This window comes from Amblyomma maculatum, chromosome 6, assembly GCF_055883805.1.
Source record: "Amblyomma maculatum isolate TAMU_Amacu chromosome 6, ASM5588380v1, whole genome shotgun sequence".
Lineage (NCBI taxonomy): Eukaryota > Metazoa > Arthropoda > Arachnida > Ixodida > Ixodidae > Amblyomma > Amblyomma maculatum.
In genome coordinates this window covers 148062275-148134363 of record NC_139349.1, presented here as the reverse complement: position 1 = coordinate 148134363, position 72089 = coordinate 148062275, and the positions used below count along the sequence as shown (strand labels likewise).

Below are 72089 nucleotides of genomic sequence, written 5' to 3'. Positions count from 1 at the left end.
GTAAATATGCTGGGAGACTTCTTTCTTGTGACGCGTAGAGGAGCAGTCTTTTCCGTATTGAGTTCCGTACTCCACTTTGCACACCAGCCATCAATTGCCTCAAGAGGCGCCAGCAGAGAAGCATGTGCTTCCGCGCACGTGATCTTTTCAAAAACAAATCAGTCGTCTGCGAACAACCTGGCAGAAACATCGTCTGACAATGCTTCTATGAAATCATTTATATAAAATAAAAGTCAACAGTTGTCCCCAGACGCTTCCTTGAGGAACTACTGGGATGATAAAAATGCATGCTGCCTGAACAATTGTGGACTGTATTAACAAATTTCTGTCTGTCTTTGAGAAACGCAGAAATCCAACAAACCGTGTCCGACGGTATAGACCTATAAACGCTGCAGCTTTTGATGGGGCACTTTGTCAAATGCCTTACAAAAGTCTAATAAGAAAGCATCACACTCGCCAGACATGTAGAGAATGCACAAAAGATTATGAATTTTGTGGCCAACTGTGGAACTGTAGAGAGACCTTATCTAAAACCATGCTGGTAAACGAAGAGCACGTCACGTTCAGCGACATATTTGTACAAGTAACATACAATAACCTGCTACCAAAGCTTAGAGCACTACCTGGTGTTGGAAATCGGGCTATAATTAGTAACTAGCAGGCGACTTCTCTTTTTATGTATGGATATAACACAGGCTTTTCGCCAGTCATGTGGAATATCGCGTGACCCAAGTGACAAGTTGAAAAGTTCTATGAGGAATCGAGACATATGAGGAATGTCATCCGATCCACTGGATTTCTTTGCAGTGATATTCCGAATCATCGCCTGAACACCCTGGCGGGTGATGATAATATCATGTCAATAACCCAATTTGAGGATGTTGCCAATTACCGATACTGTCCGGAAACCTATTGTGGAGGCCAGTGCACTAAAGTGAGGGGTAAGCTTCCTCTCTCTGCTGGCTTAATAGAACTAAAACAAAAGCCTCCATTCCATAGGTGTGCATCCTGCTATAGACAATAGTACACTTGCAATATTTGTCCACTTGCGATATTTTTCCACATGCTGTCCCGGGATATAAAGCATATAAAAAGAAAACGTCGTCCAGTGGCATTATGTCTGTTTCTTTTTTTATTTTAATGCCCCATAAAACTTAATGACCTGGCTTTCAAAGCTGCGAAACGTTTGAGGAAGTTTTAATTGGTTCGGCAAGTTCAACGTTTGTCGTGTGTTGTCCTTCCTGTCTCACCACGTGCCGTTGTCGTTGGCTATTAAGCTAGCGTGCCCGCCCGCAGCAGTTCTCTGAGCGTGAAGCTATCCCAGGCACTTCAGCAAGTCTGTCTTGCTGCCGCAACAGACTCCAACTCGGCTCAGGTTGCAATTATTGCTGACGAATTATGTACGGAACGGCGAAGAATGATGGGTATGAATTCTGGAGCACCGAGTGGAAGGAAGGGCGTGCAATTTGGCAGCTCCCCGGAGTAATGAAGTGAGTGCATCGCTAAAACGTCATTGTGAAAACTACATTTTTATTCCCACGTTAGGGAAGGAAGATCGCCGAATGATGCTAGTGCGTGTAGCATCGCACACAAAAGCGCGGGCATAGCACTGAAAATCTGTCTCGGTAGTGTTTCTTGCTGTATTCCGACTTCCCAGGTTCTTTGGTGTTTTGCATGCATTGTCCACGGAAGCTGCATACGGTTCAAGACAGAACGTTGCCATACCGGTGCATAAATAATAGCTTATTATTTCTTATTTAACTAAAACATTGCATCATTCGGCCTCTAGGCTACACATCGACAATAGCAGGCTCAGCAACACACTGAAATGAATTTTGCACTATCACTTATTGGCAGCCTTATGCATAAAGGAAAACGCCTCTTTTTCATAACATAACGGCCATAACCTGACGCGGTGTACCTACGAAAGCAAGCAAGTTAACACAGAAGGCGCCTTAAAGTTTGAAAAAAAAAAATGCGAAATAAGAAAATTAGAATGAGAAATATATATTGAAGGAAATAGTATCAAAAAATGCAAGGAAGTAAAACGTCTGTTACAAATCAACTTTGATTATGACGATGTGCAACTACAGTAAAAAAGTAGGAAAGCATGCGAAGGAGTAATGTGGCAAACTAGAACTTCTACTGCCATTGGTGTGGCTGATTTCAGTTTTGTAAGCACCTTGCTTTCGAGGAATAACCGACTACTTGCGGACAAATTTCTTTCGCATCAATCACTATGATGCCTCATAAAGTCTGTCGTCTGTTCTGCTCGCCGATTGAGCTAACACATTCCTATAATTGCCATATGTAGAACTCGAGTCGATGTACAACTCCCTGAGCGCTTGTCAGTAATTTTGTAGTGAACTGACAGGGCGCTTCGTATGTTTTCTCCTCTTGTATTCTTGCTTCCAGTGCGTCTCCTAAAACCTTCTTTTCTTCTCGAGGTCCTCTTCTGCCAGTGGCTCTTGTATCAACGCCCTTCCTGCAAAGGGCGACTAATATAGGCCTATTTCACGGAAAATAGGAGCTCTTAACAGATTTTTTTTAGTTCGCAAAGAGGTGGGATCGGTGAGGATGAATGTGGGAAAACACGCGTCGTCATCGGGTATGGCTACTTTAAGCATCCGTGTGCGTAGCCTCTCAATTGTCATGTCGTGCGCATAGAAAATTTCCAAGCAAGTGTTTTCTTCCAAGATGGGGCGCAATGCCGATACCAGCGCATATCCTCTGCTGCTAACTGTCCTTCCACATAACCTTGAGTTCATGGCCAGCTGGAACACTGCGGCATCATACAACAGCACCACACATGTTCGTTACGCGCGAAAATGGGCACAACAGTTTCTCCCGCCTTGAGGCGACGAAGATCCCCCCCCCCCCCCCCCGTAATGAAGATGTACTCTTATGACTAAGTACAATGCCTACTGACTAGCTACAAAGCACTGATCCTTGTACTTTGAATACTGCGCTCCTCCGGCTTGATAGTCCAACTCGTAGCTGCACCATGTACATTAACTAAGAACTACTTGCTTTTGAAAGAATGTCAGACAAGCATTACAAAGATTTCTAAAATCAGGAAAGAGCAAGTGAGCTAAATAGGGACTGACTAACTGGCTTTTCCTATATCAAGCTGTGCCATGCATTGTTTTTTCCTATACAAAGCAGCTCACTAAATGCGTGCCACACATTTCTCAAGCTAACATAACCAGCCTAGAGCAAGCTCTTGCAGGCCAATGATTGCATCCGAAATATTTTACTTATCAAAATGTAGTTTGCTCCGAGTGGAAAAATACTATATTATTTTCCTCAAAACAAAGTATTTGGCTTCAAAACTGGTAGTGCCACAATGGTAGAAGCGGATATTAAGCTTTAGACGTTCAACAGTGCTTTCCAGAATAAATATAAACCTACAATTTGGAACAATTCACGTGCACGACTTCATGGCTTGCATAAATCGACAGCGAAGCTCGGTTAACTTTTCTTCGGAAGATTTTACTAGAGCGCATTGAGCGTCTCCTTCGAACACGCCTCGCTGTTAATTCCGGATAACGGACAACATTCAGCTGCCGTCCTGTTCATATTGTTACGGACGACATCAAGGAAGAAAAAGCGGGCAGTGGCGCGGACAGGAGCGCTCGCGCTAGGCCCGGCAACATTTTCATTAAATGTCATCTCACTGTCATCGACCATCTCTCTGTCCTCTATTCTCCTGTTTTCATCGGCTTGCCGCATCGTAACAATATTGTTGCGGACGACAAGGAAGAAGAAGCGGGCAGTGGCGCGGGCAGGATCGCTCGCGCTAGGCCCGCGAACATTCATTAAACGTCATCTACCATCGTCATCGGTCATGTTCTGTCTCCTGTCTTCATCGGCTTGCCGCTTCGTAACAATAGGATAGAAAGGCTTCCCAATTTGAAATGTGTTTCGAGACAGATGACAAATAAAATGCGTAACACCACAGCTACTCGTTCTCTGCGATATTATGGATCGCCATTGACGCCCACCAGGCTACAAGCACATGGCGATAAAATTGGAATAATGATGTTCATGAAGCTATAAATAAAAACTTGTAGCCGCAGTTCATTGCCGTGATAACCCCATCGTCAGTGGTATAACTTGATGAAAGTGAACATTAAGCGATTTTGTATTAGAAATTACGGTAATCGGATAAAACTCAAAAGTTGCGAGGCCAATTCCTCTCAAAGCAGACACCTGAGGCAAATGCGTCATTTAGTTAACAATATATCAAAGGGTAATTCTTTAGCGTGAAATCACTAGGTGTTGCCAAGAGCACTCGCGAATCGGGACTGAATTCTCCGTCATGACAACCGATGGAAGTGAATGGCTGGAAAGTCTCCTTTGAGGAGTTTTTGGCGTAGCGCTCTTTCGCTTTATCCGTTTACAGGTAGCATCGACTTTCCGCCTATTGAATATGACATGCTCATGACTAATTTGTCGTTATGCCTTCGTGTGTCTCAGGTAACTCTGTCATAACAAATTGAAAAAAGGCAAGAGGAATGTATCAGTCAATCGTCAATACTGATAGTACACACAAAAATCGCATTTTTTCATAATATTTCATGTGCTCGTAAAAGCTTCTTTAGGGTTTTTATGCTTTCAGAGCTCTCCTGCTATCGGCTGTGAGGGATTTTTAGCCTTTGACGTATGATTTGGCTTTCGTGTTTGATATTCTGCGTATGTGCGTGGAAGCTGTGTGTCAAGTAAATTGCTTTAAACGTGTTTTGGTTTCCGAAATAAAAAAATAGTTGCGAGTCAGCGCTTCTTTGTGTGCATCATGATCCTCTGTCCGTCGTCCAATTTCCCTGTCTTCTTCCAAATAGGCATTCAAAAGTTTTCTTGACCATGCTAGAAATCCCTGAGATCTTGTAGGCGCATATTTAAGAGCCATCAGCGTGTCAGAAGCATTACGGGAACCACAGTGCTGTCAAGGTTTATACTAATAATCAGTCTTGGAAGACGTCGCAGAAGACGGGGACTAAGACTAACGTAATCCAGATTCCTTTATTTCGTGACAATACGGCTCCGTTGAGCTCAACACACACTGACGCGGGGTAATTTTGGACAAAGCGATGAAATTCAAGATTAGGCCAGTCTCGTTCTTAAAATGGTGCCGGCAGATTCTGTAATGCACTTTTCAAAACGCTCTTGCGCCCTATCCCAGGTAACAATTTCAATATATTATATAATATTGTCAAAGAAGGCCAGGTCCAGACGGCAAGGTCGTGAAGGCAAGGCAAGGTATGCCGTGTCAGCGTTTAATCTGATGGAGAAAACTCAAGCGCGCGCCGGAGCCGGCGCCGCGGGACGATGATGATGGTATGTACAAGAGGAAGAAGAAGATCATGGTATGTACAAATGAAAGCAGATCCATGGAGGGCTCACAATATTGATACAAATTATAGTCGACGACAAAGCGGAGACAGTCAGTGGCTAGTTGGCGCAGATGACGAAGTTGGTTGGCTGCAATCCTGCTCGGACCACTCTCGGACTTCAGCAGATTTCTAGGCTCAGGGTGGGCTTCTAAGCCCTGGACTTTTGGCGAAATACTTACAGTCTGGTGGAGTACGCTGGGTACGCTTTCCCACGTTTACACGCTTCACGACGGATCTGACTCAGGTCCACCGGCTACTCAGTCACCGCCTCCATGGACAGGCACCTGAGTTTAAGCCCCTTTTCACCCCCACAAGGATGACGCAGCCGCCCCTATTGAGCCACTCCGACATGGCCACTGATCCCAGGCTCTCGGCTCCGATCCTCTGCCAGCCGCCGAGAACAGCACCAACATTTCACGGCGACGTCTTCGAAGACGCTGTGGATTGGCTGGCGACCTTCGAGCGAGTGGCTCGTTACAACGGCAGGAGTGACAAATATAAGCTCAATAATGTTAACTTTTCTCTTGAAACGTCTGCCCGTACATGGTTCGAAAACCACGAGGGCGCCCTTACCACCTGGCAAGCGTTTTGCCGTGAACTTCTGACCACCTTCCCCTACACAGATCGCTGCGAGAAAGCTGAAGGTGCACTTCAGTCCATAAACCAGCGGCCAAATGAAAGTGTGCGCATGTACTGCGAAGACATGGCCTGTCTTTTCCAGCGCGCAGACCCCAATATGACAAAGGAGAAGAAGCTTCGCCACCTCATGCGTAGAGTTGAGCAGGGGCTGTTTTCAGGCCTTGTTCGCAGCCAACCGCGTATTTTTGCTGAATTCCTCGCGGAGGCAACGACAGTGGAAACGACGCTCCAAAAACGGGCCCGGCAGTACAACGGAGATGTCAGCAGCCTGGCCCCAGATGGTCTTTCGTTGTGCCATAGATTCAGTGCGGACGCTTTAGGTGACCTCATTCGGTCGGTTGGTCGTGAGAAACTCCCACGTTTCCGCCTGTCTCAGATTGTGCCACGACATCACTGACATAAATCGTCAGAGATGAAGTACGCCAGACTACGCATGAATTCCCGGTCACCAACGTACTGCAGCGCTTCTATAAGATGACCACGCAGACGTCCGTTGTTCGTCAAACAGCTGCCTACAGTCCTGTAGCCACGATGCCTCCACTGGTCGGCGACAAACCAACGTACGCATCCATTGCCGGTCAAGCAGCTGCCTGTGGTCCTATTGACCCGACACCTGTGGTTAGCCACGTCAGTCCGCATAACGCATCGGCTCAAGCTGTGGCGCCTGTTCCACGCTCTCGGAAGTCGGATGTGTGGCGTACGGGGAAGCGCAGGCCAATCTGCTACCACGGCGGTGAGGCCGTCACCTTTACCGTGCATGCCCGTATCGCCGAGTGGGACTTCGCGGCTTCGGACCCAATGCGCCCTGTCCACGGAACTGCGAACGGCCATTCAAAATTGAAGCTCATCTGTCGGCCCGTCAAAGGCGTGGGAGATACGGCCGCTATGAGTCTAGATTGTCATCTCCGCTGCGGTACCGTTCCCCAAGCCCTCGTCGAGATGCGAGCTATACTGAGCGCCGTTCTCCCAGTCCACGCCGGGAAATCTAATTCCAGCTTTCTCCGGAGGCAAGGCCGCTGCTGTCGGGAAAACTGAAGATCCTCCACCGCCGATACATTGAAACGCTGATTTCTCACAGTAGCAGGGTAGCGACAGCATCCGACGTGCTACTTCTGATTGGTGTGTGTGTCAATGGACGGAACTGACACGATCGCTTTACTTGATATTGGTGCAGACTATTCAGTGATGAGCCACGCCCTCGCCCAAGAATTGAGCAAAGTTTTGATGTCATGGTAGTACCCTAGCATTCGCACGGCTGGAGATCACCTCATTAGCCCGGCTGGAAGGTGTACAGTCCGAATTGACATCCGCGGTTTCGTCTACGTCGGTGAATTCGTTGTCTACGCCAACCAGGAACCAACTTCGTCATCTACGCCAACTAGCCACTGACTGCTTCCGCTTCGTCGTGGACTATAGTTTGTATCAATATCAATAAAAAAGTACATTAGTTTGGTCTCTTCGATGCTCAACATTAATCCCGGGACACCACACGACGCAATCTGACATAACTGCCGCCCATCAGAGCGCAGCATGTGTTCCTTCCTGCTCAAGGATGGCCACTCGTGATTCATGAAGACACTATAGTTATTCGCTGTTAAGTATTCGTATAGTGCATTCCGGTCAGCCGTATTCTCTGTTTTTGGCAGTTTACGTCAATCCCTTTACTTTTGCTGTTACACATTTCCACGCAATTAAGTTCAGCTTACTGTGAAAATCAAATTGACGTCGTATATAATATTTGAGCAAAAAGAGCCTACGTTTTAGAAAAAGTTCGCTATTCCTTTTTATATTTCTTTATTCCCCTGTTCGAAGTACAAGCTTTCCTAGTTCGTTGTATCTCTGTTTTACAACCCTTCATCTAAAGGTCGGCAGCGGAAATGGAAAGACTGTTTTACACAGAATCAGTTAGGAAGTACGAATGATTGTTTTTTTTTTTTCGCTTTGAACGGCGTTTTTGAAAGGTTTCTCAGAATTGCATTTTATATAGGACTATCGACCTGCTGTGCACGAAGAAGGCTTCTGATAAGTATCCGTAATGAACTAATTCATTGTCCTGCACACGAGTACAGCGTAGCTAGGTTTTCCTTTCAGTTCAATTCGGGCGATAATATTGTTAATAGCTGGCTGTAATAAATTGCTGTTATAAATGTAATGCGGCTGTAACAACAACTGTACAGCAATTCAGTGCTGTACAGCAGTCGCCTTTTCTTCTAGTGACTTACTTCATGCAGACATGCAGCATGGAAATCATGGTTGTGGCTTTTAACCCCTGAGATTGTTTTCCAAATCACTACATTGCGAAAAATTGAAGCCACTAGCGTTAATTTCTCTCTGTTCTGCATATTAAAGAAAAAGCTCGGGGTCAGCACGGACAGAGGAATCCCCGCTGGCTGGATCAGCATAGTCTGCCGTAAATGGTTGTTGGACTTAGATACCTGACATAAAAATTGCCGAAACAAGTTGCTCAACGTGTTTTTGTTACATTCAGCTTTTGATGAAACGCATGTGCAAAAAAGATTTATCGAGCGTGGCTCAACAACGGAAATTTCGAACGCAAAACTCAACTTGTGCTCTACTTCGACACTTGCAAACCTTTCACAGCTGCCATTAGCGACCCTCACAGTGGGGAACATTGGCACCCTCCAAACAAATAACTACTACATGCTCCAACCGGAAATACAAACATCAAGATCATCCAACTGCATTGTGCAAAAGCGCAGGGCCTGCCCTGCGTGCGGCTAGGACTGTGAAATTGTTGCACCTGTGACCGTGTGCAGCAGTTATCCGTAGAATCCGCAATAAAGAACTATCTAAATATGAGACAACTTGGAATATCTGAGAATGTTACGTTTATCATCAGTTTTTATAAAATTTTTGTCCCGGAGAAAAAACTACTGCGGAAGATTTTTCATCCGAAATAATTTGGAAGCAAGTTTTAAAAAGCCATTCACGAAGAGAGAAAAGGAAAAATCGAGAAAGGAAAGATCGAGAGACAGCCGCCGCTGTAGCTGACGAGAAAGTGCATCGCACGCGGTATGAGCAAATCAGACATTCGAAACCAACTGGCGTATTTTGATTTTATTTTTACTTCTGCCTCAGAATTAGCTGCAATATAAAGTAACTCCACCGGTAATAGTTTTGCATCAGCGTATCCTGTGATATATATATATTGTTACGGTGCGCATTATCTAGATGACGACGACGCACTGGTGTGGTGTTGTGAAGAAGACGACGCTCAGGCTAAGCTCGGTTCGTGCTGGTGGTGTGTGCTTCTGAGAGTTATCTGGCGTTTACCGCTGTGTAAGTTTCCCTTAACATTTGGTGGAGGTGCTGGGTTCATCGACATGCGTTCAGGCTACTGGCAAATTGCTGTCGACGAACGGGATCGCGAGAAAACCGCATTTGTCACCCCCGACGGACTCTATCAATTTAAGGTGAAGCCATTTGGACTCTGTAACGCTCCTGCGACATTCGAGCGCATGATGGACTCGCGCCTCCGAGGCTTCAAGTGGACAACATGTTCAAGTGGACAACTTAGATGACGTCGTAGTTTTCTCTTCCACTTTCGCAACCAACCTTGATCGACTTTCTACAGTCCTGGCCGTTTTTCCCCGCGCCGGTCTTCAACTGAATGCAAAAAAAATGCAGCTTCGGTAGGCGCCAAATCAAAGTCCTGGGTCATTTGGTTGATGCAAATGGTGTGCAGTCCGACCCTGACAAGGTTCGAGCCGTGCGCGAGTTCTCTACTCCGCGTAGCTCAAGTGACGTGCGAAGCTTCCTTTGCCTTTGCTCCTACTTCCGCCGCTTCATTCGGAACTTCGCAGACATCGCTCGCCCACTTACCTCTCTTCTGAAGAAAAACGTACCTTTCACATGGGGTTGTGACCAAGCCTATGCCTTCACGACGCTTATTTCCGCCCTCACTACACCACCTGTTTTGGCGCACTTCGATCCTTCTGCACCTACTGAACTGCGCACCGACGCTTGCGGCCATGATATTGGTGCTATCCTTGCTCAATCCCAGCATGGGTCCTCCCGCGTCATTGCTTATGCCAGCCGCCTGCTTTCGTCCTCTGAGCGCAATTATTCAATTACAGAGCGGGAATGCCTTGCACTTGTTTGGGCGTTGACCAAATTTCGCCCTTATTTGTTTGGGCGGTCCTTCTGTGTAGTGACAGACCACCATGCTTTGTGTTGGCTGTCCTCACTGAAGGACCCCACTGGCCGTTTAGGTCGCTGGGCCTTGCGAATACAGGAGTACGAATTTACTGTGTTATACCAGTCCGGCCACTTACACCAATGTTCTGACTGCTTGTCCCGTCATCCCGTAGATCCTCCCGATTTGTCCGACCATACTGCTGACGACTACATTTTGTCAATCTCGGACTTTATAAATATCGCCTCCGAACAGCGTCGGGATCCTGCCCTGCAACCAATTATAGACCAGCTGCGCAACAACCCCGATTCTTCCGCCAGCATGTTTGGGCTCCATTACGAGACATTATACAGACGCAATATGCGTCCAGATGGCGCGGCCCTTTTACTGGTTGTTCTGGCTCATCTGCGCTCTACTGTCCTCGTCCAACTTCACGACGCCCCTACAGCAGGACATTTGGGAGTATCACGCACGTACGACCGTGTGCGACGACGATTTTTCTGGCCTGGTCTCTACCGCTCTTTCCGTCGCTACGTCGCCGCTTGTGAGCTATGTCAGCGCCGTAAGACACCATCGCTTCAACCTAGTGGGCCCCTGCAACCAATCTCAGTGCCGACTGAACCGTTTTCTCGTGTGGGCCTCGATCTTCTTGGGCCTTTTCCGACGTCGACGTCTGGAAACAAACGGAGTGCTGTGGCGACTGATTATACTACCCGATATGCTTTAACCAGGGCCATCCCCACCAGCTGCGCCTCCGACGTTGCTGACTTTCTTTTGCATGACGTAATCTTGATTAATGGCGCTCCGCGTCAACTGCTCACAAATCGTGGCCGCTGTTTTCTTTCTAAAGTGGTTCCTGACCTTCTCCGCTCATGCACTACTCGTCACCAATTCGCCACCGCCTACCATCCGCAAACAAACGGCCTTACTAAGCGCCTTAATCGCACACTGACCGACATGCTATCTATGTATGTGTCCGATCACCATCGTGACTGGGACATCTCCTTACCTTTCGTCACGTTCGCCTATAACTCCTCACGCCATGATACCGCCGGATGCTCTCCCTCCTTTTATCTACTTTTCGGCCGCAACCCTTTACTCCCCTTCGACACCTTGCTGCCTATTGACAACTCTTCCTGTAGTTACGCTTCGGACGCCATCGCCCGCGCTGATTCCACCCGCCACATTGCTCGAGACCGGCTTGGCGCGTCTCAGTGCTCACAAAAGCGTCGTTATGACCTACATCACCGAGACGTCCACTACCCTCCTGGCTCCCTCGTCCTTCTTTGGCTTCCGGCCCATCGTGTGGGGATGTGCGAGAAACTTCTGCCTCGTTACGTGGGTCTTTACTGCGTCCTGCGACAAGTCACCGATGTGACCTATGAGATCGCCCCTTTACAGCCCAAGTATCCTTCCACAACCCCTCATCCAGAAAATGTTCACGTCGCCCGTCTGAAACTATACCATTCAAGTTCTCCTGCGTAGGCAGCACCGGGACGGTGCTTCTCCCGCGCGGGGAATACTGTTACGGTGCGCAATATCTAGATGACGACGACGCACTGATGTGCTGTTGTGAAGAAGACGACGCTCAGGCTAAGCTGGGTTCGTGCTGGTGGTGTGTGCTTCTGAGGGTTATCTGGCGTTTACCGCTGTGTAAGTTTACCTTAACATATTATTGAAGGAAGATACATTTCCCTTCGACGTGCAGCGGTCAGAGCGACGGTGTGCTACATACTGAAAGAAAAAAGCGTGTGCTGCACATAGTGTTATATAATTTCATTTTGTTGCCTTCTGTACCTGGTTTGACGTACTACATCATGATTCGGGCGAAGTACGATGACGCGTAAGTGTTAGCAGAACAAATTGGCGATTTATTACATTTTTGGCGAAGGCAGATCAGAACGTGACGGGAGCGATGCATTTGGACAGGTCGATCTAAATTGGAGCACAAAGGGCCAAAAATGAAGAGTCAATGGTAAGAGTGCGGGCGCGTTGTAGGGCAACTTGAAATGAGTTACGCTGGCTGTGAAATATGCGTTCTTTAGCTGAACCAAGGAGAAGCATATAAAATCAGCAAAGACTGGCATTATTGCGACGAAATGTGAGATGGAATAATGCAGCATTGTTTCAGCACAGGAAGAATAAAACATGTGAGGAAATATTGGTTATTTATTGTGATGTGATAGCGTCTTCAAGGCCGCTATGCGTCATTAAAATAAAAAAGTGTTTGTGCAATCGTTACGCTCACCAGCTTGAGATAACCTGTGAAACTCAGTTTAAAATTTTGAATGCACTTCAATTCTTATATAAACTGGGCTGAAATGCTGTATATGCATTTCTTAAAATATTGTAAGGAGTGGAAGGTATTGATTTATTTCTGGGGTTTAACGTCCCAATGCAACGCAGGCTATGAGAGACGCCGTAGTGGAGGACTCCAGAAATTTCGACCACCTGGGGTTCTTTAACGTGCACTGACGTCGCACAGCACACGGGTGCCTTGCTTTTCGCCTCCATCGAAAAGCGGCCACCGAGGCCGGGATTCGATCCCGCGTCTTTGGGAACAGTAGTTGAGCGCCGTAACCACTGCGCCACCCTGGCGGGTGAGTTGAAGGTATTACCGGTGCCTTTGGTAGGACGGATACGTAGACTGCCAGGAAACCGCTCACGGTTTTACTCTTACAACGCACAGCTAATCTGATATGAAACAACAGAAAGTGTGGAAGCTTGTTTTTTTTTTTCCTGTGAAAATACTGAAATACAAGCACGTTATATAGAAACACAGCGAATGCGACAGACAACGTAGAGTGTGTGCTTCTGGTGGAGGGGGGGGGGGGGGGGTAGAGATGGTGTGAACAACTCGTTGTAAATGAATCTATTCCAAACGCTTGAAATGTTAGCGAGAACGAGTTTTTTTTTTTTTTTTACACCACGAAATCGTCTTCTAGGTATGCCCCAAATTCCACAGGATATAGTTAGGTCAGGGAATATGAAGTTCATGAAATTGCCATAAAATAAAAACCAGAAGAAATGGGCGCTTTCTGAAGTGAAATAAAAATGCGTATTTGTGAATTTCGACTGAAAGAAAAATAAATTGAAATGAATTGCTCAGCACTTCGAAATATGGGAACCAAATATCCAGTGAGCCTACCGCTTACAGTCTATTCGCATCTTGGTTTCATGTAGCGCAAACAATTCATTTACGCAATTTATCGTCTTAGTTGTTATTTGTTTGCAGCCTTGAAGGTGCGAATGAAGAGTACAGCAGATCAGTCCGCCTTTTCTACAATGAACTGCTTAGGAAACATGATCGATTCGCTCAGGCAAACTGCCTTTTGACCCATGACTAGTTTATCATGATTTCCGTTTCTGCTGAATGACCACCTTCCTCAACTCCTCCTTCGTGCCCTATATAATAAGAAAATCAGAAACTGTAATGGAAGAGATAAAAAAAAAAAGAATCGCGTAGCCAGCGACACTGAACAGTTTGACGCAAGTGTCTTTTTAGACAAATTGGTAAGACAGAAGACTAATTTAACAAAAAGTGGTTGTTTATTTGTTGTTAATGGGGTTTGACGTCCCAAAGCGACTCAGGCTATGTGAGACGCCGTAGCGGATGGCTCTGGAAATTTCGACCGCCTGGGATTGTTCAATATGCACCGATATTGTATAGCACACAGGCGCCTTGCTTTTCTTTTCCATCGAAAAGTGGCCGCCATGATTTGATCCCGCATCTTTAGGCACAGAAGTAGAGCGCCCTAACTACTTCACTACCACGGCGGGGCTTGTTTAATTTAACAAATAGTCCCTGAATATAAAAGACCAACGATAAATCGACTTGTTTGTAGATTACAATGCCGGGAACAGAAAGCTGGTTGACCATCAGTCTGAAGCGCTGCTTCGAAACGAATGAGGCATTGCAGCGTCGGCAGGTTGTGGGTCCTCAACAGTCATTTCCGAAGGCTGAGAATCGCTGCGGAAACGTGGCTATCCAGAAGTGAATTGTTGAGTCCGTTTTTATGATGCACATTTGTGGATAGCGTAATTTGTTAGTTTAGATACTTGTGAAACCACCTAGTGTCTACCCACGTCGCCATTGAACTGGTACGAGAGAAGAAGTACATGGCACGGTTACTACCCCAGTGCATAAGGTGCCGCGCTGAAGAGGGGGCATACGTTATGTTCCTAACTAATATAATGACTATCCCTTCTGTTTGGCACTTCTTTCTCGCATGTTCTTAACACCTTCATGAAAACTGCAAAACATGAGCTTCCAGTCCTTAAGGCTCATTCTGATAACTTCACATAGGCATACTTATGTTGGTACATATGAACTGTTTACAGCTTGGAATTCCGCATGAGATTACAACGAAAAACATGGAAACAAGAAACATGGACGCTCTAAATCATGCAATTGAACATATGATCTAATTGAAGCGCAGTTTAGCGGTTATCCCGGTCTGCTCAGTAATGAAGCATGGAAACCAAGAAATAAACGTGAATAGGGATGTGGTATGCGTACGACTGGTGAAGAAATATAGACAGCTCTAATATTGTGATCCCGTCTGTCGCTTTTAACACAGGGCCCTGAGTGACAACAAAGATGTCATCATGGCTGGAAAACGAGATGCACAGGTGTTCATTCCACTGTGCGGCAAAGCACACGAGCTGAAGTGGTAAGTTCACCGCAACCTCTTCTCCAGTTAGTGAAGAAAAAGACTGTTTGGCACATATGGCCAAACACGTGGCCATTTCGACCAAGCTTACAAACTGGAGTCATTTGTGTATGCATTTTGCAGGACAAATCTAACCTTTGTCTGCGAGGTAAAAGTTTCGTCGGACCGTTTTAGCAATAGGCGGTAGTTGCTCCTAGTCTACGCAAACAATCAATCGATAAGACATCGTTAGTAGGATGGATTTTATGCACCAAAACAATGGTTTTCTTTTTTTTTTTTACTGCAAGAAAACGAGCAAGTGAGGTGGAGGACGTCAACATTTCCTTTCTTGTAATGTTGAAGTGTACAATGGTTACGGGTCTAGAAATATATTTTACTGGGAGAAGTTTACACGCCAACCGACTAAAATATAGTTTCCCAGACCAGCAACCCAAGTTTCTTTTTAACGTTTATGGCTTAAATTCGAGGCTTTTTGGTTGAGCGCAGTGACCGTGCATGCAATTCATTGTAAGTGTAGAATTCACTAAAATGCACCCTTCACTGCTGCCTGCTCACGTTTACCAACACGCAAGACCGGGCAGTAGATATAATAGTCTCAGCGTTCGTGTTCTTTCTATCAGTGAGTACAAGTACAGCCTTCTGCGATATCAATTTTCAGTATGAGTAAGCTGTACAATATATTCTAATGTAATTATTTATTACAATACCTCAGAACAAGTAAGGCATTATATAGAGGCGGGATTTATATTGCAACGATTGTTATGAAAATGCTATGAAATGGGTTTCTTTAAGGTATACTGTGCACACAAAAAACAAGGGCGAGAAAGGTACACACTAACAAGCGCAGACACGTGACTGAAATTCATAAGGAAGGAAACACATATGCCTTCAAGCGTCATATCTAATGCCATGCGCAGTTCAGAAATCTGCCTTCTTTTTCATAAAGGTTGATTGAACGGTCGCTCACACAATCATCCTCACGCTTAATAATGAAAAACGCCTCGGCAAGTTGACGTGCGACCTGGTCTCTGCTTCTCTTTAAAATTCTTGTTTTCTTCAGCAAAGGTAGGCATGGCTTGTCGCGTGCAGCTTCCGGACAAGTGCCCCAGTGCAAGGCTAAATTCGACCCTGTCTTATAGAAAGCTGGTGTTCCCTTAAGCGGTCATTTAAACATCTGCCCGTCTGACCGATGTATGCCCTTCCACAGATTCGGGTACCTCGTAGACAACGCCAGTCCGACAACTAAGATATGGGTTGACATGACGCTTCACGCAGTCTTGCGTACTTATCTCTGCGGACATGATAAGCGGGCATAACGATGCCAATTTGCACGGTGCAGAAAGCACACCGGCACGTCGTAAGCGTCATGCCAACCCATATGTTAGTTGTCGGACGGGCGTTGTTTATGAGGTTCCCCTAACCTGTGGAAGGGCGTACATCAGTCAGACGTGCAGATGTTTAAATGACCGCTCAAGGGAACACCAACTTTCTATAAGACAGGGTCGAATTTAGCCTTGCACTGGGGCACTTGTCCGGAAGCTGCACGCGACAAGCCATGCCTACCTTTGCTGAAGAAAACAAGAATTTTAAAGAGAAGCAGAGACTAGGTCGCACGTCAACTTGCCGAGGCGTTTTTCATTATTAAGCGTGAGGATGATTGTGTAAGTGACCGTTCAATCAACCTTTATAAAAAAGAAGGCAGATTTCTGAACTGCGCAAGGGATTAGATATGACGCTTGAAGGCAAATAAGATGTGTTTCCTTTCATATGAATTTCAGTCGCCAGTCTGCGCTTGTTGTTCGACCTTGTTTTTTGTGTGCACCGTATACCTTGGAAGATATGTCTGACCGACTCGCCCAACAACGCACTTTTTAAAAAAATGGGTTTCAGATTCCAAAGAACAGCAAAATGATAATTTCAAAATTCAATCTTTGCTCGTAACACATAGTTAAGGATCAAGACTGTCCAAATATCAATCGGGAATGTTTTTGTCAATATGAAAAATCTAAGAATTCTTCGAGGGGACATCTGCGGATGTATTGATTATTTTATTCATATTCTAAGACGTGGTGGAGAAATGCGCTCCTTAGCAACACCCTAATAAAAGCGCTAGTTGATATTTATTATGTAGGAGTGAGTTTTAAAGGCTGTGAAAGGAATATTTAACTGCGGCTAACTGAATGAAGCGCCAAAACGTGCTTACTTTCATTGGTGAGCGTTGCGGGGACAAGTTCTTTATGCACAAGGGCGGTCACAATTGCACAACCACCCGACAAGTGAGAATGAGCACTTCTGTATCTATTTCATCACCGCATGTTACATATTTCTGTTTTTAATTATCTTGTTGTTAAATGAGCGCGCATGCCTTTGCTTTTAATTTCCCCCGCGCCCTTTCTTTTGTTGTGACCCCGCAACGTCTTTCAATTGTGGTAACCTTAAGCAAGGAGAATTTCATTATTGCGTTCACTTTTTGTTCTCGTTGATACATGAAACGTCACAAAACCTCTCTCTGACAAATAACAAAACTATTTAAATATATTCCAAATAAAACCCGAGGCAGCAAATAGAAATTGACGAAAAGAGAACACTATGCAAAATTTGAAGACATATAATTGGTTCTTCTTTTACAAAATCAAAGCCATATTATATTCGGTCGTAAGGTTGGTTATCAGTTCCTATATTATAGAAATAATTCTCCTTTTGAAAGTTGCGTCAGCGTCAAATTTTCGAGATCTTCGATTATGAGCTCTGATTAAGGCTATATGTTGCAGCCAGATTTAGAATGGACAGGAGAAGGGTAGTACTAGTATGAGCCTAGACCCTCTGTCGTCAGCGAAACCTACAACTAATAAGCTCAGCTGCCAGCTTGGGTGTCTATAAAGACCGCTATGAGCGCTATCGTAGCTTGTGGCCTAACGGCGCCGTGAGTTAATGGGCAAGGAAATCCTGGATCAATTTGAATTGATGCAAACCACAAGCATTGCATATTGCTTCATAAAGCCTCAGGAAGGCGTTGAACTGCAAAACAATGCTCCCCTTGCTTCTACAACGATAGCACTAATATGACGGCCTTTTGGCACCAACGCGGTTTTAGGTATTTGCAAATACATTTTGGTGATAAGGAAGCAGCGTTCGAAACATTAAGAAGTAAGCGCCGGTTAAGCGTCCGAAAGGTGGTTTCTCCAATTATGTGTACCCTTCGAAAGGGAAAGCGGCTTGTTGCTTCCGTATTTATATTGTGACTACAAGTTCTGGTGCAGAAAGCAGCAGCATGGGGTACCTTCTCTTTTGTGGGCTCTCCATTCGCAGTGTCCGCGTGATGTGCACATGTATCGGGGTCGGTGTAGCTCACAGCGCTTTTGCTCATTGGAAATTCAGGTTCCTGGAGATGGGTCACCGCGTGGTAGGAGTTGAATTTGTGGAGCAATGTGCGCGTGAGTACTTTCTGGAGAACGGTTTCGACATGGAGGAAATCACTTGCCCCGTCACCGGTTGCAAGATTTTTCAGGTGAGACACCCTGAATGTTACTCATGATGCGCAGAAACTTTCTCTTTTTGCGCAACTTACATGTGTTTGACACAGAAGTAGAATCAATATTGAGCAGTTACCTATTCCTATGGCGGTTCGGAAGAAGTTGCTGCTTGTGATAAAGAACGTTTCGTAAACATTTAGATGACAGCCGTTCGAGTAGCGCTGATTATTCTGACCGTCAGGCCAATGCATATAAAGCCCTTATGCCTAAAACGCACGACGTCTATGGGTGATTACTTACTGCATCCACCTGGTCCTTGCACTAAGTTCACTTATTTGTACAGAATTGTTGCATCGCAGAGAACTCTTACGGAAATCCTTTATCCAAGAGCCAGTATGGCAGAGCGCTTGGTGTACCATGCTTAGTGTAATTTCACAGAGAGCAACTGAAGTCGCAGGATCTCGTTTTAAATAAGCAAACCTATACAAGTGCGAACAGAATTACACGTCCTGCTTGACGTAGTTGAAAGCTCGAATAAACAGCAGCGGTGAGGCATTAACTCAAAAACAATTTTACTAAGCTTCTCCTTTTACTCTCAGTAATCTGGAAAAATTTGTTCATGTTAACGTTTTCAAACAATCATTTAAGCGGCGAGAGCCAGCCAATTCATTCCACAAAAGCACAAGTCAAACATATTTCCTCAGAAAACAGGGAATGCCTTATCATTCTTTGATGTCCTTTATTCCGTCATAGACGCCGGACCTGCGCCTACGAATTTTCACGTGCAGTATTTTTGACTTCAAGAGGTAAGACGTTTTATGTTGCATAGGCTCATAAACGTTCAATACGATGCTGCTGGCGTTAGATTACTGGCCTTTTTTTTTGGCCGGGCGTGTGCGAGAAGTAACCCCTCTCGTGATCCTTGTCATAGGTTTTCTTCAGCTCGAGCGGAGTCTTTTTTTTTTTTTTTTTTATTGCTACACTATCGGCACCATGCCAGCTTATATTTTATCTCCGCGTCATTTTTCGAATGGGCCTTAGGGCGTTAACAAGAGTTGGCGCTTCGACTCACGCGATTGAATTAAAAATCAGAGCAAGGCATACGAACACAAAGAAGGTCGCGCTTCAGTTTGGTTGGGGCAGCATAGATCTACAGAGGAAACAAAGTGTCGCACAGGTGTGTAACGAAATAGCGTATTTATTGAAAGGAAGTGTGCTAGGCCTCGAAGCACACCCTGTATGTCCACAGTTTGAAATCTCGTTTTTGCAAAACATAATTTGCCTACGACTTACTGATCCACTCTAATTGATGCAGACTTCGATAACCAGAACTTCTTAAGTTCAAAAATTATATTATGTCACCGTAGAAGAAGAGCTGTAAACTTGTTTCAAGTGAACAAAAAAAAAAAAAATGTCCGAGCTTGGCTGTGAAAGCATACTTTACGAAAAATATTGCCTAGTGATGAAAACCTTTGCACATCGTAATGAAGGTGTTTTCAGATTATTGGCAGAAATTGTGCCAATATAATAAAAAAACTACAAATGCATGGCAGTTTGAAGTTTTTAGGAAGATACCCGTTTTGAAAGTTGTAGACGTTACATAGAAAATTATCCTGAAAAGGCTGTAATTGAAGACTATTTTATTTCCGCGCTCTAATTGAATGGGACTTCAATTGCGCACGCAGTTACATATTTACTTTGGCTCTCTCGACAGAGAATGTGCGGGACCAATGGACATCGTGTTTGACAGATCTGGTTTCACGGCAATCCCAGAACCAGACAGAGCGAAGTGAGTTTCATTGAGTTTTGCAAATGCTCTTCATTAGGTAACATTAGGTCTCATAACGAAGAGTCACTCTTTGTTCAAACAAAGAAATTTTGTTAAAGTCTCGTAACTCCCAAGCATCTTCCTTCTGAACGAAGACCAATTAGGACATGAGATCTCCAACTTAATTAAACAGTTCCCTTGATCTTGTTAGATAAATGACCAATTATGTCATTCTGCACAGTAAACAAACAAGTGAGGGGGGGGGGGATGATAAGGCTACTTTGACCAAGCTCCCGTAAGACAAAGAGTAGTAGAGCAAAAATATCCAAGGTATGAAATACGAGGCCGTTTGTTTTGGCCGTGTTTCGTTATTTGTTTCCAATCACCGCAATTCCACGAGCTTTGCAGTCACGGTACAGCGACCGAAAGCTTCAAGTGGTAGTCTTATGTTCTTTCCAGATACGCCGCTGCGGTGAAGCCCCTCCTTGCACCTGGATTCTCATACGCGATGTGGACGGTAGTCTACGATGCACCTTGGTATAAAAGTGCGTACTGCTTTTGCTTGTGATTTGGTTTACCTCGACATACTGGCCGCACATTACCCGCCTACCGAGAGTTCATGTAGTGCAAGTGAGCACTCATATGGCTCTTAATTTTTTGACTGCTTAGAAAATTTTCTCCGTGATGTGTTTTTTCGCGAACGCTGAAGTAGATACGTTTGCTACCTAGCCGCAAGATCGCAGGACTACCCTTTGGCGGAGATTTTGGCTGCGCAGCTCCTTCTCTACAATGCATGCACTCTCTGTTATGTGAGTGATTGGAAGGCGGCAGTCACTCGACAGGCAGCTCTCCAAAACAACTCCAGCCCAAATTTTAGGAAGATATGCTTTCCTGTTCAATGATCCTGTACTTGAGTAGAAAGATTTACCTAGAGGCCACAAAATTATACCGGTTGTGAACGACAGCTTAGAAGTCGTTTGGCTATACATCTAGCATACATCGCTCGTCTTCACTGTGTGAATGATTTCGTGTTGACTCGCTTTTCACCCCTAGCTGTTTTCTTTCATAAGAATAAAACAACTGATATATATACCCCGCCGGGGTGGCTCAGTGGTTACGGGGCTCGGCTACTATTCCAAAGGACGCGGGATCGAATCCCGGCCTCGGCGGCCGCTTTTCAATGGCGGCGAAAAGCAAGGTGCCCGTGTGCTGTGCGATGTCAGTGCACGTTAAAGACCCCAGGTGGTCGAAATTTCAGGAGTCCTCCACTACGGCGTCTCTCATAGCCTGAGTCGCTTTCCTTTGGGACGTTAAACCCCACACACCAACCATATATATATATATATATATATATATATATATATATATATATATATATATATATATACCGGGTGTCCCAGCTGACTTGAACCAAGGGTTACAAAATAATATATTTGAGGTAGGTCAGTGAAATCAGTTGCATACAACTACCAGCCTGCTTGCGCACTACAGGCAATTTTTTGTTTCGCAATTCCTTAATTGCCTAATTATGTTAATTTTTCTAATTTAGTAAATATCGACTCTAGACCAAACATGTGAATTGCAAACTTGTAGAGCACCTTCAGAAACCCCCATTCCATTAATTGCGATAAAGAAAGTCTCACGTGTATCTTTTTTTCCGGGCTCAAAAGAAAGCCCGCGAAATACAAATAATACCACGTGACTAGCGCATTTGAGCGCCGCAATTGTGGTGCTCTCAGTCGTGGTTTGAGCGAACGAAATCAGCTGCGGCCGTGACCCGATTGTCCCGTAGCAGCGGCAGGCAGAAATGTTGGCGATGGTTGGAGCGAGCTCGAGCTCGCCACGTCGCCACCGCCGTCTTGGCCAGGCCTACGCACCGCAGCAGCCTACATCACGACAAGCGGATGACGATAAATAACCGGCAAATGAAGATGCAGCGCTAATTTAGTCGAGTCACATGATGTCATCTCGCCGCTTTACCCAAGCCTGTACGCGCAGATTCAGTGGCTGATGCCGTATCGCTCATCCGTTTGTCGTGACGTTCGCTGATGGGAAAGAAGCAGGCCTTGTTCGAATCTCTGTGGTGTCGGCTCGCCCCGCTCGTTGCTACTTGCACCGTCACGTGGGCCGGCTGTCTGACGCGGGCGAAGAAACCATTGCAGGCATATCGGCCTGCCGCTTTAACGGGGCCAAGACACGGCCGCCGCTAATTTCGTTCGCTCAAACCACGACTGAGAGCACCACAATCGCGGCGCACAAATGCGCTAGTCACGTGGTATTTTTTATATTTCGCGGGCTTTCTTTTGAGCCCAGAAAAAAAGATACACGTGAGACTTTCTTTATCGCAATTAATCGAATGGGGGTTTCTGAAGGTGCTCTACAAGTTTTCAATTCACATGTTTGGTCTAAAGTCGATATTTACTAAATTAGAAAAATTAACATAACTAGCTAGTTAAGTCATTGCAAAACAAAAAATGCCTGTAGTGCGCAAGGAGGCTGGCAGTTGAATGCAATTGGTTTCACTGACCTGCCTCAAATGTTTAATTTTGTATCCCTTGGTTCAAGTTAGCTGGGGCACCCGGTATATATATATATATATATATATATATATATATATATATATATATATATATATATATGTGTGTGTGTGTGTGTGTGTGTGTGTGTGTGTGTGTGTGTGTGTGTGTGTGTGTGTGTGTGTGTGTGTGTGTGTGTGTGTGTGTGTGTGTGTGTGTGTGTGTGTGTGTGTGTTGGCAGTACGAAGTGGCGAGTCCTAAATGCACGTTATGTTGAGTTTACCAAATCTGTTTATGATTTGGGTGGAAATCCAGACTTATTTTATTTTTCTTTGTTCCAGAACGTACACCACGTTCACATGTTGTAAGTGCGCCAAAATGCGTAGTTGCTAGCAGCTAGCCAAGACATTATTAGGGACATACCATTGGTTACATCTGTTTTAATTCTAAGCACATTAGGTTAGAAAACTCGAACCTATTTGAAGAAATCGAAGTGTGTCACGAGTCATCAGAGGTGTCATGAGATCGTCCGTCGGGATGGTCTTCCGCTGTTGCCCCCTCGAAACGGAACTGTGGCATTAAGGCCAAGTTCATTGGCTTTATTCAGGCTACCTCAGTCACATTCTGATTCTGATCTAGGGAAATGCCAGACTTTCAGTGATTGTCGATTAGGTTTCTTTTTACCGTAGGGTGTCAAATTATATAGCAACTGGTTTGTGCGGTGTCGGCTTCCCGGTGTTACAAGTCAGCATAAGCAAAATGGAAACGTTAAAATGCATAAAGCAGATAATCTTCTCATGATCTAAGGAAATTTAAAATGACCAGAAATTGCAAGTAATTGAAATATGTAATCTTGTTTAACATGCGGAAGCCGACCGGCTAGGACGACTTCTGCGTCTCCGCACCCACTGCCTTAAAAGCAGCATGCCGAAAAGGCCGTGCCATCTGTGCAGCTCGGTTCAGTTGGGCGCAGAATCAGCTAAAGAGAATAAAAAAAAAAAAAAAAAAAACCTGGCTCAAACACAGGTTTTACACGAGCGTGCTGCAGCACAGGAAATATATTGCCTCTCGTTAATGAACCCCATTACGAGGTGGATGGAAGTCCTCCCTGTGCTCAAATGTCGACGAACAGAGTAGGCTTTGGGTATGTTGTGTTTTGCTTTCTTTTTCGCTTATTTTTACCCGGTCGGCAAAAGCAGGCGAGGCGTGTTTATATATATAACTTCAGCATGCCAAAAACAAATTTTATAAGATGTTCGAAGAAATTAGATCTGTGACTTAACATAGATAACACGGCTACTTTCTGTTAGCAGTTGGGGGAAGACCTCAAGAAACTCGCAACATTTGGCGTTCCCAGTGCCACGTACGGTGATAACACGCTTGTCGACTGAAAAGGTGTTTTGTAACGCCGTATTGCCGTTTACTTCTGCAGCCTCTCCACGAAGCACTGACGAAGCTACCCTGCGGGAACATTTCGGTAATTTCATTGTTTTATACTCTCTCACTGATTCGTTTTTTTTTTGTTTTTGTGTTTTGCATTATCATCGTCGCAATCACCAAAGGACATTGTTAGAGGTCTACTCGGCTGTGGCATCTTAATTACCGCTTTTAAACTGCCGTCTGTACGAAAAGAGAAAATCAGTCACCTGTGAATGATGGGGCTAATTCTGTGTTCACTTAAAATTATGCCTTTTTTTTTTACTCTTGTGGTAGCTTCCTTGATTTCACCTCACAAGCACACGTTTTTTATAAAGCGTTGTTGTATTTTCGTTTCTTTGTTTTTTGTAGGTAGAGTGCTCGCTTGAAACACGTGCTACCGTGCGAAGCTTTTCAAAATCGCCATGAATATTTGTTATGATGCTCCAGAATTGCTTTTAAAATGTAGGTCTTTGTCTCATGATCACAGCACGTCCTCTAAGGAACGCACATCTTAGCTGGGTACTTTTGAATCAATTTATTTGACTCTGTCTCAATTGTAGTTTGCGGATAGATGCATGCTGAAGCGAAAGCTTCACTACGCCATGTATAAGTGGACGTCAACCTGGCAAGCCGCGTGACTTTCAACGAGCCAGAGTCAACACTGTAACTGAATAACTTAGCCATGGTACCAACTATCATGTACCGAATCACGTATTCCCTCTAGTGGTTGACGGCGTCCTTGACTCCATAGTCTCGGCAATTTAATCGCTGAAAAACCATGTCTGTCCACTAAACCTTAATCTAACGAGCCTAAAATGTCAGCACCTGGGATTGTAGCGCTTGTCTGTTTGCTCCATTGTACGTGTTTTCTGCACGCTTTGTGTCAAAATTAATTACAGATTAGCCTAGACCCACAGTTTAATCACTTTACGAACGGCATCAACTGTTACGTCCGCATCATTGTTGTCTGAAATGGCGTGCTGCCTAAAAGCTCATGCAAATAAAGACGAATGGAATCATCAAGGCATTGCGTGCATACACCGGAGAGCAACAATAAATTATTTTATTTCTTCCCATCATACCACACTAACTTGCTATATTATTTCTGCACCTCTGCTAGCTTGTAGAAGGGACAATAAGCGTTCTTTCGCAATTCATGGTTGTTTGGTCGCCTAGTGTGGAACGCTTCACTGAATGTTATCTAGGGCCCCAGTATTCTTCCAGCTGTTTTAAAGCATAGTTTAAAAGACGTGTTGCATACGTTCGATTAACGCAAATATCAACTTACTGAGCAAGGGAATGGACGAGAACAGAAATATACACATTAGTGGGCAGGTATAAGCTAAAATTTAAACACGAAGTAGTTAGTGGAGAGTTATTGTCAGAAGCGTCACAGGATGCTGCTGAAGTGGGGCACGCGATAATTAAATACCCAAAAGAGATGGCATAACATATTGTTACGTGGCGGCAAGCGATGAAAACAGTTGAACAAAGGGCAGAGAGAAGATGCTCGATGGTCGTGAGATGACGTTTTATGAATTTGTGTGCGGGCCGAGCGCGCGCGCTTCTCCCACGCCACTGCCCTCTTCCTCCTTCGTCCGTAACATGACCAGGGGCTACCGAGCGATCGTCCCGGTCGTAGACGCGGAAGTTTACCGATGATGATTTCATGGCATGATGAAGGGCGTGTCTAGATGCTTGAAGAAGAGGAAGAAGTAAGAACAGAACGGCTTGCCGGTACGATGTCTGATGCGTGGGTGATCCGCCTCTCCTGGAGCTGTCAACCATCCGTCACCAGAGTCCATGGGACGGATGGCTCAAGGTCACTTCGGGCAGCTTGGGCGGGGGTTGCGTGTTCGTGTCCATCGGTTCTCATCGGGTCATTCGGGTCCTTCGTCTCGGTTCTGACTGGTCGGCCTGTTCTCCTTGTCTTCAGGTCCAGGCTGGGGGCTGGGCGGTGGTAGTTGGTCAGGTTTGGGCTTGAAGGGCTGGGGCGAAACTGCTCGGCGATGTCCCTGGGCCGTCGGTTGATGGTCCCGACTTACAGATGGCGTCTATGCTCCAAGGCGAGGATGGGGATGACGTACGCAGCACCTCCAACCAAATGTTACGTAGCGGCAAGCGATGAAAACAGGAGAACAGAGGACAGAGAGAAGATGCTCGATGGTCGTGAGATGACGTTTTATGAATTTGTGTGCGGCCTAGCGCGCGCGCTCCTGCCCACGCCACTGCCCTCTTTTTCCTTCTTCGTCTGTAACAATATATTGACACATGCCATTCATAGACGACGAAGATTTGAACCGGCGATTCGGAGAAGACGACGAAGCGAAACGGTGCTGCGCTTTTGTGCTGCCTTGACTGGCTGTTGGTGTTCTTCGGTGCCAGAGTGCCAGAGCGCCTTCTCTGTAACGTTACGTTACAAATCTGGTGGAGGAATAGCCAGGTATCGATCCAGTCCTGCATAATCAACCTGTCAATACGGAGCTTACCCCCGTACATCAACGCCTCGGCCGCCGCCTACGTGGAGAGCCCCCTGAATTTGGACCCCTTCCGGCCGCTACCAGTACGACGCACCCTCAGACGGCCATAGAACCTGCTGCAATGACATCTGAGAGCAGGCTTCCCACCCACATTCTGTGTCATCAGCCGCGAACACCCCCCTCTTTTCATGGCGACGTGTTCGAGGACGCCGAGGACTGGCTTGAGAACTACGAGCGAGTTGCTCGTTACAACGGGTGGACTGATGAGCGTAAGCTCCACAACGTGTTCTTCGCTCTTGAAGAGTCTGCACGGACATGGTTTGAAAACCATGAGGCTTCCTTCCCATCCTGGGCAGCCTTCTGTCGTGATTTCAAAGCCACGTTTCCTAGCGCCGACCGCCGGGAGCGAGCGGAAGCTGCGCTACACTCGCGCATTCAGCGCCAGAACGAGAGCGTGCGTATGTTCTTTGAGGACATGACACGCCTTTTCAACCGTGCAGACCCACAAATGTCATAAGATAAGAAGCTGCGTCACCTGATGCGGGGCGTTAAACAAGAACTTTTCGCGGGACTGGTGCGCAGTCCACCACGCACAGTGGCGGAGTTTCTCAGCGAGGCAGCGACCATGGAGACAACGCTGCAACACCGAGCCCGTCAGTACAACCGTGACGTGAACATCATTAGGTCCGACGCACCCCCTGTACATGTCGGCAGTGACATGGACTCACTACGCAATCTCATCCGTTCTGTCGTGCGGGAGGAACTGCAAGCGCTCCGGATGCCTTGCAACACAGCATCTTTTCCTTCATTGGCTGAAGTCGTCCGGGACGAGGTGCGTATGGCAGCTCAGCAAGTTGCTGACGTTGTTCCCCAGCAGCGCGTTCCTCACCAGACGTTTGACGCGAGGCCCACCTACGCGTCCGTCCTGAGTAAGGCTCCCCCGCCAGACCATAGTATCAACGCCGCAGCTCCAGCAATGGAGCCGCAGGGTCCCCGCATGGAGCACCCCGCATGGAGCCGCATGCAGCCTCGCTACTCCCCTCCGGCAATCTACCAGCCACTCCGTAGAAGTCAAGTATGGCAGTCCCGGGATCGTCGGCCCCTGTGCTATCATTGCGGTGAAGCCAGTCACCTATACCGGGCATGCCCGTACCGCCGCGTCAACATGCGGGGTTTCGCCTCGGAGGGCCTCTACCCTCGGAATGCAGAACGGCCTACTGAGATTGCAAGCGACCTTGCAGCGCGACAGTACCCCGTCACATCCGGTTACCATGAGCGTCGGTCTACGTCCCCGACGAGCAACCGTTCCACAAGTCCCCACTCTTCCCGACGCCGCTCTCCCAGCCCTGGCCGGGAAAACTAATACCAGCGGCCTTCGGAGGCAGGGTCGCTGATGTCGGGAAATGTGAAGATCCTCCGTCATCGTCAGGCCGACCCGACGAGATTTCACTTGTGTCAGGTAGCGACAGCATCCGGCATACTACCTCCGATTTGTGTGTAACGATTGATGGAGTGGATATCACCGCGTTACTCGACACTGGTGCCGATTATTCTGTAATGAGCCGTGGTCTCGCCCGAGAATTGAAGAAAGTTTTGACAAACTGGTCCGGCCCGAAAATTCGTACGGCGGGAAGTCACTTGATTGAACCTGCAGGCAAGTGCACAGCGCGGGTCGGCATCCGTGGTTTTGTGTATGTCGGAGAATTTATCGTGCTTCCTGAGTGCTCGAAAGACTTGATCCTTGGTCTAGACTTCCTGCAGACCAACGGCGCTGTCATTGACCTGAAAGAAGCGCGTGTTTCTTTTTCGACGAAACGAGCCGTAGCGCGCATTGAAAACGAAGATCCGGATCTGAACGTTTTGCGTATAGTCGACGATGACGTGAGGGTTCCGGCACGTTCTAGTGTGCTGGTTGTTGTAAAGCATGATTTGTTCCACGATTACGAGGGCATCGCCGATGGGCACCTTCCGCTACTCCTCGAGAAGGAATTAGCCGTTGCTCGAGGACTCGTACAACTCCAGAACAGTTGTGCTACTGTCCTCCTGACAAATTTTGCTAAGGAGACGCGGCATCTCGCCAAGGACACGGCTGTTGCCGTCCTTCACGATGTTACTGCCTTACCTCAATTATGCACCGCCGGAACGAACCCTAAAGAAGAGGCCGCACCTTGTCATGCTCTGCAAACCGTTAAAATTAGCTCCGACTTGAGGCCCGATCAAAGGAATCTTCTCTCGGCTCTTCTGAGCGATTTCGCAGACTGCTTCGCCACAGGCTCGAAGGTCGGTCGTACTCCTGTCGCCAAGCACCGCATCATCACCGATGAGACCACGTTACCGGTATGCCAGCGCCCGTACCGGGTTTCTCCTAAGGAACGTGACGCCATTAAAACGCAAGTGGATGAAATGCTTGCGGACGACGTGATCCAGCCTTCGACGAGCCCATGGGCGTCGCCAGTGGTCCTTGTCAAAAAGAAAGATGGCACCTTGAGATTCTGTGTCGATTACCGAAAGTTAAATAACGTGACCAAAGAGGACGTCTATCCGCTGCCCAGGATTGATGATGCCCTCGACCGACTACGCGATGCCAGGTACTTCTCCTCATTAGACCTCAAAAGCGGATACTGGCAAATCGAAGTGGATCAGAGAGACAGAGAGAAGACTGCATTTGTGACGCCCGACGGCCTATACGAGTTTAAGGTGCTTCCGTTTGGTCTTTGCTCTGCGCCGGCCACGTTCCAACGTATGATGGACACGGTTTTATCAGGTCTCAAGTGGCAGTCGTGCTTGGTGTACTTAGATGATGTTGTTATTTTCTCGCCTACTTTCGAGCAACACTTGGACAGGTTGCGCATCGTGCTTCAAGCACTCAAAGGCGCGCAACTAACGATCAAGCCTGAGAAATGCCACTTTGCTTTCAAAGAACTACGCTTCCTCGGCCATGTTGTCAGTGCACAGGGCGTTCTCCCTGATCCCGAGAAGACTACCGCAGTGTCAAATTTTCCACGTCCCACCGACAAAAAGGCACTTCGACGATTTCTAGGTCTTTGTTCGTACTATCGACGCTTCGTCAAAGATTTTTCTAAGATAGCTGAACCACTGACAGCACTAACCAGAGATGACATACCCTTCCTGTGGGGAGACGATCAAGAGCAAGCCTTCCAGGAGCTTAGAAGCCGGCTACACAAACCCCCAATTCTCGCCCATTTCGATGAAGACGCCGCAACAGACGTACATACTGATGCCAGCAACGTTGGCCTCGGCGCGGTACTCATTCAGTGGCAAGGCGGAATAGAACGGGTTATCGCCTACGCGAGCCGAACACTCTCACGATCAGAGGCGAACTATTCGACAACGGAGAAGGAGTGCCTTGCGGTAATCTGGGCCATCAGCAAGTTTCGACCATATTTGTATGGACGACCCTTCCGTATTGTCAGCGACCATCATTCCTTGTGCTGGCTGGCAAGCCTTAAAGACCCGTCTGGACGCTTAGCTCGTTGGAGCCTCCGTCTTCAAGAGTATGACGTCACTGTTGTGTATAAGTCGGGACATAAACACCAAGATGCTGATTGCTTGTCACGCGCGCCATTGGACTCCACTGCAGTGGAAAACGCCGACGATTTTCCTTTTATTGGGGCCATTACCCAATCCCATATGGCTGACCTTCAACGCAAGGACCCGGAACTGGCGCCGCTCATCGATTATCTGGAAGGACGCGGTGGTAGAGTACCGCTTGTTTTTCGTCGTGGCTTGCAGTCATACGCTTTACGAAGTGGAGTTCTCTACAAGCGCAATTTTGAAAGATCCAAAGAGACATTTCTACTCGTAGTGCCTACGCACCTACGGCCTGACATCTTAAGCGCTTGTCACGACGAACCGTCCTCCGGCCACTTGGGAGTTAGTCGTACGCTTGCAAGAATTCGGGAGAAATACTATTGGCCGAAATTATTACCTTCAGTGCGATCTTACGTAAAAACCTGCCGTGATTGTCAACGCCGAAAGACTCCACCCGTGAAACCAGCTGGATTTCTTCAGCCGATCGCTCCACCGAAAACTCCTTTCCAACAAGTGGGGATGGATCTTCTTGGTCCTTTCCCGAAGTCAACTAATGGAAAGCGTTGGATTGTTGTCGCGACAGACTACTTGACCCGATATGCTGAGACCGCGTCGCTCACAAATGGAACTGCCACCGAAGTCGCAGAGTTTTTTGTCCACGACATCGTGTTGCGTCATGGCGCTCCGGCTGTTATCATTACCGATCGCGGGGCAGCTTTTACGGCCCGCCTGACTAAGGCTGTACTGAACCTTACACACACTAGTCATAGACGGGCCACGGCATACCACCCGCAAACTAATGGCTTGGTGGAACGGCTAAACCGAACTCTGGCCGACATGCTGTCTATGTACGTGGATATAGAGCATAAGACCTGGGATCAAATCCTCCCATATGCCACGTTCGCATATAATACGGCACTTCAGGAGACGACGCGGCTCACACCCTTCGAGCTTGTGTTCGGCCGTCGAGTGACCACTCCACTGGATACAATGCTGCCCGTATACAACGACGACGAAGATGAGCTTGACCTGGACATCGCTAGTTTTACCCAGCGTGCGGAAGAAGCACGGCAGCTGGCAAGGCAGCGCATATACCTACAACAGCAACTAGACGCTGACCGTTACAACAAGGGACGGCGCTTCGCTACCTACGAGCCTGGAGACTATGTCTGGATTTGGACGCCCGTTCGTCATCGTGGGCTGTCTGAAAAATTGCTGCGCCGGTACTTCGGCCCATATCGTGTCCTCCGCCGCCTCAGCGACGTTACTTACGAAGTTGAATCCGCGACCCAAGATCCCCCAAGCCGCAGACGACGCAAGTTCACTGATGTTGTACACGTCGTCCGGATGAAACCCTACCACGATCGCCCCGCTGACTATTCTTGAGACTAATGGTCAGCTCATCGCATCAAGCAGCATTTGCAGCATCGAGGCGATGCTGCCAAAAAGGGGGGCAATGACACATGCCATTCATAGACGACGAAGATTTGAACCGGCGATTCGGAGAAGACGACGAAGCGAAACGGTGCTGCGCTTTTGTGCTGCCTTGACTGGCTGTTGGTGTTCTTCGGTGCCAGAGTGCCAGAGCGCCTTCTCTGTAACGTTACGTTACAATATTTGTAAGAAAGTGCGCTGAAATACAGAGTGGAGAAACTGAGCTACTATAAGAAAGTTCTGCTGATTTATGATGAGATTTAACGCCCCAAAGCGACTCAGGCTGTGAGAGACTCCGTAGAAAAGGATTGGGGAAATTTATACCATTTGAGGTTCTTAACGTGCATTGACATCGCACAGCTCACACGCCTTGAGTTTCGCCGTTATCGAAAAATGGTCGCCGCAGCTGGGATTCGATCCCGCGTCCTTGGTTTCAGCAGTAGACGGCCCTAACCTAGAAGAGACTGCGGCGGAGCAGAAAGAATGACAGATGCTACGATTTATTACCTTGGAGTAAAGGTTACAACTTTTGTAGCAAAAGCTGCACTAGGATAGTCAGCGGCGAATTTCGGGTTAGCGCCGCTAGTCACTGCAACGTATGCGCCGCAACCATGGCAACTAGCTGCTCCATGCCACAAAAAATGGAAGAAGAGGAAGAAGGGAAGACAGAATAGTGAGGAGAAGACGAAGATGCCGGCCTTATGGAGCAAGAAGATTCGTAAAATGCTAAGTAGACGAAGACAAAAAAGGAGAAGGGGAGCATGAGAAGATAGTGAAAAGGGGGAGAAGAAGAAAAAGCCGGTCAAATGGAGCACAACGATTCGCAAGACGCCAAGAAGGCGTACCGTCTCGCCGATCGCACCATATGGTTTTCAGCCAGTGCATCAGCGACAGGAACGTTCTAGTCGGATTTCGTGAACAATCCGTCTGGTAGCTTTTGCTACGCATATACAGGCTTAACCGAGTTGAGCTGCCATCAACATTTTCCCCTAAGATATGTGTGCGTAAGTTTATGTTTAAATAGTAGTTCCTTCGCAGCAAGCATGGTGTTAGTCATGGCCAAAAACATTTGCTTTTTGACGCAGAATAATCAAAGTGCGGTTCAAAGCCAGTTATAATTTGTTGTCACCAATGCGAGATCCCTTAGCAACTTGACTCATTTGGTTAATTGGGCTGTAGGTACCGCTTCAGCCTCAATGAACAAAAAGTGTTGAAAATTCTCTACTCGGCAAAATATACCTCACGTCCCCCTGGGAAACTGACCAGTTAATTTCGAGATAGCATACGGAAGTCAATTTAACTGTTTACAGAACGCTAGTATTCCGCGTTATTGATGGCCCTATGAAATTTATTTGACAGACTGCTCTGTCTCTAATCAAACTACTAATGAGCGAGCATTGTTATCAGAAGGAGGCGAAGAGTGTGCGAATATTTGAAATTTCAAAAAAACAAAAGAATCGAACATGTTTCTAATTAAATTAGAATTCGGATTCGACAAACTGATATTCGAATTTGCAAGTATTCATATCGATAATTAATCTAAACAGCACAGATGACCGGACAAGGAACAGAAGAGCCAAACCTGGCGCTGATCTCTTCTGTCTCTTCTATTCCTTGTTCTTCTTATGTATGACATCTGCGTTATTCTACAACTTATTTCGAATTTTCGAAAGATACCGAGTACACCGAAAAGTTTCGAATCCGCCGCAGTTTGCCCGCACTGCGCGCGTCATCGCAATTCTTGTCCACATGTGTTGTGAAGTGAAGCATCCTCAAAACTTAATAGGGCTTTTTTGAATAGGCCGTTTCGGCAGTGTGCGCTAAGCGAAGCTTTGGACAAAACCTTGAAGAAATGCCGTTATTCCTTTTATTTCAAGATGCAGACATGCATCGTTGTTCAGATAAAATTTGGTTCAAATGGTTTTTAGTAGTTTTTTCAGACCCATTTGATAATTCGAGCTTTCGGTTAAATCAGACATTTTTCTCGTCCCTTGAATATCGAATTATTGAGAGTTTTCTTTATTCAATAGTGATATAGAGCGCCACCAGATACAATGCAGGCCTTTCCTGTACAAATACGTCATGACATCGTGCAAAACGTTGCAGTACAAGCCCTCTACAGGAGGGTCAGGCTGTGTCGCGTTTTAGGGAGAACGACCCTTCAAGGCCAAGATCGCTGCCGTGCTCTGCATAGATGAGAGACCGTAGCGAGATCATGTTGCTGCGATGGCAATGAGAACACGACTCATGACGGGTCTTTCATCGAAATGGACGGCTTAGAGTCCGCAATAACTGCGGCTGCACCTGCTGAAAGCGGTCGTTCTAACAAGTGTGCGGAGAAAGCAGCAACAGCAAAAAAAAAAATGTGCCGGCATTCCCACTCGTAAGCCGTCCTAAGTGTCTCCGCTGAATTTTATTACCGATATTTCCTCCAAGATCCAGCCTATCCAAGGATTTTTTTTTCTCCGTCAGACTAGTTACACTCACCCCTTAAGAAGAGCCGCTGCCAAGCCAGCAAAGATAAATCGAGAATTATGCGCTACAATATAATGAGTAAATTTTCACTTTTTTTTTTTCAGATTGGCGGCCAGTTTTGGGCGTTGCCTTTAGTCAATGAAACTCACAAACATATTCACTCTTAGCGTATTTCCGTAAAAAAGGCTTGTAATAGGATCTTAATGTCATATATTTACGCATTCATATTTTATATTCTGTCATTCGTATTTTATGAACATTTCGCTTCAATTACAGGTGATGCTGGCAAGCTTGAATTAGTCGCAAGCAGAGTCATGAATCCAGCTGTATTCCTGGACGGAGTTGCTCCGGCTACTATCACCCTCTGGCGTCTGAGTGGATGAAATGAAGGAATAAAGACCTCTTGTGGGCTGTCCGAAAGTAAAAATACTGAATATCCGACACGTATAGCTATGGCTGCCTTTTTAATCCATGTCTTATATACGTGGGCTCGGAAATAAATAACACGGTAATATGAACTTTGATTTCTTGCAGTTTTCTTGGGACATTAGGCTAAACCATGACATCACTTTCCCAAGTTTACCTCTTGTACAGATATAACTGCACATTGGACTAAAACGTAAAGGCTAACGATAAGGGCTCTACCTAAGTATAGGGCAACGCTGAGGGCTATGGAATGAAAAATGGTAGGTTTAACGCTAAGAGATAGGAAGCTTGCAGAGTGGGGCAGATAACTCGAGCTAATGATATTCTAATGGAAATCAAGAAAAAACGGGCATAGGCAGGGCATGTAGTGCAAAGATATATGATAACCGATGGTTGTGTAGGGTAACAAATTGGATTAGAAAGGAAGGAAAGCGTAACAGTGCGCGGCAGAAAGTTATTTGGGCAGATGAGGTTTAACGGTGAAATTTAAACAGAGATTGAAAGAAGCTCAGCTAGATATCGGAATTGTCATGCATCAAGGTTACACTACCGAGCTGGAGCTTCAACGATATAATGGTGCCAAAACATAATGGCAGCCGTTCTGGCATCAGTACCAGCACGCCGGCCGCGACAACACTGCGCCCACAAACTCTGAGAAATTTCTCGGCCTGCAATCAATGCATACAGGAAAGGCATCCTGAGCTGTGGCAGGCATTCAGACAGGCGATAACTACAAGGCTGCCATCAATATCCTCAAAGAACGCTTCTGTCGGCCTGATGTCCTGATCTAAGAACATTTAACGCAGCTGCTTTACTTGCACTAGTACGGAACAAAAACTAGGTGAGCTCTTTACGATAATTCTACGACCACCTACAACGTAGAATGACAGCAGTGACGTCTCTTGGAGTGAAGAGTAGCAGTTATGAAGCCATGCTGTGCTCAGCACTGTTCAGAATGCTCGAGTCGAGTTTCACAAATGGCTGTCTTCAGATAAAACGAAGGACAAATGGAGATAGGGAGCTTACTCAAATTCTTGAAGTTGGATGTCGAAAGTCGATAGAGGGCACTTCACAAACCAGAAATGAAAGGTTCAGCCTTTCATTTTCCTTCCCTTTCGAATAGCCTAACACTCAAAAAGGGATCGACAACTTCACTGTTGACTAGTCAGCCTAAACAATATGAAGATTGTGCCTTTTGTGCATTGAAAGGTCATATTACTCAAGATGGCAGAGAATCACTCTCCTTAGAGGAAAAGAAAAGTAATATGCAGAAAGCCGGCCGATGTTTCTGGCGCTTGTTCAATGGCATACCTCTAATCACGGTCTCAAGAAAAGTGTCAAATGTGACAATTCAAAGAAGGCACATCACTCCGACGTGCGACCCAATATTTGGGGTCAGATGCCAGATCAGATAACACGGTGTCTGGGTTGAACTCTGCGCCGCACGATCCGGCAATATTGACGTCCACTGAGCTGCTGCAGACAGCTGAAGTCTGGGCACAGGTTAGCCAACGACTAGTTCTCGCTCGTGCACGTTTTGATGAAGGAAGTAAAAAACTTGTTTGACAGAAGAACGTTCACGTACACCTAATATAGAGGTGGTGGGTGAAAATGATAAGTACCCTTCCGGTGGATAAGGCAATACCTTCAAATAAAAGCGAAGAAGTGTTAGAATTTGGTGTGAGGGGGGGGGGGGGATACTACCAAAGAGATCAGTCTCGAGAAGATCTGTTGCCATGAGCTACTGCTCCCGGATGATGTTGTTAAACAAGTCAGTCGGAATGTGACTGAGCTAGCAGGCGTTACCTTATCACCTGAACAATTGACCAGAAATGGCATTGGAATTCTCATTCGAGCTGACTACAATTAGACATAGCAAAGTGCTGTAGCTGTAAGGCGGTGTAATGGCAGTTCAGTTACATTTTGGATGCACACTTTAAGCAGCCATTCCGCGCAGCAACGATAACACGACGGTAGCAGTTCTTCGAGTCAGTGTAACTGAAAACACAGGTCAACTGGCAACTGAGCTCGTCATGCTGAGAGCTTGAAGGTATTCACATCCTCGAACCCCCTCCCCAGGGAAAAGAAAGAAAACGAGGTGGTTCATCAACCCCCTAGATTGTCAATTTGGCTCAGCGATGGAAGGTACGAAGCAGCACTTCCTGGGAAGCAAGTGAACTTTCCTCTTGCTGAAAACGAAGGAATTGCAAAAAAAGCTTAGCCAGTCTCGCGCCCTAATTATTGAGAGATGAGTGAGACAAAGCTAACCTTGTACGATGACGTCATAGGTCCGTACCTCGAACAGAAATTCTCGGATAGAGTTTCAAGTACCGACCAGAAAAATTGTAAACAGAGTGTACTACATGCCTAACCGAGCTGTGCTGCGGCCTTGCGGCTTAATAACAAAAGTCATAACACTACTTGATGCTTCATGTAGCGACGTAAGTTGCGTGGCACTCGAACAAGAATTAGATCCACGTCTGTACATAAACTCGGATATCTTGAAAATGATACTAAATGCCCGAACGCGCCTCTCTGGACTGATTGCAGATGTCGAAAACTCGTCTCCGAAGATCGCACTTAGAAAGGAATACCGTGGTGCTGTGCGCTTGTTTTGGTATAGCAATGTGCTAATAAAAGACAAAACCCTCCTCTAAAGGGTTGGGGAATTACAAGGGCTTAGTTCGGAGTGACCAGCACTTCATTGCTGCTTGCCGCGACAATAGGTGGTCATCAACATGCGATTAGCGACTGTACTGACCAGAGCAATGACGCTTGCCCAAAGCTTCGATGTCGACGACCTTGACACGGGTACAGAAACAGAAGAATCTGAAGCACTGTATCCAGAGGCCTTGAGCTGAATGAAAGGAGCGAGAATAACTCTTTTAAAGTGGAATTAAAATTCAAAAAGGCTACAGCAGCTCTTTGAGAAGCAGGAGGTGGATGTCCAAAAGGCCTAATGGAATGCCCCAGACCAAGTGCAACACGCGTGATTGCTCTTGTGGAGAATTGAGGAGAAGACCAACTGTCGTTTTTGATGGCACACGTTTTCGAATTTGTAGTTCGTAACAGCAATACAAAAATATTTATCCTCCAAGTGTCAGCACGCATTTGAAATCCCCTAGGTCTGATCTCCCCAGTTACCTTAACAAACACATCGATGTTCCAAATGCTATGGGAACTTCAAATTCGCTAGAATTCAGCGTTGCCTGATGAGATGAAAACAGCAAGGGCACACTGTTACACAGCGCTGCACAACTTAAGAGAGAAAACTGCTCCAAATTTTTTATCAGCGCTGCTATTGGTGGATTTGAGATGCATATTTTCACAGATGCAACTCCAAACGCCTACGAAGCTGTCGCATACTTGGTCCCATGTGAACAATGCAGGCCGACACTGACTTTGATCTGGTCCAAAACGAGAGCCGCCCCATTTAAAAAGCTTTCCCTCCCTAGACTTGAATTGATGACAACGCTAATGGGCGCCAGACGGAAAGAATACCAGACACTCACGTCCAGTCTGCAAGGAAAGAAAAGTGGTTTCTTTGTTCAGATTCGACAACCGCATTTCACTAGGCAACGTTCTGCATAACAGTACAAACCGTTCGCCGCCAAACGCACGCTGAAAATTCAACAGCTGGCCATCCAGAACACCGGAATCACTGCTCGAGAGCAAAGCATCCTGCAGAAGTTCTAAGAAAAAGAGCGAGCCCCAAAACCTTAAAAAAAAAGCCGTTTGGTGGAATAGACCTACCTGACTTAAGGAATCCCCCATTGCTTGGGCAAGGCATAAAAAGGGATTTGATGAGCGCCGCAGGTGAGGAAAGAAGGGCAGTGCAAGTACACAACGTAAGGATAGGAGAAACTGCCTTACCGAGGAAAAGGCACAGCTCCATATTGAAACTTATTCGCGTATTGCATGGATGGAGCGATTCTTGCAGAATTCAAGGAATCCTAACCGGAAGTTAAGTGAATATCTGACGACGGTAAATGTCGCCCAAGGACGCAATTGTGTTATACGCCAAGCGCAACTAGAGATATTCCATGCATAGCTACAGTGTGTGCGTCGTGCATCAAGCTTGGCCTAAACTCTCCTTTGCAGGACCTGAAACCTTAATACAATGACGGAGAACTGAGTTGGGGGACGTCTGATTTACATTTGCCTGTCCCACAGCACTACGTAGAACACAATAATACACCCTGCCGATGATCATTTCACGGAAATCTTGATATTCGCCACCCAACGCAACCTTCCATACGCAGGCGCATTTGAGACCCTCACCGAGCTGAGGAAGCACCTTTGCATTGTTTGAGGACGACAGATGTTAAAAAAAAATTACCTGTCGTTTAGCATGTGGCTAAACCTGCAGTTACGCGAGAGCTATCTGCATGGCTACGCTTAGGTTCGGCTTGAAAGTAAAGGCATGGCTTTTGAACATAGTAGTTTATTCTGTGATTTCAACTTTATTTATGCCATAGAGGACACCTTTGACCACTAAAGTGCGTTGAGGCAAAAAAATCTATCGCGCGGTGGCCTGAAGCCCTCCACTACAGCCCCTCTTTCTCTCTGTTTTCACTCCCACCTTCGCGATGATGCGAAAGCGTAAGCTACCGGGCAACATATGAAGCCTCGCTTTAACCCAGCCGTATGAACGTGCGTTAGAAGTAGGCGGTATGATAGTTAGAGATGATACCGGTAAGCTGTCTAAGGAGACGAAAGATTTGATTAAGAAACGCCAGAGTATTAAAGCATCTAATCCAACAGACCAGATCGAATTGGCCGAGATATCACAGCTAATCAATAAGCGCAAGGTGGCCGATATAAGGAAGTATAACATGAAGAAAACTGAGCATGCTGTAAAGAACGGGGGAAGCCTTAAAGCGGTAAAGAAGAAATTGGGCATAAGCAAAAACCAGATGTATGCGATAAGGGACAAGGCAGTCAACGTCATCACGAATATGGACAAGATAGTCAAAGTAGCCGAGAAGTTCTATACACATCTCTACAGTAGCCAAAAGAGTCAGGACCGTAATGAGATTGGCGGTAGAGAAAAACAGTCAGACGTTCCACCAGTGACGAAGGACGAGGTCAAGAAAGCACTAGAAACTATGAAAAGGGGGAAATCAGCTGGAAAGGATCAGATAACTACAGATTTGCTGAAGGACGGGGGGGGATATCGTGCTAAAAAAACTGGCCACCCTGTATACGCAGTGCCTGGTGTCATCGACGGTACCGGAACCATGGAAGAATGCAAGCATTATCCTCATTCACAAGAAAGGGGACTCTAAGGACCCTAAAAATTACAGACCAATCAGCTTACTGTCTGTTACGTATAAGGTATTTACTAAGGTAATCGCTAATTGAATCAGGAGAACCTTAGACTGCAATCAAGCAAAGGATCAAGCAGGGTTTCGGAAACGGTACTCTACTATCGATCATATCCATACCATCGATCAGGTGATAGAAAAATGCTCGGAATATAACCAGCCCTTATACATAGCATTCATTGATTACGAAAAAGCATTTAACTCAGTTGAAACCTCTGCGGTAAGGCAGGCATTGCGAAATCAGGGGGTAGACGAGCCGTACGTGAAAAGGCTGTAAGATATATATATATATATATATAGTGGCTGCAGAGCAACCATAGTTCTGCATAAAGAAAGTAACAAAATTCCCATAAAGAAAGGTGTTAGGCAAGGAGTCACAATCCCCCCAGTACTATTCACAGCTTGTTTAGAGGAAGTATTCAGAGACTTGGAATGGGAGCAGTTAGGGATAAGGGTAGATGGAGAATACCTCAGTAATCTGCGATTTGCTGATGACATTGCCTTGCTAAGCAACTCAAGGGATGAACTGCAAATAATGATTGATGACCTAGACAGGAAAAGTAGAAAGGTAGGCTTGAAAATCAATATGCAGAAGACTAAGGTAATGTTCAACAGCCTCGGGAAAGAACAGCAGTTTACATTATGTAGCGAAATACTGGAAGTAGTAGGCGAATATGTCTACTTAGGACAGGTAGTAACCGCAGATCCGGACCATGAAAAGAAAATAACAAGAAGAATAAGATTGGGATGGAGCGCATTTGGCAAGCACTCGCAGATTATGACTAGCAGCTTAGCGGTATCGCTTAAGAGGAAAGTATATAACAGTTGCATCTTGCTTGTACTCACCTATGGGGCTGAAACGTGGAGGCTAACCAAGAGAGTTCTACTTAAGTTGAGGACAACCCAGAGGGCTATAGAACGAAAAATGGTAGGGGTAACATTAAGAGATAGAAAACGTGCAGAGTGGGTCAGAGAAATAACTCAAGTTACCGACATTCTAATGGAAATTAAGAAGAAGAAATGGACATGGGCGGGACATGTAGTGCGAAGAGAGGATAACCGATGGTCGCTTAGGGTAACAAACTGGATTCCAAGGGAAGGAAAGCGTAGCAGGGGGCGGCAGAAAGTTAGGTGGGCGGATGAGGTTAAGAAGTTCGCAGGGGTCAAGTGGATGCAGCTAGCACAGAATCGGGTTAAGTGGAGAAATATGGGAGAGGCCTTCGCCCTGCAGTGGGTATAATCAGGCTGATGATGACGATGAACGTGGCTACGTGGCCTACGGATAAAGTGAATGCAAGGGTTTTGGTAGGCTGATTGTGATATCGCGATCCCATAAGGAAGGAGAGGCCCGAGTTGGCAGCTCCTGCCAAACATATATCAGGAAGCCCTAAATCCAGTTAGTGCTCGGCCATGTCAGCTGCCAGTTACCACCTCTCATGACTTGTTTTTTCTTCGCTCTTCGGACAGGCATGGACAGGCACGACGAAATGTCGAGACTGAGGCCAGTGTAGCTCTCGCTACAAGAAAAACAAACTTGGCAAAACAATGTAATGCGTGTGAATGTGTACAATCCCTTATTGACAACGATATATTATATTTTCACAATCACGAGACCCCCAGAGGAGTCGCCGAGGCCTTCCATATTACCAGGAAGCCAGATGTTTGCGTTAGCAAAACGTCCATGGCTTTGTCCGCAAAAGAGATGGCCATGCTTCACAAAGGATAGTGTGTCGGCAGGCTCAACACGCGTATGGGACGTGAGGAAAATAAAACCGCAGCAGGCACAGGACGGAGGCTGGAGACAACACAGGGCGGTGCTGTCAACTGAAAAGTTTATTGAAAAAACAGGGGCTTTTTAAAGACAGATGGTACATGTGACCTTACAATCAGGTAAAGTGGACTGAAACATGAAAACCAAACAAGACCTTCGGCGAAACTTAAAAGACGCACGTGGAAGTTAATAAAAGGATGAGAACAAGCATAATCTATAAAAGAGGAAATCATTACAAAATAATCTGAACAATCTACAACAGCACATGAATGAAAAGACAAAGATCTCCGCACTAGATGAGCATGAGACGAATACAAAACAAGAGGTCCAAAAAAATATTTTTATACGACCGAAAACCAGGGGAGAAAGTGGATGCATAAAAACAAAAAGTAAAACAACCACCCAAGAAGTCACATGACAAGGATATCTAGTTCTTTTCGGAGGAGAGTGACAGAAGGTGAGCTAACGCATTCATCTGGATGCGAACGCTGGATGGCAACCGCCTCTACAATATCTCTTTCAAGTTGTCCCTTCTTTCTTCCTATAATCCCAGTCTGGCTGAGCTGTGGGCAACAGCCCCGACAACTGCGGCAGTGAATCGGCAAATTCGAGCCCCCTGCCTCCCCCAAGGAACGCGCGTGTTCTCGTAAACAATCATTTGAGCACCTACCGGTTTGTCCAATATAAACACGCCCACAACTGAGGGGAATCTTGTAAATAACCCCTTTCGCACATGCAACACGCTTGTTTACTTCTAAGTGTTTTATGTCACACTTGCCTGATCTGGAAACAATCTTTCCCGCCAATTCATTATTAATATAAACAGCGCGAACACGAAAACAAGGAACAAGAAACAAGAAAACCACAGTACAGCGCATGTACTGTGGTTTTCTTGTTTCTTGTCCCTTGTTTTCGTGTTCGCGCTGTTTATATTAATAATGAATAAGTACCAACTCGCCCAACAAAGTATCTTGGTAAGTCTTTCCCACCAAATTGCACAATCTGGACAGCTTGCAAGGTGCAGAAAGAACAATATCAACGCCATATTTACCTGAAATCTTTCTAAGATTATGTGAAACCTTATGAATGTAAGGAATGACTTTCTTCTGGCTAGTAGTTTGTAAGGAGACAGGTTGTTTTTCTTTTTCTTTCTTGCGTAGCTTCTTGGCCACCGATTCGGCAATCGCCCTTAACAGGAAACTCGGGTAACCTGCCTTTTCCAGTCACTCCACTTGAAGATGAAAACTAGAATGCAGCAAGTTAACGCATGATTTTAAAACCGCAGATCTAAAACAGGAAAAGGCTGGGCCTCACTTCACCACCTTAGAATGAAAAGAATCGAAAGGCAACAAGGGTTTCCTCGTCATGGGTTGGAAGGCCCAACCACACATGATCACTGTGGTTAAAAAGCAGTTTAAGATCTAAAAATTGAATGGAAGTCTTTTGTGGAAGTTCCAAAGTGAATTTAAGAATGCTTGAGCAACTAGAAAAGTCGCCTAATATCTCGGTTACTACTTCCGCTAGGACGTCATCGGATGAAAGTTTCAAAATAATCAAAAAATAATTATCTAAATATCTTTGCAATGAAGGGTTGTGTTAGCCTAAGCTCAAGCAAACGGTCTAAATGCGCAAGAAAGATTTCACACAGCACAGGGGCGACGTTAGATCCTATACATATTCCCTTCTTCTGAACGTACAATTTTTCGTCAAAAGACACAACGGTGGAACAAAGATAAAAGAAAGGAGCTCCAGAAAAGAATCTGGTTCACACCACAGGTGTTCTGGAACCCAACCACTCCGCAAATGTCAATCAACTCTCTTACTGCGCTGAAAAGCTCTTCGTGCGGTATCGAGTAAAACAACTCTTCCACATCGACGGACAACGCTGAGTTGGCACCTGCAATGCCGGACCTCAACGCTGCAACTAGGTGGTCAGTCCCACCCATCTTGAAAGGATCCTGTGGATTAAGTTCGTCCAAATGGGTTTTAAGGAATTTGCTGACTTGTGCCTGCCAGCTTCCTCTTTCTGTGACGATAACCCTGACAGGACACAGATCTTTGTACGTCTCTGCCGTAAGAGACATGCTCAGTACATCCAGATCGCTTCCGAACACCTGTTTCGACAACTTCGGCAGGTTAAGACCGCCCAAGAGAGCAAGTGCCTCGCTTTTCACTTTCGAAGGCTTTTTCGATACAGGCTTGAAATTCTTACTCACAGCATTAATGGCTTTTTCTTGAAATAAGCTCTGTGGGAGTACGGTGAAACCACCTTCCTTGTCAGCCTGAAGTAGAGCAATAGCGCAATCGCGAAAAACACCCGCACTTCACGCAAAACTTTTGAACTACCGGACTTCGTAAAATGCCTTCTCAAACTTTCGACCCTTTCAAAAAGGCAGGATGCTCTCTCTTCAGCCGGTGCCTTGTTGGCCACTCGATGTACTGACGCTAGTAGGTCATACTTGTCAACCGATGGTTCCAAGCAGTACTTTGGGCCATGCTGTAACATTGCCTCCACTTCTGCAGGAACTGTCGCATTGCCGAGGAAAGTAACTGGAACAACATCCACTTTTCTTTTGTCTCTCCTTGGAAGTTGAGGGCGTAGGCAATTCCAAAGTAATTCAGTCAACTGCTGCGTTGTCCGTTGAAAGTCCCGCCATCGCCTCCAACCAGACGATCCAAGACCAAAGCCTTTTAAGCACACATTTTGAAGCCAAGCATTGAAGAATCCCACTCTCTCCAGCACGGTCTCCAACACTAAATATGGCGTTGATATTGTTCTTTCTGCACCGTGCAAACTGTCCAGATTGTGCAATTTGGTGGGAAAGAATGTTTCCAGATCAGGCACGTGTGGCATAAAACACCTAGAAGTAAACAAGCGTGTTGCATGTGCGAAAGGGGTTATTTACAAGATTCCCCTCAGTTGTGGGCGTGTTTATATTGGACAAACCGGTAGGTGCTTAATTGATCGTTTACGAGAACACGCGCGTTCCTTGGGGGAGGCAGGGGGCTCGAATTTGCCGATTCACTGCCGCAGTTTTCGGGGCTGTTGCCCACAGCTAAGCCAGACTGGGATTATAGGAAGAAAGAAGGGACAACTTGAAAGAGAGATTGCAGAGGCGGTTGCCCTCCAGCGTTCGCATCCAGATGAATGCGTTAGCTCACCTTCTGTCACTCTCCTCCGAAAAGAACTAGATATCCTTGTCATGTGACTTCTTGGGTGGTTGTTTTACTTTTTGTTTTTATGCATCCACTTTCTCCCCTGGTTTTCGGTCGTATAAAATATTTTTTTGAACCTCTTGTTTTGGATTCGTTTCATGCTCATCTAGTGCGGAGAACTTTGTCTTTTCATTCATGTGCTGTTGTAAATTGTTCAGAATATTTTGTAATAATTTCCTCTTTTAGAGATTATGTTTGTTATAATCCTTTTATTAACTTCCACGTGCTGATTGTTGCCTTTTAAGTTTCGCCGAAGGTCTTGTTTGGTTTTCATGTTTCAGTCCACTTTACCTGATTGTAAGGTCACATGTACCATCTGTCTTTAAAAGCCCCTGTTTTTTCAATAAACTTTTCAGTTGCCAGTACCACCCTGTGTTCTCTCCAGCCTCCGTCCTGTGTCTGCTGCGGTTTTATTTTCCTTATGTCTCACCGACTGGCCTACACATCTACCCTGCTAAGGCATGGGACGTGGCTTTTTTATATTTTTATCGCAACTTCAAAGTTGCCGATGCGCATGTGAGTCCACCTAGTGTGTGCATACGTTAACTTGCTTTGTTTGAATAAATCAGTTGGAAGTTTAGCGCCTTGTCGTCCCCTCTCTTTGTCCCGTTGTGTTGCGCTCATCTATTAGTGCTCGTCATGAATCACCAACTAGCCCGATCAGCCATGCTTCTACAGTTCATTTCTTGTACATGTGTTTCTTTTTTGTTTCAAAACATCGATCTGCCGAATCCAGCTATACTGTCGCCAACCATCGCCGTGTGTATCTGCGGCGCCCGCACTGCTTCGTGGCATTGTCGTTCTTACACCTGCCCTCCGGTTGTACAAGCACTTTGCAGCTGGCGACGACCTTCTACGGGGCACAACAGGAGAATATGCAGAATTATCAAGAGTTAATGGTGACGGTAGGTGTAGCTGTTCAAGGACACACTCCGGACTAAGTGCCTGGTTGAGAAATTGCGCTGTAATCAGCTTGTTTCTTGATTAGTGCACGACTACAGATCAGCTAACAGAATTCCTTTAAAGCGCCGTTCGTTCAACCCTCCTAAAAGGTACAAAAAACCACCCTCAGACGGAAAGCTATTAGTCCTGGGTGACGTCGTTTGGGTTGCCAGGCATGAAAACGCTTTAGACCGAAGTTCGGCCACGACCCAGGGATAACAGTGGAGAAGTTAGCTTTCGCTCGCAGTGTGTCGTCCAAAACTCAGTTTAATGATAGGCCTAAATGTGTGCCTGAGTTTGTTGCACGTTTCAGCCAGTAGCAAGTGCATTGGTGGGCGGAATAATAGGTTTCGCACATTGGTCAATTGTCCGAATGACAATTGTTTGCGCGTTGTGCAGTCTGACAAAGAAGGCTACTTCATTGTACTTTCCGAGAGATAGTTTTCAGTAAAAGGCTATGACGCAGGAATGAAGCATTTTAGAGTGAGCATAAAGGATTTGGTCTAGTGCAAGAAAGCGGCAGTTGCTTTGTTGCATGGATTTGGGCTGGAGAATTTGGCAAGCAAAGTGAAGGAAGACGAGCTTTCAGTGCTTGAAAGTTTATAATCTGCAAAACATAAGCAGTGTATACCATTCCAGGCAATAGTATATAAGTAAGCGTCAAACATGGCAAGTATTTGTATCTTTCATACCTTAACAAACATTTCTCAGACTATTCGTTATTGACCGGTTTCTTGTGGCAAACTCGGAAACCGTTATACAGCACCTTTTGGATGAGAACCCGGCTTCTTCCTTTAGATTTAGCATAGATGTGGTCAATTTATTTTATTCTCCTCCCCATTATCAACTTCTACAATATGTCCATAATTGCATCACACAGGACAACAATGAATTTGTATTTTTAATGAATGTGGTAAAACTGTAGGGTCATACCTGGAAAATTTGTCCTTTTATCTTCAGAACACCTATGTAATGTGGGAAGATTAAGTATTCATGCACAAGTCAGTTGTATGTATTGTTGCCGAAGTAGTCCAGGTTCTTAGCAACATTTTCTTAGCTATGTCGACAAAAATATAGAATAACCTAACCAAAAAGGTTATTCGTATATTTCGATACGTGGATGATTTCATGGTTTTAGTTAGATCGTTGGATACTGTAAGTATGCCTCAAGTCCTTGATATTTTTTCACGAAATGGTTCAGGAGTAAGCTTTCGTCATGCGGTTACTCAGCAAAATGTCTTTAGATTTAAAACTGCCCTTCAATCTGAATCATGTGTGTTACCAGTACTCTCCTAGGAGTATAAAGCCTCTTTAAACTACAAAGCCTTTCATTCCAAACTTGTGAAATCCGGTACAGTTATTGGCGTTTTGGCATGGCTGCCAAAATGTCTTGTGCTCATCAAATATTTAATAGCCTTGCGATCCAAGGCAATAGATCCAAAAAGGCTAATTATCTATACGTGGTACTTGTACCAAGTGCCGATATTGTTCTGCATGCTCTGAAATGTTCGGGACTGCTCAGAAGAAAAAAATGAAGAAAGAAGATTGCTGTTATGCCTTATATCGTAATATCACATGGTTTTAGATGAGCGGGGGGCGAAGTATGGCATGCAGGTAATGTTATCCGCTTCTAATAAGATTAGCAAGGTAGGGGCAGCAGTTCAAAGAAAGCTGGAGGGCCCCAAAAGCAAGAACACGCAAAATGTCAATCACGCCAATAGGTTTAATATTTGCAGGATGGGCGTCACATACCGAATTATTTTTTTTTGTGGCCGCACCTACTTTGACCAGACAGGCCGTTGGTGATGGAACATGCACAGTCAGTAAAAAGGAACGAAACAAACTTCGCAAAACATGGTAATGCATGTGAATGTGTACCATTCTTTGTCGACACCGAGATATGACTTCTCCACAATGACAAGACCACCAGAAGAGTCGCCGAGGCCTTCGATATTAACAGGAAGTCAAATGTTTGCGTAAGGAAAACATCTGTAGGTTTATCTGCTAATGAGATGGCCATGCCTCACAAAGGATAGTCTTTCGGCGGGCTGAACACGTGCGTGTGATTTGGTGTTTCTATATTTTATCACAATTTCAAAGTTTTACTATGCACCTCCACCACTTGTATGCATACATTGACTTCCTTTCTTCGAATAAATCCCTTGCAAGTACAGCGCCGTATTGTCCCTTCTTGTCTTTGTCCCGTTGTGCTGCGTTCTTACATTACTGTTCGTCATAGATCACCTGCTCGCCCAATCAGCCGTACTTCGCAGGACTGAGTTGATCCTTTAAAAAAATAAGGCCACGTGAAACGTTAATGTCGTTCAATAATATGCCAGAACAGATAGGTGTCAGCCAATACTATTGAAGAGCCACATATTTTTCCTAACCGCACAAACATAATGAAACTGTCCTCAGCATCCCTGCAAAATGAATATACATTGTAAATTAGTGCTTCAGTAAATCAGTAAATCAGCGTAAATCAGCCTACGAAAATGACAATTTCAACAATATTCTTGACTAGTTATAACACTGCCCAGCTGTACTGCGTTCATCAACATATTGTTACTTAGCTGTATTCGCTGTTCGTGATGAGGATGAAGAAGTGCAACAGACTCCGAGAAGACGACGACGCTGAGTGTTGTGAAATCGGTGCTCTCATCAGCGTTAGTTGTGCGGACAGCTTTGGGACTTTAAATCTTCCACGTAACATCTCTTGGTGGAGGTGAATCTATTCGATCCCCTGTCACAAGCTGGATCTCCGCAGCGGCCGCCACATCGGAACCACCACGATGACTACCGACGCCTCTACCTCTACAGCCACCGCCCCTGCTGTTGTAATGGCCCATCCCCGTGACCCCGGAACCTTCTGCGGGACCGACAACGTCGACGTAGATGCCTGGCTAGCCCTATACGAGCGCGTGAGCAAGCACAACAGGTGGGATGCCACACTCATGCTCGCGAATGTAATATTTTACTTGGCTGGGACCGCGCGGGTGTGGTTTGAAACCCACGAAGACGAGGTAACATCTTAGGGTATTTGCAAACAGAAGCTGCACGACCTATTCGGAAAGCCTATTGGCCTCCACATTGCCGCCAAAAAAGCGGTCGCCTCTCGGGCCCAAACGTCTACGGAGTCTCATCTCACTTACATCCATCTCTATGCCGCAAAGTCGACCAAGGCATGCCTGAGGAGGATAAAGTCGGCCATATAGTAAAAGGCATCGCCGACGATGCCTTCAACCTCCTGCTGTGCAGGGATTGCTCCACCGTGGACTCTGTGCTACAGGTGTGCTGACGTTTCGAGCAGGCAAAACAGAAGCGCATATATCACCGTTTCGACCGGTTGCCGAACACGGCTTCTAGCTCCTCCTGTATCGATATCCCGACTCCTCGACCGCCTGCGAACGACAGCACTTTGACACGCATTGTCCGCCAAGAGCTTGAGGCAATGACTCCCGCGGCCTCGCTGTCGCATGCACCCGACAACACCCTGGCTACCATATCACTTATTAAGGCTGTTGTTCGCCAAGAGGTTGCGAATATGGGCCTCCCTTCTACCAGCACCACCGACACCACGGATTCAGGACCTGTCCCTCCAGTAATTGCTGCCACCTCAACCAACGCCGGTTTCTCGCCCCGATATCGTTACCGCAACCCAAATGAATGGCGTACCCACGACAATCGCCCCATCTGTTTTACTTGTTTTCGCATTGGCCACATTTCCCGCCACTGCCGTAGTCGCTGGTACGCGCCATCTTGTCAGTACACCTACGTTGACCGCCGCGGAGACTATGCCCCTCGCTATTCCCCACCTCGCCCCGACCAGACCCTTGCTGACCCCGGTTCCACTGTCCGTGCTGCCAACCGTTCACCATCCCCGCAAGCACGACGTTCGCGTTCTCCTCTTTCTCGCCGCAATTCGCCACCGTCATATTCTGGCCACGTACCGCAAAACTAGCCAATGCAGCTTCCGGAGGTGACGCTGCATTTATGACCTGGACTGAAAAACCTCTGTTGACCCCTGCCCTACAAAATAACCGTATCGACGTCCTTGTGGATGGAGTTCCCGTTTCCGCTCTATTTGATACAGGCGCCCAACTGTCCGTTCTCAGCTCCTCATTTCGCCGTAGCCTCAAGAAAGTCCTTATGCCAGCCGTCTCATCCACAGTTCGCGTCGCCAATGGCAGCACTGCTGCCGTGGTTGGCATGTGTACGGCGCGAGTTAATTTCCTGACCGTCATGCCCCAGTGTTGTTCACCGTCCTACATGAATGCCCCCACGACGTTATCCTTGGCATTGATTTCTTAACAGCCCACTCTGCCCTTATTGACTGCTCTAGCCGCCTACTTCGCTTGGACCTTCCGCTCTGCTGTGAAGACCCCTCCTGCTCACCCCGACTTCGATCAGCATAGTTTAGCCGCCTTCCTCCTGAACCTGCCGTTTACATCCCTATGTCGCCATTTCCACTCGTCCCAGATGGCGACTATCTCGCCTGTCCCATTACTGATGTCCTGCTGCAGCGGCACGTCACCCTTCCTCATCTAATTGTGCACATCTCCCAGAACCGCACCACTCTCACAGTCCTTAACCTCAGCTTTTCAACTCAGGTTCTGCCCGAGGGAATTTCATTAGCTTCGCTGTCACCGATGACCGATTGTGCCATTTCAGCTCAGTCTACAGATCATACAACTGCCGTCCCTGCCAACACCCCCTCGTCGTCCTCATCGCCCTGATCCGCTTAACAGCATTATATCAGCTGATCTGCAACCTGAATTCGCCGCTGATTTACACAAGCTTTTGTTTACCTACAGTGACCTTTTTTACTTCGGCACCCGCCCATTGGGTCAAACGACAGTTGTAACCCACCGCATTGACGCCGGGGACGCCAGTCCTATCCACAGGCGGCCCTATCGTGTTTCGCTTGCCGAGCGACGCGTCATTCAAACGGAGGTCGAAAAGATGTTAACGAACGACATAATCGAGCCTTCCAGTAGCCCCTGGGCATCCCCTGTCGTGTTGGTCAAGAAGAAGGATAACAGTTGGAGATTCTGCGTTGACTACCGTCATTTGAATAAGATAACCAAAATAGATGTATATCCTCTTCCGCACATAGACGACGTGCTTGATAGCTTGCACGGAGCCAGCTACTTTTCATCCATCGACCTTCGTTCCTGCTACTGGCAGATTTCTGTCGACGAGAGAGACCGTGAAAAGACAGCGTTCATCACCCCTGACTGCCTCTATCAATTTAAAGTCATGCTTTTGGCCTATGTAACACCCCTGCAACTTTCGAACGGATGATGGACTCATTGCTGCGCGGCTTCAAGTGGACGACTTGTCCTTGTTACTTAGACGACGTAATTGTTTTCTCGTCCACTTTTGACAGCCACCTCTCTCGTCTTTCTACCATTCTCGAGCTATTCCGCCGCGCGGGCCTTCAACTCAACTAAAAAAAATGCAGTTTCGGCCATCGGAAAATCAAAGTGCTTGGTCACTTGGTTAATGCTTCCGGTGTTCAGCCTGACCCTGACAAGATACGTGCCGTCAGAGATTTTCCCACTCCGCGTTCATCCAGCGATGTTCGAAGCTTTATTGGCCTATGTTCCTAGTTCCGACGATTCGTCCCGAACTTCGCAGTCCTTGCTGGTCCGCTCACCCAACTTCCCAAGAAAGACGTTTCATTCTATTGGGGGCCTCAACAAGTTGCAGCTTTCTCAGAGCTTATTGCTGCTCTAACTACTCCATCAGTCTTGGCCCACTTCAACCCTTCCGCCAATACTGAACTCCGTACCGACGCAAGTGGCCATGGAATAGGAGCTATTCTCGCTCAGCAACAACACGGCCGTACAAGGGTGATTGCGTATGCCAGCCGCCTCCTCTTAACACCCGAACAAAATTATTCTATTACAGAGCGAGAGTGTCCGCCATTTTACTGTGATAACAGACCATCATGCTTTGTGCTGGCTTTCCTCTCTCAAAGATCCTACTAGCCGTTTGGGGCGCTGGGCGCTACGATTACAACAATACACCTTTTCCGTCGTCCACAAGTCCGGCCGGCTTCACCAAGATGCAGACTGTTTGTCACGTCATCCCGTCGACTCCCCTAGTCCTGCAGACTCTGACGATGATGCATATGTCTTATCTGTCTCCGCCTTTGCCAACATTGCCAAGGAACAGCACCTAGATCCTTCTCTGCATTGCATTATCCTCCGTCTTACCTCCGACCGCCCTGACCCATCTCTCGCCTTATTTGTGCTCCACGAGAACACCCTACACTGACGTAATATGCGACCAGATGGCACAAACCTTTTGCTCGTCGTTCCACAAAACCTGCGTTCCACCATCCTCGAACAGTTCCATGATGCTCCCACGGCTGGCCACTTGGGTGTCTCTCGCACATACGACAGCCTGCGCCGACGTTTCTTCTGGCCGGGGCTCTACCGCTCTGTCCAGCAGTACATTGCCGCGTGTGAACTGTGTCAGCGTCGAAGAAGCCCACAATTTTGCCTTCAGGTCATATGCAGCCGATACCCATACCAACTGACCCATTTTTCCGTATAGGCGTTGACCTCCTTGGCTCCTTTCCAGTTTCCACCTGGGGGAACAAATGAATCGCCGTCGCCACCGATTACGCTACTGGGTACGCTATTACCCGAGCCAGCCCGACCAGCTGCGCCACGGACGTCACTGACTTCCTTCTAGAAAACGTAATTCTTCATCATGGTGCTCCTCGCGAACTACTAACTGACCGTGGCCGCTGTTTCCTGTCGCGAGTGGTATACGAAATTCTCCGTTCGTGCTCCGTCCGCCACAAATTCACCACCGCATATTACCCCCAGACCAACGGCCTCACGGAACGTCTAAACCGTACCCTCACAGACATGCTGGCCATGTATGTGTCTGACGACCATCGAGATTGGGACGTTCGTCTCCCCTCTGTCATATTCGCCTACAATTCATCTGTCCATTCTACTGCTGGATACTCCCCATTTTATTTATTATTTGGCCGACACCCGTTACTACCCTTCGACACCTCTCTACCCGCGGCAGACGCCACCAGTACTTACACCAGTGATGCCGGCACCCGCGCTCATGATGCCCGCCGGATAGCTCATGCCAGGCTCTGCATCCCAAGACTCTCAAAAGATCCGGTACTACAACCGCCACCGTGATGTTCACTACACTCTTGGATCTCTCGTTTTGCTGTGGCTCCTGTGCCGTCGAGTGGGCTTGCGTGAAAAACGTTTTCCCCGTTACACTGGCCCTTACCGTGGTTTGCGCCCCGTGACCGACGTCACCTACGAAGCTGAATCTGTGGTTCCGAAGTCCACGTCCACAGCTCCAACCTCCGAAATAGTGCATGTGTCCCGTCTAAAGCCCTATCATCAACGCTCTATTTCGCTAACATAGACCGCACCGGGACTGTGCTTTTCCCGGGGGGGGGGGGGGGGGGGGGGGGGGAGGGGGGGGAGTGTTACTTAGCTGTATTCGCTGTTCGTGATGAGGATGAAGAAGTGCAACAGACTCCGAGACGACGACAACGCTGAGTGTTGGGAAATCGGTGCCCTCATCAACGTCAGTTGTGCGTACAGCTTTGGGACTGTAAATCTTGCACGTAACAATATTTACAGAATAATTATAAGAAATTAAAAAAAGTAGATAAAAGAATCAAGGAACGCAAAAACCAGGACCAGTGAAAGGCGTCTTTATGGTCCTTACGATCAAGAATGGCAGTGGCAGGTACAAAACCATATACAAGTCTCTCACAATATGTTATGTTCCCGCTTTCGCACTTGTTTCTATGCAATGGAACTGTAGATTACTTTTTAAGATTGATTTCCACCCGTTCTGAAGTGCTCAAGCATCTTTCAGATCATGCGCAAAAAAATAAAAATTTGTGCAAGATCTACTAACGCACATTTGGTCAATCAGGCCTTGCCGAAATTTCTATGTGGTTCTTAAAAATTACAGACCAATCAGCCTACTATCTGTTACGTATATTTACTAAGGTAATCGCTAATAGAATCAGGACAATCTTAGACTGCAATCAAGCAAAGGATCAAGCAGGTTTTCGGAAACGGTACTCTACTATCAATCATATCCATACCATCAATCAGGTGATAGAAAAATGCTCGGAATATAACCAGCCCCTATACATAGCATTCATTGATTACGAAAAAGCATTTCACTGAGTTGAAACATCGGCGGTGTTGCAGACATTGCTAAATCAGGGGGTAGACGAGCCGTACGTGAAAGTGCTGGAAGATATATATATAGTGGCTGCACAGCAACCATTGTTCTGCATAAAGAAAGAAACAAAATTCCCATAAAGAAAGGTGTTATAGACAAGGAGACATTGTACCGGATGTAGCCAACAAACAGAGTCTTGTAAAGCCGTATTAAGGAGCGCTCTGTTGGTCCCCATTTCATGCCACTTATGAAACGAAGAACATGGCAAAAATTAATTAGCCTTTTCTTCACCATAGTAATATGTTTCGACCAAGATAGTCGGTGGTCAATAATTACCCCCAAGAATCTGTGGCTGGGTATGTACGGTATTACGACTCCATGAAGTGTAATCGGGCAGCGGCTTACACATTTTCCCGTAAATGCAATCGCTGCATATTTTTCTGGCCGCTAAGAGTAAACTTTGACCCCGTAGGTATATCGATACCGATGACACAGCTCGTTGCAATCTCGCATGTAGTTGTGGGCGCGTCGAACCAGATGCCCAGATGCAGATGTCGTCAGCATATGCACTGATGTGAATGTCAGTTGGCAGTTCACTCACCAGGCCAATTAGCGCAATTAGCCCAGCACTCTCTAGTATGAGCATTTCCTGCTTACGGACTTTAGAGAGTGTGCAAGCGCAGGCATTGAAAATATGCCTTGGACTGCCCAGGTGCACCTCTAACAAAGGCACAATTCAAGAGGCACATGCTCGCCCGATATCAATATACTTGTCACAAGAACCACTTCTTGTATATTTACAAGCACTTACTAGACACCGTTTTCACCCACTCAGCAAGATTCTGGATGTGCGGGCGGACTGCAGTTTTACAAGTGCACTACGCTGCCATCAGTCGCAAGTACCGACAGGATATGCCCTCCCATATCGTCCCGCCCAACCACCATGGATGATGGATAAACCTTTGGTGCACCTTCGTGTTCCCGGAATACTAAAAAAATCAATGGTACCACTTAGTGGGCTCAAACAACTTACTCTGGCGCACATCTGGTCAGAATATCCTAATTATATTCACGTATATACTGATGGATCTGTGTCAGCAAAGCCATCCGCTGCAGCTGTGGTCATACCAGATCATAAAACGACTCTACATTTCCTTTTGGGACATACTTCAACATCAACCGCTGCTGAACTTGAAGCCATTCGGGAATCTATTCGCTACATATGTGGGGAGCCACCTCAAAAATGGTGCATATTCACAGACTCAAAGACTGCATTGCAAATTTTGGATAACTTCTTACGCCACACCGCCTACCAGACTCTGGCACTAAACATTATGGAGCTCCTCACATTGGCCAACTCCAAGGTCACAATATAATATTGCAATGGATCCTTGCCCACTGCCGGCTTCATGGGAATGAACAGGCCGATGTTGAAGCGAAAAGCGCATTCAGCAATGGCCTCCAAACAGCTGTGTCTTTTTCAAGAGCGGATACGACATGCCTTTTTACGAGTTGCATGAAGAACGCCACAGCAGCTTACTGTGCCCAGCCAGAAGCCCGACACATGCGTCTAAAAAGTCTCGATCCAACATTGAAATTTTATGTTCCGCGTGATATTCCGCATATTCAGGCATGCTTACTTCTCGCAGTGAAGGCTTTTATTTGTGACCAGGAAGCTACCAGCATTAGCCTCGCCAACTCACTGAGCGTGTCGACAGCAACGCCACTCCTTTTTGTAAATGATGAACGCGTCCACTTTATATTTGATGTCCCACACCTGACCAAAACTATCTGTAACTATCTCCAAGCCCACAGGCTTCACATCGAAAATGAAATTTCAGGTTGGTTTCCTATTATCAAACTCTATCAATAAACAAACGAGCTGAAACAGCGGCTGGCTCCAAAACTTACAGATACACACATATTTCAGAAAGCGTTCTCTACAATGAAGGTAAACAGGGACACGCAAGTCCTCTGTGTCTCTGTGTCCCTCGCTTTGCTCGCTATGGTGAATGCCAAAGAGCTCCCTCAAGAGGCAATGGCAACTGCTAACGTTTGTCACCGCATAGACAAGTTGTTTCTTTGCTTGAATAGCTCACGTGTAAAAAAGGCAGAACAGAAGCTGCGGAATGCGATCCGTAAGGGCCACGTTGAGTTGTCCTAGTTTCTCGAGAGCCAGATATTGTGGCTATCGAAGTGGCAGTTTGAAGGAAAGCAGCAACCACATGCAACTATTGAATGGCAGGTCACAATTAGAGCCATTCTTCTGCTATGCGAAGACATCGCAAACAATTATGTTTTCTCGTTTCTTCTCATGCTCTGCCTCCAACCGGATTCCCTGGAAAACATCTTTGGCCACATGAGACAGAAAAACGGATTAAACACCAATCCTAATGTGTCTCAGTTCACGTCTGGGCTGAAACACATAATGATCCGGAATGCTGTTCAAGGTTTCAGAAAATGCAAATCCTGAAAACGATGCGTCTGAGCGACGCCATTTTCTTTGAAACGGGAATCTGTAGTCGACACTGTGGTTCCTGTTCCCGCTGTGAACTTGCCTGCCTTAGACAAGATCTTCCCTCTAGCCGAACAGAAATTCTGGCAAGTAATAGAGGATTCTGCAACCTACTACGTTGCCGAATTTCTAATTGGGCAATTTTTTTAAAATGCAGTAGAATGCACATGCTGCGAAGTTCTCAAAGGTGAGAATTGTGGCCTAAACAAACCGCAACAGTATTTCACCATGCTCGAAGCCGATCATATTCCGAGAAAGATTTTTTAAACTTGACAGTTCCTTCTGGAGCAGCTTTTGCATTTATAAAGCTACTGGAGACTCGATTCCTTTCTGCACTTGAAGAAACAGCCCATGTACGCCACGTCTGTGGTACACTGTATGAGCTCATGGCAAATGTTGGCGATTTTTGATTTTGCTCTCTGCAGTGCCGTGAAAGGTTTCTGAGAATGTTCTGTAGAATTCGCCATTTCTGGCATGTATGTTATTAATAGAAACTCAACATTCGCATCAAGAAATCAGTGTCTGGCAGGCAGCTGAACAAATATAAAGCCTGATGACGCATTGTTTCGCATCGCATTTTTGAACACTCTATGAACCTATCGCTCAACGCTGTTGATGTGCTGGAAACGAGCGCCCTAGACATGCCTTTTAACCCCTTACTGTTGTCTAGGTTTTGACAACACCTGTCGTGTTGTTTGCAGGGGTGATGTTTTAGATGACAAACACGCAGAGCGTATAAGCAATATTTTGTTGCTCGTGGCATGGTGCCACAGGATTTAACATAATTTCTTTCTTGTTGTTCTTCGTATTATGGCGTCCTTTATAAAAATTTGTGTAAACCAGTATTTTTTCTGCACAGTTCAAATTGAACACAATGAAAAATAACGTTTTTGAGTGGAACGCATGCTCCTAAGTGTTCAACTGAAAAAAGCGGCTAAATGTCATAAAAAAGTACAATAAGAGCAACTTCAGTTGTATTATTCCAACCAGCGTGGACAAAGTAAGCTGCGCTTAAGTTCTTGGAGTACCTTTGCGGTATTTCCAGGGAATAGGCTGTGAACTGCGACTTTATTACGTCTGTATACATGGCATTATTAAAGGCCTTACGCGCCACTATAGACGTTGTAGTTGAATATATAACACGCAAAGGTAAATCAGAATCGATAGCATTCCTATCGAAACCAAACCTGACACAGAGCAAAAGCACGCGTCTAAAATCGCGGAGAACGTAATTAGCGGTCTGACCAGGCGCTCGGAGCGCTGGCAGCAGCGCTATAGCTCGACCGCAGAGCCCTATGGAAGCGTCAGCTCTTTACCTATGTTTCTCTATGCATCAACTGCGTATGTATACGGCACGGGTAGCTGATCCAGCAACAGCGCAGATGCCTGTGTATCTAGCCCTTCAATAGTTATACTAATTAAGGTCACACTAAGAAAAAATACTGGACTGCTGTACAAAAGAGGCTCACTACCTTATCTACCTTGGTAAAGAAAAATTCTTTTGCATGTCCTTTGTTCCCATCTGTCACTACAGCATGCAAGTATTCCCAATGCAATAAACTTCTTGAGAGTGCATAGTGACTTTCTGGTAATGTTTAAATTCGGTCACAGAGAGCGATTCCTAAACAAACGACAAGTGAACAATAATCATGCCAGCCAAACCGCGCTTCTAGTGTAAATAAGCATGAAACAAAATTTTCTTCAAGCTGCTTGCTGCATCATCCTGACTAGCAAGTTTGTTCCATGCACTAATACACAGTAAGCACAGTTGGCTGGTGGAACTAAAGCATAAAATTGCTATTTGTTTACGATTCGCTCTCTGCAGCAAAATTCTTTATAAGTGATTATGCAGTTATGCAGTATGACAGTTGCTGTAAGCAGCTTGATTATTCAATGCATGACAAAGTTAATTAATTATGTGTGGTTTGCGCATTCTTATATCCTGTATAATAAATGTGGACTGATAATATAGCTCTGAGGTAAATAATACATTGCCATTTTAGTGCATCAATAGGCACACAAATTAAGCGTGTACTACAGTCGGTTGCTAGTTTTTTCAAGGCATTCAGGATCAAGTGAAGCAAATATTAATATTTAAACAGATTCAAATTTTTATTCAGGCTGGCAGTCTTTTTTCTACTAGAAGCAACACTCCATTAGGCTCGTTGAGAATGTGTAATGAAAGCTGTTGATAAAGGTTTACTTGTGTGTGTGCAGTTGCTAAACAGCTATCGCGTAATCCTTAAAGCTTGATTTCATGTTACTTAGTCTCCGGACGGCGTCCAACACAGATGTACAAAAAGTAAACGAATAGGAAACTGGCTGAGGGGTACAGTTTTATAGAGCAGTGACCATATTAATAGAGCTTGGCTTGAACCTTTATTGTATTTGTATAAACAGAAAACATTTTCTTGACAGACATGATTTCGCTCTTATTATATAAAAACATTTTATGAAACATGGTTTAATCTAGATTAAGGGTTTCTAGCCACTGTCTTTGCTCTTACATTTTGCGAAAAAAGGGATCGAGTGTGACGTTTGTCCCCCATACCTCTTAGATAACAATAAATTTGAATTCTTTCAGCGGCAGCAGCGTCTCTGTATTGGAGGGAGGAATTCAAAAGAGGTGGCAGCAAACTTAATGAGTGCCACAATATCTGTGGACGTTGAGCGCCTGTATCACATGCATGACAGCATAGGAGGAAGCCATTTCTTGGCTTGAAGATGTGCAAGCTTGCAACAACTTGTGGCATTATGCTGGCCCTTACGTTGTGTTGGACCAGGTCAACTACTTGAACTATCGAATAGCATGCATGACAGCAAGTGGTGGTCGCTCAGCCACATGTTGCCCGGAAGAAGCCGTGTCACAGCCATGGAAATAAATAACTACCACACCTGGGAGCTTCGGATGTCCGGGCGGAAACTTTAGCAGTCCTAAAGAAGGTGCAGATGATAGCACAAGACGAGCAGAAAGACGTTGGGAAAGGCACTCGTGCCGGACGCGCAGCTGTGTCAAGCTGAGCTCCTTGCTTTTTCGGCCTGTCCAACGCTCCGACGTCAAGCCCCCGTCGTAACAGTATGTGCGCCGTTAACATTTCCTGCGCTGGTGTGGTCTACCTGACGATTCATTGACTCAGTAAGTGCTTAGCGTAGACAAGAACATTTTGGGAGTGGGTCTAATTGGTTTTGAGTGTGGGTGCAATAAATTCTTGTTCCGGCAAAGTAAATTTTCCAGTTTTGCCAGGGGCATTTTGGGAGACGCCGATGATAATATATATATATATATATATATAAAGCCTAAACCAATGTTCTGTATAAACTCGGAACTGAGATAAGCATTGGAAATTGGCAGCGGCTCCCAAGAAATGTAAAAAGTCGAGTTTTCATACACATCCCCCGTTGAAGCTTTGTTAGTGAAGTACGGTTATCGCACTGAAACTGACAGGGCATGGAGTTTCTTGTCATTTTAACCACAGGAACTAGACAATGGTTCGGTGCAGAAGCAGTGCAAGCCACCGTCAAAATATACAGGCGGCCGCAAAGGGATGTGGAGCGGATGCGGAGCCGAATGATGCCTTGGCTGTCTCATAGGCGCACTTGGTGCCAGGGTATATAACGTGAGGGAGAAAGGGTTCCCTGCTTTCGAGCGACGAAAAGAGACAGGTACCAAAGAGCAGGACTTTGGCGTCTCGACAACATACAGTAAGAACTTCAGTGCACCAATCATGATTTTTCTTCGTATTGTGTTTTGTAAATGCTTCATTCAGCCTAGTAACCGTACAGCTGGAAAAACAATATTCCGCTGCACTCCCAACTAAGCACATTATATGTATGTAACTCTGCAATGTTCAGCCTTATCACCAATGGCTGGCTGTATATTTCAATACACCAACTGGTTTCCTTTCTTTTTTTTTTAACGTCAAACATTTTCAACTGCCTATAGAGATATTTTAGCCCTGGCTATAGAAATATATTTCGGGCTACGACGGATACCAGGTAAGGGGCAGGCTGCTTCATTTTGTTCTTCAAATGAAGACATGAATAAATTCTTCAATTTTCACTGTAGCGATCTATTGACTTGCAGGATTAGTGCTCGTGCTCTGAATTTTATAGAGAAGAAATACCTTAAACTAGGACGCGTTTTCAGGCAAAAAGATAAAGCATCGTATTGACACAGAACGCGAGAGGATTTCTTCGGCGCAACTCGCTAGATAGCGGCGTGTTGATGAGTTGAGGCCGGATTGCAAGTGCGACAACTTTGAGCATTGAGCATCGACGCGACGGCTATCAGCGAAGCCTTGGTTGAAGCGAAAGTGACCGGGGGCCGTCTCAGGCCTGTCTGGCCATCAGATGATGCCAGCACAATGACGACATCTCTGGACTAAGCGATATGCCCTACACGCACCGTGTTACGAAGTGAAGATGCGGATTAGAATATTTGTGGAAGCTGCACACGAATATTTTTTAAGCTTTGTCGGCTATATTATTGCAAGGACGAGCTTGAATTCTGCCAATACAACTTAGTTCCTAAAATAAAAAATTATTTTAAGAAAAGTCTCTTGTGTAGAGAGGATTGCAGACAGCTTTGTGCTCTACTTGTGAGCAAGGGTAGCCACATAATCATTTAGAAAGAACTAAGCGACCAATTATTTACTATGCAAACTTTATCTGTTTCAGTCATTACTTCAATATAGTGATCACAGATTAAATATTGTTTACTCTTCTATTCCTCCAGCTACCATCCTAATCACCTCCAAAGAGTAGAAGCGAGCGGTCGATGAGGTGTTAGCGTCTGGGGACGTGTGACAAAGGACGGCCTTGGGGCACTTGTCAGAATTGATTTGAAGCTCACCACGCAGATCGTGTACCATTACTGACGATGTTATGATTCCTTACATACTGAGCGGCCCGTTTCCGGAAGGCGATTAAATCTTTCATCAAGACAGGTCCCCGATACGCACCGCGCGCGTTGTGTATAGGATCTTTTGGAGGAGCGCGTCGTGACCCTGCTGGACTGGCCACAACAGTCTCCACATCTGAACATAATTGAGAACCCATGGGCTTGATGAAGGCCGAGCTGGAGCGCTAGTCCATTTATGGACTCACAGCAGACTACCCATGGGAGCCTATCATGGGGGAGCGGGAGCTTTTGAAACAAGACATTGCGTTTGTGCATCTTTGTACACTTCACTGCCGTCCAGAATCAGGGCCATCATCGCAGCAAACAGTGACATGACGAGATATTAAGGCGAAACCTGTCGCCATCGTTTTTGCTTCCGACAAAGTTTTCTTTTTTTTCAACGGTCCACTTGTGCTTTCCCTGTCCATGGCACGAGTTTTCTTCGTGTTACCTTGTGCGCTCTTTTTATTGGAAGTAAACTGACTGAATATTGTGCCTCGGTATAGGATTCTGCAGTACTGCCTCGATATCTTTCTTGCCTCGCAGCTTTCGTGGGGAACCGACGAGGTGCGCGCGATTCAGTAGCCATTTTACCTTCCTGTAGTATGAAGTTAGAGCCCTGCAAATCCCTTGTTACATGCCGAAAGAGATTTAGTAATATTGAACTGCCATTTTATTGAAGCGCGTGAAACGTTGCAAGCGTTTTGATCCGTCTGAAGTGGATGATGGTTTAGTACCAACGGATGAGGCTAGCGTCTTTCGAGGCGAGGCTACTCGCGGCGACAGACGACGCGCAGTAGCAGACGATGCGCTCGTGGCCCGGGCCGCCCATCGTGCTCTCTGCGGCTGCGCGAGATGCTGCCGCCGCGTCCAACGGGTGCTGGGCGGAGCACTGTGCCATGCGGAGCCGTTTTCACATTGTCATTCCCACTGCACATTATATTAAAGAGCACTGAACAAAGGTTGAAGGGGGAGCCTCAGTTCGCGGGTTGAGCTTAGTAGCAGGTGTGGAACCATACACCAACCGTGACAATGGTTTGCCTATGACTACACCTGCTTCTCGCATGGGAAGTTCTGACACTACCCGATTGTTTGGCGCCAGAAGCAACGAGAATCGAAGAGAAACGTTCAGATGCATGGCGCTGACCCAGATGGCGACTTCGACCAAGAATTCTTATTAAGCCTTACCTTGGATTTAGTAGATGATGCATCGTCAGACTAGTTCTAAAGCGTCGGCGTGAATGGCCGGAACGCGAATCTTGATAAGGGCCCCGATGTGAGTATTTTGTCTCAGCAGCTAGCTTTCAAATCAGCTCCTCAGCTTACAGTGACAGCAAAGGAGAGAAGGGCACAACCAACCTATGTGAGTTACTCAAGATTAAGTATGAATGGGAGCTCTCTTGCTCAGCGAAAAACAAGAAACGCATTCAAACATATTTCCTAGTAAAAAAACACCCTGTAACGTACCGTACACTTGGAGCACTGCATGCACGGTGACGTAACGTACACTTGGAGCAGCTGCATGCACGGTACAAAACTGGTGCAGAGGGTCAGAAAAATGACAGCAGAGAAAGAGTTGTGCCTTCGGTTTATCAAACGCTTGAATCCGGGCTTCAAGAATTCATGTTTTCAAAGGCATTGGTAGGCTACCAGGATATTAGGGCATACACCTCCAGTCAGACCCAAAACCTATAATTGCAGCTCCTCGCCTTGTGACAAGTGCTCTAGAAAAAAGCGTCAAAGCTGAACTAGAATAAATGGAACTGAATGGAATAATTAAGGTGGTAATGAAATTACAGAATGGTTCCGGGTCACCAGTGTAGGAAATATACGGGGGACGCAGCGTAGCAACAGAACAAGAGGACCGGCGTGGCAGCCTCCTCGAACCGAACAGATGCCGTGCGTGAGCACCAAGCACGGGCCGTTTAAATTTACTTTCTTCTTTCGCCGGGTGGAAACGTCGATCTTAGCGCCTCCCCTTTACAACGTCGCTGTGTGCTACAGTTGCATGCATCCTACTGCCGGAACATTCAAATATTTTCGCTGCTTTAGAATAGCTACCGGCATGCGATCTTATCATTGTGATTGTGGCGCGCGGCCCGCTTTCGTGGTGTTTTTTTGTTCATGCTTGGTATCGTGAAATGCGCATTTATCGCTTTCTTTGTAGCGCGAGATGCGCCGAGATTACGCTGCAATGATCCCAGGCAAGCACAAGCATTTCCATAAATTTCCAGTATTCCTTGCCTGATTTGTGGGTATTTTAAATTAAGCACTGCCGATTAAAGTGGGAATTCGTAGGTAGAACAAAGTGATTCCAAAAGGCGCTATTCGGAAGAAAACGCGTGCATTTGCCGAGTTGATGCCACTGCCTACCGCCAGCGGCATCAAGTCGATGGTGACAGTGAACGATGAAAACGGCCCCTTTGAACCATGAGGCCAAAATATTAGGTTTGTTTTGTGGGGTTTAACGTCCCAAAGCGACTCAGACTGTGAGAAACACCGTAGTGGAGGACTCCAGAAATTTCGACCACCTGGGTTTCATTAACGTACACTAACATTGCACAGCACACGGGCGCCTAGGCCAAAATATTAAAACATAAAAATAAGATTGCTTCGAAGAACTAGAAAGTAAAAATAATATTCACGTGCAGAAATGAATACAGGTTTCGTTTCTTGCATGAGAAAAAATGTATGCTTAGAATAATATTTTTACTTGTCTTTAGCGAACTCTTTGAGCCATTTAGTATCGAGTGCGTAGTTGCCCGAAGCTCACAGATGGCTGAGACCTAAGCTTTTTGCTCGCGACGTGGGTGCGTCAGCTGCCCCGTTTCAACATAGCGTGCTGCTAGTTGCGAGCGTCTGCGTGCAAAGTGGGTTGTCTGTCAGAGAGTAAGTGGGTACATTAGATTTTAGTCACGAATACCTGCTGACCGATCTCGGCTTCCTGTCTAACAGGATATGACTTAAAACGACATCATAGTTTTTCGACCCAGGGTTGCCCGGAAAGTTTGCTCCAAGACCGGCTTAGGTCATTTGTGGTCTGGGTAGCTTAGGCGGCTTCAGACGGTCGTAAGGCTCAGCGGAAATTGTGGTCTTGCTGGCATTGTTTTGGCGTGTTCTTCTATAAGCGTCATTGCAAGATGAAGAGCGATGTGCATGCCGTCACTACGGCCACTTCAGCTGCCATTGACATGTTTATATCAGAAGACTCGGACTGACGGCTCTGACCTGCAGACCGGTGATAATTATGAGAGAGGGCGACCTGCTCATCGTTGCCTTTGTCGTCGCTCACCAGGGAACGGAGAAAAGGCACCGTGCTCCCCTCTGCTATGCATCGATTGTTGGACGATTTGCCCGGTGTCACATTACTAATGGATGCTAGGCTAGTTTGGGAAAATACAAAATGTGAGCGTGAGTAGAACCTGACGCTACTGCTGATGAGCTGCTGGGAGAACAACCTGTGACTTTGCCAGAAAAAGTGCGCATTCCTGCAGGCGAAGGTTCGCTATTTGGGATACATCCTCATTACAATAGGTCTGCGCATTTGATCCAGAACGTGCTCAGGACATCCTGAAAATGCACTTGCCAGAGAAGTGAACAACAGCAAACATTTTCACGGAGCAATATACTACGCACACCGTTTCATATTATACCATGTATGTCTTGACCGAACCGCTTAGTACTATTGCAAAAAGATAACACATAGGTCTGGACACAAAACAGCAAGCCAGCGCTGCGACAGGTGCTGATAACGGAGCCGGTTCTTTGCTACTTCGAACCGAAGAAGCTAGTCACGCTGTTTATGGCAGGAGGTCGGACGTACGGGCTGTTGTTATGTAAGATGGGCATTCCGTAGCTTTATCGTTCCGATAACTGGGTATACAGTCTTTGGGAAATGTAGCCGAGCAGCCCCGCCGCCCGGCAGAGCAGTCAGAGGGCCCAGCTGCGGCGCTACTATCGCCGTCGCTGGCCGCTGCTCTCCGGCGGCGAGTGTAACCTGACTGACGTAGGCATGCTCCCTCGCCCTCCTTCTTGGGATGATAAAATTAGACGAATATCATAAGCAGCGACTGATTTGCCGCATTCGCAGCGTTGTGCTACTCAGGAAGGGAGCTCCGCATAGGCATCACTCGCCCAACGCTCATTTTTGGCTGATGCTATAAAGCTGGTCTCTTTGTTAGATGCATTCACGTTCAGTAGAACAGTGCTGCCGTAGTTGCAACGAATGGGCAAATACATTATATTGTGCTAGTTTGGATTGTCTGAAAATAGGAAGGCAATTGATTTCGAAAACTCGATGTGCTTTTTTCTGCGGTTCCTAATCGTCTGTATTGACAATGGCCGGATTGGTTGTGACACGTAGTTAAGCCGCAGAAGAGAATAATAAAGTATTATAGCTGTTTCAAGTGGCATTCTTACTGCATACCGTAATTCGCGCTATATAGTAACGTCGAAAAAGTGCGTAATGTTTTTCGCGTTGGTAATTACTTTCATGCGTTTACCTCCGGCCAATCGTTTGATGAGCGAACTGCAAAAAAATATGTTATTCTCACACCTCAAACGTACGCCGCCCATTTTCTCAATACGCGCTGCCATTCGTTTTTGCGGGAACATCATGTGGCCAACCTAACAGTAATATGTTCTTCAAATGAAGTGAAAACCTGTCATGCGGCGTTTGAACTACGAACTATATTAGTGTTACTCGCAGGTACTAAGCCACTTGATTAGTAGTTTAGTGCCCACTGACAGATTGTTGCCATCAGTAACTTGGTAAATAAGATGCTGGAATGGAGTCTTCCAGTGCAACGCAGGATCAAGGCCGCAAACCTGAAACCCCCACACTTGCTTAGCTCCCTGGCCGCAACAAGGTGACGCTTCAAAGGGAGGTTCAATGCAAGAAGAAAAACTTCGTAAGCATCCTTCGTAATAGCGAGGCGTTCTTGGGGAATCATGCTAGAAAAGATATCTTTCTCAAATATTTTTGAGGCAGTTGCAAACTCTGCTCAGATTTTCCACCGTTCAGTTTGACATTGCAATCGCGAAAACCGTTAGGCACTTCCATGAGTTAGCAAGCGGCGGCGAATGTGACATTAACGGATTAGCCCTAATACATACCAAGTGATAGCCGAGCATGAGACAGCGAAAAATACTGTCGCGTTTTTGTTTCATTCTAGCTAAAGGAAGCGCCGCCATTGAAGACTAGAAATCGTGGGAAAAACCGCGTATCGCGGTTTCAATATCTCTTTACGTACTATTTCACTGTGCTAACATTCCGAAAAATTGAAAAGCAACTATACTTTCCAAATAGTTTTGCTGCCGACGTGCTGTGCAGGCCTGCTGGGCTACTCGGTTACTTTTGGCAAAGAGAGTGCTTTCAATATTCCAGACAAGGGCCCTATCCACGCAATTCGTCTTCACCTGTCGGTGCCGTATTGCCTCTTTGAGTTCCTCTGAAAAGTGTCAAGTGTTCCCAACTTGTGACGCGAACAATGAATTGATAGAAGCACTTTTTACGGCACCGTAAGAATGGCGTAGCATTGAAAATTTTTACCGGAGCGGTCTTTTACCTGGATGGCAGATACGAATGATTTTGTAGTAAAAACAAAGTTGCTGATGGTGGTTTGGAGAACTTTGGCGTCCAATTAACAAATGTCATGAAAATAATTTTATACTTGGAAATAGCAGATTTTCAAAATTTATTGGCTTGCACTATATCTCGTGAGACAGGTGATACGCAAGCATTAAGCATTGACGTCAAATTGACGCGGCATGATGTAGGGTAAGCGCAACGTTGCCTAAAATGCTTACGTTTGGCCTCCATATAGTTGATGAGCGGCGAGGCGTCCAAATTATGCAAATGTGAATATGGCGACAGACAAGGTGATTTATGCAGCCTTGAGCTCACCTCAATTCCTTAGTTATTGAAAGTAACTACCCAAGAACACCTTGCTTCAATCGCAAAATGCAATGAAAACGCGTTATATGAGTTCTCCTGTAACAAAACACACTTGTTAGCGTCAATACTGAGGGCAGGAGGTTCTGGCCGCACGATGGAGCTATCTAATCTCCAGTCTCACACCCTCTTTTGCGCACGCTGAGAAGTCGTCGGTAAGTGGGGTTGTACGCAGACGCAATGTTCTAAGCGCAGCTCAAATGCGCAGATATAGATAATGTAACTTAGATGCACGGATGTATTTACAGATATTTACAAAGGGGTAGCTGACCAGACGAAGAACTTCATGCCAGCGCGCCCAACACGAATAACACACACTGTGCCGTTCTCCACCTTCCACATGCGAGCACAGTACTCTGTCGTCGTCGTCCCTTTACATAATTCCCGGCGGTGAAAGCACCGTCCCGGTACTAAGAAGAGGGATCAGGTGCATGGTACGGCTTGAGGCGAGCTACGTGGACAACGTCGATGGCAGGGCGGGTGGATGATGTCGGAGAATCAAGAGCGGTAACCTCATATATCACGTATGTCACCTGAAAGAGCACACGGTAAGGGCCGTTGCACTGGCGAAACAGCTTCTCAGAAATACCAACACGCCGAGAAGGAGACCAAACGAGAACGAGTGACCCTGGGACATAGTGTACTGGTCGATGCCGGCGGTCGTAAACAGGTCTGGGAGGCGGTGAGACGGTCGCGGGCTATTTCGTGGGCCGTAGTTGCTTGGGTGATGGTGTTACGTACGTACGCCGTGGTCGACTCCAAAGATGGCGGCAACAGTGTATCCAATGGCAAGGTAGGATGTCGACCAAACAGAAGATGGAATGGCGAAAAGCCTGTGCTGTCATGCCGCGACGAATTGTAAACAAATATTACAGAAGCATGAAGGGCGGCGGTTCACACACGAGCTGTACACATTCCAACGACAGCAGAAGTGCCACACGGACAATAGCTGAGGAGACAGGAGTGAGCACTTTCCTTAGGCAATGGCGGAGACGGGAATTCATAACGGCGACGTTCGCTCCCGTGTCGATCAGAGCTGTAACAGTGATCCCGTCTACGTCGAAGATAAGCATGTTCCTTCGGGCCTGAAGAATTGCAGGCTTTTCGAGTTTGGTTGTCAGAGCAGTACCACCTCCAGATGCTGCGGCCACTAGTTTTCCGAACGATATTGAGCATACGGGTCAGGAGATGACGGGCGGCGAGATCGGGGCGACGGAGAACGACGGCGGTATGGCGGCGAAGAAGGGTTGGTGGGCAGAGTCTGAGTGTCTGAGCTTGAGAATTGCTGTTCACAGGGTGGTGAAGAGCGGCGAGAATAGACATAATCCTGGTAGCGGCGGTAGATCGATGGTGGACATGTTCGGCAGTGTGGAGAGATGTGACCGACTCGGGAGCAGTTCAAGCAGATAGTCCTGTTGCCAGGTATTCGCCACTCATCTGGGTAGCGGGTGCGGCGAGGGTAGTATGGAGGTCCAGAACCAAGTACCGGCGACACACGGCGAGCATATGGGCAGCTAATAGAGCATACAGGTTGGATCTCGAGATTGGCGAATTGTTGCCCGAAAACAGCCTGTAGAAGGGATAACGTAGGGGCATTATCTGGTACCGATAGTTGGGAAACTGCGGGAGACACTGCTTCTAGCTCGCAGCGCACAAGTCGTGTCAGGCTGTCGGATGTTGGCAGAGGGCAAAGTGGGGTCGAGTCCACGCAGGACGACGTCGCAACCGTGTTCGGCAGCCGCGTGAACTGAGAGGAAATACGGCGGCTTTTCGCTTGTTCAAACCGGTGGCATTCTTTTAGGATCGCGTCAACCGTTTCGCAGTCCTTGTACAGGAGCACGTTGAAGGGGTTAATCTGCTATTCCGTTTATAGTATGACCAACTTTAGCACCCTCTGACATTGCGGGGTCAACTTTTATGCAAAGAGACAAATTTTCGTGAATGTATGATTGTTTTTTCTTCATTGCCGGTCATCACCAACACAAAACAAAACCAACAAAAACGCGCTACAAACAGAATGCTCACAGCAGAGCGGTTACCACAAGCATGACACTGTTAATACAGAAGCCGGCAGGCTCATACGAGTTGCCTTTGTCGAGTTAAAATTCCTTCAGCTCGCATAGTGGTTCGACTCTTGAAATCCAGTCTGGCACAGTGGTCTTCAATTTGTGCATTTCAACCAATGCGTGTATACTCTCGCGAAAGTAGAGCCTTGCAGGGCGGGCGTCAGGGTCAGAGTGAAAACCCGCCATTCTGGACCGCCATAGACTGTGCAGGCCTATTAGCATAACCGTATCAAGTGGAATCCCATCATTATTTTCAGTTGGCAGGAATCTAATCCCGTATGAGCCTAATGGTAATTCTTTTTTAACAGTGCGTTGCAACACGTCCCAAAAATGGACGCCCTCCACACAGTGCAGAAATTTAGTGCGACCACAGGAAGTCCAGTAAAGTGGGGAAAGTGTCTTGGCTTCTGGCACGGGGCGTGACCATCAACGCCTGACTTTTTTGCCAACGTTAGATGGGTTACAACACCCGTAAAGTATTTGGGCGTACCTCTAGAATTCTATGAAGACAGCAAGCCATTTTGGCGCGCCCAAGTTCAGGAAATACGGGAGAAGGCTGACAAGTGGTAAGGAATACCGCTGTCTATCTTTGCACGAGCCACTGTGTGTAATCTATTTTTTATGCAAGCACTTCATTGTTCTAGGTTGAGTGTTCAAAACTTGAATGTATGACACATACGACTTTGTGGACAATTGTTTTCGGCACGCGAGCTCCTTCTGCGCGGCTAGGTGACGTCCGATCGGTTTACAAAATTAGTCACAGTTTCCGCTTGCAGAGGTCCCAAATGGTTAGTTCCTCCTCGTGGGTCTCAAACCAGACCTTTGAAGTGCGCGTCACGCAGAAAATGACGTTAGCCAACTTCAGAGTAGAATCCCCCCTGTTGTGTACGCTCACGCGCTCGTACATAGCGAGCGAGTCCTTCACATCAGCACCGTCCACTTCATTGAAAGTTCCGGGATCACGCGGGTGGGCAATGATGAAAGCCGGGGTGACGGACGCTGATGGTACCGCCTCGTCGCTGGGCATGGCTGAAGAGCTGGGAAGTCGAAGACCGCTGCGCAGTTCCGTGCTTGCTGTAGTCCACCCCGCACCAGCACCAATAATGTAACGTAGATGCACGGATGTATTTACAGATATTTACAAAGGGGTAGCTGACCAGACAAAAAACTTCATGCCAGTGGTGCCCAATACGAATCGCAGACTTTTAGGCGTTCTCCACTGCTGCGAACTGCTAAATGATTCGTCAGCGCCACGTGTGCCCGCCTCCGCTCTGCTCGTCATCACCAAGCGTCACGGCAGCCTCTGCTTGCAGCTTTCCTTTCGTTCTTCCTTTTTCCTTTGGCTTGGTATAAAAACCCAAGCCACACAATAAACCGAGTTCTTTCTGCCCCAGCCATCAGTCTCGTTGGGCTCTAACGGGTTCGCCGCCGCCGACCCGTTGGCAGGCGAACGCCGGCCGCTGGCGTTTGCAACAGTGGCGACGAAGACTCGCAACAGTGGCGACGAGGACTCCCATAACACAAGGGTCTGTCGATAGTATCCAGGCCTCGGACCTTCCTGCAGCCATGGGCCTTAGTTCGACGACATGAAAGATAAGTGGCAATCGTACCTCGTCAAGGTTGAAGCCTATTTTGAAGCTAACCAAGTAACTGACGATGCCAAGAAAAGAGCCTTGCTAGTCGCCGCGCTTGGGTCAAGAACCATTGATATTCTTTGCGGACAAGTCGCCCCACAGAAGCCAAACTCTTTGAGCTATCAGTCAGTAGTAGACGAGTTAAGCAAGTGCTCGACCCTACGCCGAACGAGATTTCCGAAAGCTTCAAGTTCTTTCACCGGCAACAGCACGAAGGGGAGTCAGTACAAGATTTTATTGTCGAAATACGACGAATTGCTCAGAACTGCAACTTTGCAACAATGCTCGACAGGATGTTGAGAAACCGCATCGTATGTGGCGTCCGTTCGAAGAACTTGCAAAAACAATTGCTAGCAAAAAAAAGATCTTACCTTAGCTGAAGCGACAGCACTTGCGATAGCATCCGAGCATGCAGAGCTTGATTCGCAGAAGATAAGCCACGAAGAAGCCTTCTCTGACTTGCTAGCATTAAAGATGCCGCGGCGTTGGCGCGCGAAGCGGAACGCGAGTGACAAGCAGTGCGAGCGTTGTGGAAACAGCGGTCATGATAATGCCGCCTGCTCGATGCGCCACCGACGCTGTTACAGTTGTGGCACACAAGGCCACTTGGCTCGAATGTGCCGAAAGGAAAGAAACCATTCGGTGAACGTCACAGCGCATACAGAGAGCGATAGCGAAACTACTGCAGCCCAGCTATGGTCAGTGACTACAAACGAACTGTTGGCGCCACCAATTAGAAAAACTTTCAGCTGGAATGGCATCAAGCTGTTAATGGATGTAGATACCGGATCGCCAGTGTGTGTCATTCCTAGGACAACCTACGAAGCACACAGCAATCAATGGCCAGAGTTGCAGAAACCGACGATTAAATTGTCTTGCTATCTGGGGAGACTGCCGGTACTCGGAGTGTTGCCTATGCGGGTGCGCTATAAGACTGCAGCTGTCGATTGCAACCTCATCGTCTTAGATTGCGAAGGACCCCTACTTTGTGGCCGGGATTTGCTGCAGAAACTCGAAACCAAAGAAGCAGCTGTGCTACATGTTCAGCGTTCGCCACAGGACCGCAGCTTGACCCCTGCTGTACAGACTGCCGTTCTGGAGGACTACGCAGACTTATTCACGGAGGCCCTGGGAAGCATGACAGGTCAACCAGTGCACCTGCAGGTCA

General features: G+C 46.5%; 1 protein-coding gene across 1 annotated transcript; it reads left to right on the top strand.

The window, feature by feature from the left end:
• Nucleotides 1–12005: 12005 nt before the first annotated feature.
• Nucleotides 12006–66722, top strand: LOC146186990 (thiopurine S-methyltransferase-like). The gene is made up of 7 exons (XM_084608157.1): nucleotides 12006–12031; nucleotides 14769–14861; nucleotides 18240–18369; nucleotides 19088–19140; nucleotides 20049–20123; nucleotides 20562–20647; nucleotides 66601–66722. Exons 1-7 carry the CDS (start codon nucleotides 12006–12008, stop codon nucleotides 66720–66722), a joined length of 585 nt encoding a protein of 194 aa, XP_084464283.1.
• The last annotated feature ends 5367 nt before the right edge of the window (nucleotides 66723–72089 follow it).

What these genes read in the sequence shown, in the direction of transcription:
- LOC146186990 (XM_084608157.1), top strand. Translation starts at nt 12,006, where the DNA reads ATGATTCGGGCGAAGTACGATGACGC. An exon ending in CGGGCGAAGTACGATGACGC is followed by an intron (nt 12,032 to 14,768) that starts GTAAGTGTTAGC and finishes CTTTTAACACAG; the next exon opens with GGCCCTGAGTGACAACAAAG. An exon ending in CGATGCACCTTGGTATAAAA is followed by an intron (nt 20,648 to 66,600) that starts GTGCGTACTGCT and finishes CGTGCTGTGCAG; the next exon opens with GCCTGCTGGGCTACTCGGTT.